Source organism: Pongo pygmaeus, chromosome 7, assembly GCF_028885625.2.
Source record: "Pongo pygmaeus isolate AG05252 chromosome 7, NHGRI_mPonPyg2-v2.0_pri, whole genome shotgun sequence".
NCBI classification, from domain to species: Eukaryota; Metazoa; Chordata; class Mammalia; order Primates; family Hominidae; genus Pongo; species Pongo pygmaeus.
Genome location: NC_072380.2, coordinates 120,962,577 through 121,034,665, shown reverse-complemented (window position 1 = coordinate 121,034,665; position 72,089 = coordinate 120,962,577). Strand labels below are relative to the sequence as shown.

General features: G+C 35.9%; 1 protein-coding gene across 3 annotated transcripts; it reads right to left on the bottom strand.

Moving 5' to 3' along the window:
• Window positions 1–20,550: 20,550 nt before the first annotated feature.
• Window positions 20,551–68,963, bottom strand: EMC2 (ER membrane protein complex subunit 2). Of its 3 annotated transcripts, none has more exons than XM_054499874.2 (11): window positions 68,862–68,963; window positions 59,861–59,974; window positions 59,300–59,364; window positions 56,654–56,739; window positions 53,870–53,927; window positions 39,874–39,959; window positions 39,664–39,723; window positions 33,771–33,852; window positions 32,841–32,951; window positions 30,603–30,707; window positions 20,551–23,223 (listed from the first exon to the last, which is right to left on the bottom strand). In XM_054499874.2, the coding sequence occupies exons 1-11, from the start codon at window positions 68,899–68,901 to the stop codon at window positions 23,137–23,139; spliced, it is 894 nt and encodes a 297-aa protein (XP_054355849.1). In that variant the 5' UTR covers window positions 68,902–68,963; the 3' UTR covers window positions 20,551–23,136. The 3 variants fall into 3 exon arrangements, with proteins under 3 accessions (XP_054355849.1, XP_063525094.1, XP_054355850.1); XM_063669024.1 differs by having other exon boundaries at window positions 33,771–33,864; window positions 68,862–68,940; XM_054499875.2 differs by lacking the exons at window positions 20,551–23,223; window positions 30,603–30,707; window positions 32,841–32,951; window positions 33,771–33,852 and adding an exon at window positions 35,173–38,931 and having other exon boundaries at window positions 68,862–68,940.
• Window positions 68,964–72,089: the final 3,126 nt, after the last annotated feature.

Sequence of the window (72,089 nt, the reverse complement as noted above, 5' to 3'; positions counted from 1 at the left end):
TGTTTGCTAATACAAAATGGAAATGTTAAATGGGATATGTACCCCTTCTAAGTTCTCTAAGTAAAATATACATAAATATTTTTCTTATTTTAGACACCAACTGGAACTGAATATAATGGCTAGAGCCTTACAATAACTGTATTTTTTAATCACATTTGAGGAAAATATTTTACCATGTCTATTATTACTATAGATAATTAATCAACATTTACTCCCTCGAGCTATTTTTAAAATTGTCTCCAAATTTTATTTTGTGATTTCAGTTTGGAGGATGGATGCCATTCCATATACAACTAATTGACTAATACAAAACTTCCTAACTCCACGTAGCACCAATTTGAAAAACAAACACATTTTGATTTTTTTTTCTTTTTTTTTTTTAATCAAGCGCAGTGGCTCACACCTGTAATCCCAGCACTTTGGGAGGCCAAGGTAGATGGACCACTTGAGCTCAGCGGTTGAGACCAAGACCAGCCTGGGCAACATGGCAAAACCCCATATCCACACACACACACACACACACAAAGCCAGGCATGGTGACGCTGTGCTACTCAGGAGGCCGAGGTGGGAGGACCACTTGAGCCTGGGAGGATGAGGCTGCAGCGAGCTATGACTGCGCCCCTGCACTCCAGCCTGCGTGACAGAAAGAGTCCCTGTGACATGATCATAGCTCACTGCAGCCTCAACCTCCAAAGTCAAGTGATCCTCCTATCTAAGCTGCCACACCTGGCTCATTTTTTATTTTTATATTTTGTAAAGACAGAGGTCTCACTGTGTTGCCCAGGCTGGTCTCAAACTCCTAGGCTCAAGTGATTCTCCCACCTTGGCCTCGCAAAGTGCTGGGATTACAGGCATGAGCCACCACACCTGGCCTAGAATTTATTTTTTAAAGTAGCTTTTCAAGCTCAATTTCAAAAACTTGTTATAGATCCATGTGCTATCTCATGTTTATTTCCTATCAAGCTTTGTGTTATTGAGGCAGTCACATGAGTGAGAAAAACAGAACTTTTACTAGACTCCATCCAATCTCTTATCTAACACATCTAGTTCATCATCAAGTCTTAGTACTTTTAAGTTTTAATATTTCTTAAATCTGCTCCTTTTCTCTCTTTATCCTCACCATAGTTTCATTTTTTTCTCACTTGGACAAGTCTGCCTACCTACTTTCTCTACTGGCTCAAGTCTGTTTTAGGTACATCAACTACAATGCTAGCAAGATAATGGGTTCAATGTAGATAGCACTTTAGCAGACTTCCCTCATCTATGGAATAAAGTCCTAGCTCTATAGTGTCATATACAAAGCTGTAGGTAACCTGGCTACTTTCTATTTCTTTCTCCATTTCAATTCTTACCACAGGCTAATTTTTATTTAAAAAAATATTTATTGAACTACATTTGTCAGATATCTTCTTCTATGGATTATGCGTTCATATACTTTGCCCATTTTTATTGATTTTTGAAATTCATAAATGTGCACTGAATTACACTAAAAGACTTTCTTCATTAAAAAATGCCAGAATAAGCACATTTTATACAATAAATTCTTTAATAAGATGTCATCAATTTAAGATAGACCAAAATTTCTGTGACCCCACTTAGTCTAAAATTGTGTTTTTCAATGGCATTACTGACCCACGTGGCTACAATAGGAAGAGCCAGAGTAAGGGGGAGGTAGGAAGAATAATATTCTTCTTGGACTCCAGAGGCAGATCCAATAGTTTATTTTCCATCCAACTTTATTTTTCATCATTTAACATCCATGTTATCTTTAGTTATTAACATCTTCAAATCATCTGTCCTTCTGTGGGTCACTCCCAGAGTGCCATCATCCTTTGAGTCTTCAAGACCTTAAACTGATCATTTCAAGTCCTTTTTGATCTGTAATCACCAATAGTCATGTACTACCAAGACCACAGTCTGGTGCCTGCTATAGGCAAAACTCTGTGCTAAGCAATACAAGCAAATGTAATACACAACATTTACCCCATAATGCACCAGTACAGTGCGAAGGACGTAAACACATCTACTTACCTTCACAGAATGTGGCTTTACATCTTCTGTATGCTAGACTCTGCCCTTCAAGACCTCTGCCAATTCCAGTGATCTTCTCTGAAATCTCTTTTTGCTTGTTCTCCCTGCCACATCTAATGCAGACCTCTCAATTATTATATTTATTTAGTTCTCATTCTTTACCATGTTTTTTACTTCTGCTTCCAACTTTTTTTTTTCGAGACAGAGTCTTGCTCTGTCACCCAGGCTGGAGTGCAGTGGTGCAATCTTGGCTCACTGCAACCTCCACCTCCTGGCTTCAAGAGATTCTCCTGCCTCAGCCTCCCGAGTAGCTGGGATTACAGGCGCCGGCCACCATGCCCGGCTAATTTTTGTAGTTTTAGTAAAAATAAGGTTTCACCATGTTAGTCAGGCTGGTCTGGAACTCCTGACCTCAGGTGATCCACCAGCCTCGGCCTCCCAAAATGCTGAGATACGAAGCCTGATACTGTAGCCCCTTAACCTGCTCTTCTCTCTCTACATTCCCTCTTTTCCTTAAGAATTACATGGAAGCCGATGCCTTCATCAGCATCTATTTAGGCATTTTCCAAATAGTAATTCTTAAGGGCTCAGGAAGTTCTCCTAGGGGATAATGATGTTAAAGTTAATAATAGTATCTGTTTCAGTACTTATTTTTTAATGTAAATAAAAATTATTTTTAAAATGTTCATCTCAAATGGAGCATTTGGAGAGCCTGGGAGTGGAAGCACAGTGAAAATAACGGTAATCATCAGAAATCAAAGGAAGGTGCTCCAGTGCAGTCACTGACAGACTCAACAGAGCACTGCTGGTCACCACTTCATATCATTACTTCGTTTTAAATCATCTACTTCTGGTCCCTTAAGACATAATTTGTGTCCATAATCAGTCAATGAATGAAGAAATATGAGAAAATGTTGAAATATATGATAATGAGGGGTAGAAATAGGATAAATGTGCAAATGTGCCTCAAAATGATCTCCCTCGGACCCATTAGTTTAATTTGCCTGATTATAATTCTTTAAAAGTGTATCAATATTTCCTGTACTCCCCCTCCAGAAAACAATATTAATAAGATAAACTATAGTGACAGTAATACCCAATATGATTTAATGTTTAATAAAGTATAATTATAAAAACTTTTTTCCTAAATCACTTTATTACATGCCATATAAAAACTGAGAAATAATTTTTATTTTTATTTGGCAGGATCATACATTATTGTGAAAGAGATCATTCATCCAAAAAGGTTGGAAAATAATGATAAATATCAGTGGTCCCCAAAGTATACTCCTCAGAACATCAGTTGCATGAAGTTCTTATTTTAAGAATAATGCCTTTATTGTTTTAGGAAAAACATTCAGTTTAGAAAGTACACTAAAAGTGCCAAGAAGGGGTGGAGCCAAGATGGCCGAATAGGAACAGCTCCAGTCTACAGCTCCCAGCGTGAGCGACGCAGAAGACGGGTGATTTCTGTATTTCCATCTGAGGTACCGGGTTCATCTCACTAGGGAGTGCCAGACAGTGGGCGCAAGACAGTGGGTGCAGCGCACTGTGCACGAGCCAAAGCAGGGTGAGGCATTGCCTCACGCGGGAAGTGCAAGGGGTCAGGGAGTTCCCTTTCCTAGTCAAAGAAAGGGGTGATAGACAGCATCTGGAAAATCAGATCACTCCCACCCGAATACTGCGCTTTTCCGACGGGCTTAAAAAACGGCGCACCAGGAGATTATATCCCGCACCTGGCTCAGAGGGTCCTATGCCCACGGAGTCTCACTGATTGCTAGCACAGCAGTCTGAGATCAAACTGCAAGGTGGCAGCGAGGCTGCGGGAGGGGCGCCCGCCATTGCCCAGGGTCACTTAGGTAAACAAAACAGCAGGGAAGCTCGAACTGGGTGGAGCCCACCACAGCTCAAGGAGGCCTGCCTGCCTCTGTAGGCTCCACCTCTGGGGGCAGGGCACAGACAAACAAAAAGACAGCAGTAACCTCTGCAGACTTAAATATCCCTGTCTGACAGCTTTGAAGAGAGCAGTGGTTCTCCCAGCATGCAGCTGGAGATCTGAGAACGGGCAGACTGCCTCCTCAAGTGGGTCCCTGACCCCTGACCCCCGAGCAGCCTAACTGGGAGGCAACCCCAGCAGGGGCAGACTGACACCTCACACGGCCAGGTACTCCAACAGACCTGCAGCTGAGGGTCCTGTCTGTTAGAAGGAAAACTAACAAACAGAAAGGACATCCACACCAAAAACCCATCTGTACATCACCATCATCAAAGACCAAAAGTACATAAAACCACAATGATGGGGAAAAAACAGAGCAGAAAAACTGGAAACTCTAAAAAGCAGAGCGCCTCTCCTCCTCCAAAGGAACGCAGCTCCTCACCAGCAACGGAACAAAGCTGAACGGAGAATGACTTTGACGAGTTGAGAGAAGAAGGCTTCAGACGATCAAACTACTCTGAGCTACAACAGGAAATTCAAACCAAAGGCAAAGAAGTTGAAAACTTCGAAAAAAATTTAGACGAATGTATAACTAGAATAACCAATACAGCGAAGTGCTTAAAGGAGCTGATGGAGCTGAAAACGAAGGCTCGAGAACTACGTGAAGAATGCAGAAGCCTCAGGAGCTGATGCGATCAACGAGAAAGAAGGGAATCAGTGATGGAAGATGAAATGAATGAAATGAAGCGAGAAGGGAAGTTTAGAGAAAAAAGAATAAAAAGAAATGAACAAAACCTCCAAGAAATATGGGACTATGTGAAAAGACCAAATCTACATCTGATTGGTGTACCTGAAAATGACGGGGAGAATGGAACCAAGTTGGAAAACACTCTGCAGGATATTATCCAGGAGAACTTCCCCAGTCTAGCAAGGCAGGCCAACATTCAGATTCAGGAAATACAGAGAACACCACAAAGATACTCCTCGAGAAGAGCAACTCCAAGACACATAATTGTCAGATTCACCAAGGTTGAAATGAAGGAAAAAATGTTAAGGGCAGCCAGAGAGAAAGGTCAGGTTACCCACAAAGGGAAGCCCATCAGACTAACAGCGGATCTCTTGGCAGAAACTCTACAAGCCAGAAGAGAGTGGGGGCCAATATTCAACATTCTTAAAGAAAAGAATTTTCAACCCAGAATTTCATATCCAGCCAAACTAAGCTTCGTAAGTGAGGGGGAAATAAAACACTTTACAGACAAGCAAATGCTGAGAGATTTTGTCACCACCAGGCCTGCCCTAAAAGAGCTCCTGAAGGAAGCACTAAACATGGAAAGGAACAACCGGAACCAGCCACTGCAAAATCATGCCAAATTGTAAAGACCATCAAGACTAGGAAGAGACTGCATCAACTAACGAGCAAAATAACCAGCTAACATCATAATGACAGGATCAAATTCACACATAACAATATTAACTTTAAATGTAAATGGACTAAATGCTCCAATTAAAAGACGCAGACTGGCAAATTGGATAAAGACTCAAGACCCATCAGTGTGCTGTATTCAGGAAACCCATCTCACGTGCAGAGACACACATAGGCTCAAAATAAAAGGATGGAAGAAGATCTACCAAGCAAATGGAAAACAAAAAAAGGCAGGGGTTGCAATCCTAGTCTCTGAAAACAGACTTTAAACCAACAAAGATCAAAAGAGACAAAGAAGGCCATTACATAATGGTAAAGGGATCAATCCAACAAGAAGAGCTAACTATCCTAAATATATATGCACCCAATACAGGAGCATTCAGATTCATAAAGCAAGTCCTTAGTAACCTACAAAGAGACTTAGACTCCCAAACAATAATAATGGGAGACTTTAACACCCCACTGTCAACATTAGACAGATCAACGAGACAGAAAGTTAACAAGGATACCCAGGAATTGAACTCAGCTCTGCACCAAGCAGACCTAATAGACATCTACAGAACTCTCCACCCCAAATCAACAGAATATACATTCTTTTCAGCACCACACCAAACCTATTCTAAAATTGACCACATAGTTGGAAGTAAAGCTCTCCTCAGTAAATGTAAAAGATCAGACATTATAACAAACTGTCTCTCAGACCACAGTGCAATCAAACTAGAATTCAGGATTAAGAATCTCACTCAAAACTGCTCAACTACATGGAAACTGAACAACCTGCTCCTGAATGACTACTGGGTACATAACGAAATGAAGGCAGAAATAAAGATCTTCTTTGAAACCAATGAGAACAAAGACACAACATACCAGAATCTCTGGGACACATTCAAAGCAGTGTGTAGAGGGAAATTTATAGCACTAAATGCCCACAAGAGAAAGCAGGAAAGATCCAAAATTGACACCCTAACATCACAATTAATAGAACTAGAAAAGCAAGAGCAAACACATTCAAAAGCTAGCAGAAGGCATGAAATAACTAAAATCAGAGCAGAACTGAAGGAAATGGAGACACAGAAAACCCTTCAAAAAATTAATGAATCCAGGAGCTGGTTTTTTGAAAGGATCAACAAAATTGATAGACCACTAGCAAGACTAATAAAGAAGAAAAGAGAGAAGAATCAAATAGACACAATAAAAAATGATAAAGTTGATATCAACACTGATCCCACAGAAATACAAACTACCATCAGAGAATACTACAAACACCTCTATGCAAATAAACTAGAAAATCTAGAAGAAATGGATAAATTCCTCAACACATACACCCTCCCAAGACTAAACCAGGAAGAAGTTGAATCTCTGAATAGACGAATAACAGGCTCTGAAATTGTGGCAATAATCAATAGCTTACCAACTAAAAAGAGTCCAGGACCAGATGGATTCACAGCCGAATTCTACCAGAGGTACAAGGAGGAACTGGTACCATTCCTTCTGAAACTATTCCAATCAACAGAAAAAGAGGGAATCCTCCCAAACTCATTTTATGCAGCCAGCATCATCCTATACCAAAGCCGGGCAAAGACACAACCAAAAAAGAGAATTTTAGACCAATATCCTTGATGAACATTGATGCAAAAATCCTCAATAAAACACTGGCAAACAGAATCCAGCAGCACATCAAAAAGCTTATCCACCATGATCAAGTGGGCTTCATCCCTGGGATGCAAGGCTAGTTCAATATACACAAATCAATAAATGTAATCCAGCATATAAACAGAACCAAAGACAGAAACCACATGATCATCTCAATAGATGCAGAAAAGGCCTTTGACAAAATTCAACAATCCTTCATGCTAAAAACTCTCAATAAATTAGGTATTGATGGGACGTATCTCAAAATAATAAGAGCTATCTATGACAAACCCACAGCCAATATCATACTGAATGGGCAAAAACTGAAAGCATTCCCTTTGAAAACTGGCACAAGACAGGGATGCCCTCTCTCACCACTCCTATTCAACATAGTGTTGGAAGTTCTGGCCAGGGCAATTAGACAGGAAAAGGAAATAAAGGGTATTCAACTAGCAAAAGAGGAAGTCAAATTGTCCCTGTTTGCAGATGACATGATTGTATATCTAGAAAACCCCGTTGTCTCAGCCCAAAAACTCCTTAAGCTGATAAGCAACTTCAGCAAAGTCTCAGGATACAAAATCAATGTACAAAAATCACAAGCATTCTTATACACCAACAACAGACAAACAGAGAGCCAAATCATGAGTGAACTCCCATTCACAATTGCTTCAAAGAGAATAAAATATCTAGGAATCCAACTTACAAGGGATGTGACGGACCTCTTCAAGGAGAACTACAAACCACTGCTCAAGGAAATAAAAGAGGATACAAACAAATGGAAGAATATTCCATGCTCATGGGTAGGAAGAATCAATATCGTGAAAATGGCCATACTGCCCAAGGTAATTTACAGATTCAATGCCATCCCCATCAAGCTACCAATGACTTTCTTTACAGAATTGGAAAAAACTACTTTAAAGTTCATATGGAACCAAAAAAGAGCCCGCATTGCCAAGTCAATCCTAAGCCAAAAGAACAAAGCTGGAGGCATCACGCTACCTGACTTCAAACTATACTACAAGGCTACAGTAACCAAAACAGCATGGTACTTGTACCAAAACAGAGATATAGATCAATGGAACAGAACAGAGCCCTCAGAAATAATGCCACATATCTACAACTATCTGATCTTTGACAAACCTGACAAAAACAAGCAATGGGGAAAGGATTCCCTATTTAATAAATGGTGCTGGGAAAACTGGCTAGCCATATGTAGAAAGCTGAAACTGGATCCCTTCCTTACACCTTATACAAAAATTAATTCAAGATGGATTAAACACTTAAACCTTAGATCTAAAACCATAAAAACCCTAGAAGAAAACCTAGGCATTACCATTCAGGACATAGGCATGGGCAAGGACTTCATGTCTAAAACACCAAAAGCAATGGCAACAAAAGCCAAAATTGACAAATGGGATCTAATTAAACTAAAGAGCTTCTGCACAGCAAAAGAAACTACCATGAGAGTGAACAGGCTACCTACAAAATGGGAGAAAATTTTCACAACCTACTCATCTGACAAAGGGCTAATATCCAGAATCTACAATGAACTCAAACAAATTTACAAGAAAAAAACAAACAACCCCATCAAAAAGTGGGCAAAGGATATGAACAGACACTTCTCAAAAGAAGACATTTATGCAGCCAAAAAACACATGAAAAAATGCTCACCATCACTGGCCATCAGAGAAATGCAAATCAAAACCACAATGAGATACCATCTCACACCAGTTAGAATGGCAACCATTAAAAAGTCAGGAAACAACAGGTGCTGGAGAGGATGTGGAGAAATAGGAACACTTTTACACTGTTGGTGGGACTGTAAACTAGTTCAACCATTGTGGAAGTCAGTGTGACGATTCCTCAGGGATCTAGAACTAGAAATAACATTTGACCCAGCAATCCCATTACTGGGTATATACCCAAAGGATTATAAATCATGCTGCTATAAAGACACATGCACGCGTATGTTTATTGCGGCACTATTCACAATAGCAAAGACTTGGAACCAACCCAGATGTCCAACAATAATAGACTGGATTAAGAAAATGTGGCACATATACACCATGGAATACTATGCAGCCATAAAAAATGATGAGTTCATGTCCTTTGTAGGGACATGGATGAAGCCGGTAACCATCATTCTTAGCAAACTATCGCAAGGACAAAAAACCAAACACCACATGTTCTCACTCATAGGTGGGAATTGAACAATGAGAACACATGGACACAGGAAGGGGAACATCACACACTGGGGACTGTTGTGGGGTAGGGGGAGGGGGGAGGGACAGCATTAGGAGATATGCCTAATGCTAAATGATGAGTTAATGGGTGCAGCTCACCAATATGGCACGTGTATACATATGTAACAAACCTGCACGTTGTGCACATGTACCCTAAAACTTAAAGTTTAATAATAATAAAATTAAAATATATATATATAGTTTTCTCAACTTTAAGATTGATGCATAAGTTGCTCCCTCTACTGAGAATGCCAACACTCTATCTAAAACTGTCTGAATTTTGGCCAGGCGTGGTGGCTCACGCCTGTAATCCTGGCATTTTGTGAGGCTGAGATGGGGAGGTTGCTTGAGCTCAGGAGTTCGAGACCAGCCAGGGCAACATGGTGAAACCCCATCTCTACTAAAATCCAAAAAATTAGCCTGGTGTGGTGGCACGTGCCTGTATTCCCAGCTACTTGGGAGGCTGAGACAGGAGAATCGCTTGGACCCAGGAGGCGGAGCTTGCAGTGAAGGGAGATTGGGCCACTGCACTCCAGCCTGTGTGACAGAGCGAGAACCTGTCTCAATAAATAAATAAACACTATCCAACTTTCAATATCAAGACCAAGCCCCTTCTCCTCCCTTGTCTTTACAGAATCCTCCAATCTTTAGTGGCATCTTCATCTGAAGATATACATCACAAACATATTAATTCACTAGGCAATTAAAAGTCATTCTTCCAGCCTGGGTGACATGGCAAAATCCCGTTTCTACAAAAAAATACAAAAATTAGCTGGGCATGGTGGCATGCACCTGTAGTCCCAGTTACTCAGGAGGCTGAGATGGGAGGACTGCGTAAGCCCAGGAGGCAGAGGTTGCAGTAAGTTGAGACCGCGCCACTGCACTCCAGCCTGGCTGGACCCTATCTCAAAAAAAAAAAATAAGAATAAGACCCCATCTTAAAAAAAAAAAAAAAAATCACTTTTATACTGACCTACTGGAAAGCTATAGGCTGATTATACAGAAATAATTTTCATTCTTATGCGTCATCTACAAACTAAATTACAAGCTCCTTGAAGGCAAGATCTAAGTATTAGATTTTTGTCTCCATGCAGCCTTCTGTTTTGTACATACCAGGACCACTGGTATATTCATTTTATAAGCTTCCAGAAACCAGGGAATATAATTGTGTACCATAGTTAGAGCATATACAATGCTTTACATTAAGTTAGTAGATATTTAACTAAACTTTGCCTCTGAGACTGCCATTATTCAACAGATAAAAAGAAACACACAAATTACAATGAACATAATCTGCAAATCTACAAATTATGGAGAATATAATTTAATATGTGAGTATTTGGGAGTTCATTCCTCATATTTAGAACCAATAGTAAGAGGGTGCTTCTATGTCCTTAATATTAAAAAGGCACTCTTAGGATGACTGAAGATAATCTTTATGAACATCATCAAGCATTATAGGTCAATGTAGTAGATGCAGATGAATTTAGAAGACGAGCTTGAGCTAAGTGTGTAGTAAAATGAAATCTAAAACATATACTGAAAAAATTTTTAAGAAGAAATACCAGATACTTATGAGTTCACTTTTTATTCTATTTCTCTCATAAAATTTGAAGGGAAACAATTTTTAAATTAGTTCATTTAGATTTTCACTTGTTCTAATAAAACTTACACTATGGTATAGGTGATGATAGTTTTTCTTTAACTAAAAAGAAAACAAAAAACATCATTCTATATGGTTTAATTTCCCATATTAAAATTCCACTTGAAAAATGCCATGTAAACTGACAAAGCATAATACTCTTTTTAACTTTTGGGTTTTAATATTATTATAAAATTTTATTATACTACAAATGTAGTCAGTTATATGTAGAGTAAGTATGGCACACAACTGCAGTTGCATTTGGTGTTCTTGGAATATAATGATGCAAGTAACAAGAAGCTACTGCTTCGTTACCAAGAAGTCAAGTTTAATTTGCTTTCTTTTCCCCTCTTCAACTGGCCAAAATACAAGTTCCACTGCAAATGCAACAACCAGAAAACACAGATGCCATCATAAATACATAATGCTGCCAAGTAGGAAACCCTACATTGACAAATAACAGAACTCCCCATAGCAACTGGAAGACATTCTAGGCAGCATATTCAGTCCTGAGGCTATACTATAAATAAAAGTTACGCATCCCTTAAAACTGAAAAATACATTTTTTGGTTTTTGTTTAACACCAATATTTACTGTTACCCAATGGGTAGTTTTTCTGTCTGCTTCATATTCTTAATGGATTGAGAAATTTCCCAAGTCTTTCATTCTGAACTGCTGGAATAGATAACTGCTATCACAAAGTTCCTGCTGAGCCTTAAATAAAATTGGCCACATTCAATTAAAAAACAAAACCACAAACAGCTTTCCAACTTTACTAACCAAATTCATAGTCTGATAACCTAATTTGAGTGTTAAAGTTTAGCAATTGAATGACACTCCTCACCATTAGCTGGCTTGGAGACAAAATATGAAATCAACAAATATTTATAAGCATTCACTGTGGGCTCAATATATGTTAGATGTTGTATGGGAAAGGAAAAGGAAATTGAAGACAAGTTCCCCTCGTGTACAGGAATTTTTCCTCTAGCTTTTAGAAATTACTAATTCAGGACACTAATAAATCAAAGCAGTACTTCCTTAGATAATCTAATTTCTCATGGGCCATCTTGCAGAAAACAACCTTTGCCTATAATTGTTCTAAAGTCTGAACATCTAAAAGTAAAAATTTCAAGCATTACATATCAACAGATATAAAAACCAGAAAAGAACAGAATCTTTTAAAGCAGGAATAAGATAAAGGCTGTTTACCTCTGCAAATAGCTTTGGTTTTAAATCCAAACAAAGTTTTACAATTTTTTCAATGATATCTTTCTCCATCATAATCACTATAACATCTCAATGCTTTTTGACACTGCCTAGTTGAAGAAGCCTATAGGCTTCAACATCTTATTCATTATCTTCTCAATAAAGATATTTAGGTCTATGGATAAATTATAAAACCAATTCTTTCTAGATTTTTTTCCCAAGAAATACGCATGTATCATGTCCACCTGAAAACCATAAGAAGCCAAATAAAAAGTTATTTTCATCCACAGCTTATTAGCATTTGAAAAATGTTACTTACTGGTATGTTTGCATCTCCAGTATTTAAGCTTACTCAATGGCTATGTCATCTGCAATTAAACTTTTTAAAAACCCATTGAACACAACAAGGTTAACATACACTGTGATTGTATTTTTATATATATATATATATATATATACACACACACATATATATATACACAATGCTCTATTTATATCTTTCAAATATTTATATATATTTGAATTGGTACAGATAATAACATATTAAAATTAGTCCTAATATCATTGAATCAGACTTTACAATTCCTGAGCATGATTTATTATCTATCTTATGTGGGCATACAGGTGAATTGTTTAATCCGGAAATATTGAACAAAAATATTCTATCCCCTATATAGCAATCTCGAGAAAGTTACATGTAAAAACCAAGAATACATTTATGATTAAATTCCACGATTATTATAATATTTGGCTTGATTTTGATTAAAATATGCCTACTTTGTTTAAAATAACAGACCAAAAAAAAAAAAAAAAAAACGAAAGAAAAAACCAGCCTGCAGTTTTTATAATTTAAAAAATTTAAAACTCTAGGTGGCGTACTTCTACAAGCTTGTAGGAGGAAAATTATCCAATTGAAAAATCAAACTTTATGATTATTTCTAATCAATGACTGTTAAAACTTTGAATTGAATACTTGTCCACTGACATTTGAGGTTTGTTAATAGAAAAAATTAAGTACAAATTCATGGCCGGGCATGGTGGCTCACCCCTGTAATCCCAGCACTCTGGGAGGCTGAGGCAAGCAGATTACCTGAGGTCAGGTGTTTGACACCAGCCTGGCCAACATGGTGAAACCCCGTCTCTACTAAAAATTTAAAAATTAGCCAGGTGTGGTAGTGCATGCCTGTAACCCCAGCTACTACTTGGGAGGCTGAGGTGGGAGAATCACTTGAACCTGGGAGGCGGAGGTTGCAGTGAGCCGAGATCGTGCCACTGTACTCCAGCTTGGGCAACAGAGCAAGACTCAAAAAAAAAGAAAAAAAAAGATAAAAAGAAAAAATTAAGTACAAATTCAAAGCCATTAAACAAAATTAGGCCATAATTTAAGCCACAAAATACCTCATTATGAGTCTTTTTAGACTAGTAAATATTTCCTTGTGCGGAAATCTTTATTATTTAGAGAATAATAAAGTAAAACAATGAAGTATTTAGCAGTATACACCCCCAAATTAAAAGAATATTGTTTTAAACTATTTTTACATCTTTAACGTTTATATTTTCAGAAATTCCTTCTCTTTCTAATATTTGAAAGACTGCGTTTGTGTAGGCATTGAAGTCCTTTCCAAATTATATGTATTTCATTGCCCTTAATATTTGAGAACAATTCTGCATACATAAAAAGATAGCAACGTTAAATCTGTGAGGTGACCATCAGATTACTCTCTCTAGAGCCAGCTGATACCACAGGGCCTGTTTCTAAGTACAGCTCTGACTCCTGGGTATCACTTAAGAGGCAGCCATTTGTTTGGTACCATGTCTATGTCCCAACTGCTATTACTTTTCTTAAATCATCGTATCAGTAGTGCTATTTGAAGTTTGTTTTAGTAAGACATTCTTATACAGTCTTTCCCAATGCCTTTATTTGGAACTAACCAATTTTTATTCCTCTCATAAGAACTAGAGACATATTTATCTGTGCAGTTTGGTTTTGGTCAGAGTAGGTGGGCTATTAGAAAACTGCCAGCCAATGGGGCTGTGTTGTCTCCTATGTTCTCTGGCATACTACGTATGACAGGTAGATCAGTATAGTGAAACTAAATCCAAAATCAGCTGTCATTTGAGTACAACTCTTGAAATCACTGGCTATTTTTACCACTCTGGAGACCTCCAATTTCATTTCAAACAGATATGATGTTGATAGTACACATTTTTACCTAGGGTTTTCAAAAGATGATACACATACATTTTCACGTAATTCTTACCCATGTTTTCATGTAATATTTAAGTTGCCTAATTATATCTCTCAAATTAGTTATGCATGAGCTCAGATTTCTTCAGTTATGAATCCATTCTGTCTGTTTGGAAATACTCACCATTACTTGGTCTATTGCAGGTAGATGTTTCCCCAGTAGTGACTTATTTGCAAGATTAATGTCTCCAAGTTTATTGTTGGTGGCAGCAGTTTGTTGAGCTGAAAACATTTTTCAGGGTTCTAATGATTTGAATACAAATCGTATTACTTATAATGTTTACACATTCTTATATGGAGCAGTAGAGATGTAATGACCCTATTGGAATTCACCTATTTATTTGTGGCTGCAAGTGATTTATAGCAATATGCTTCTAATTTAACTTTTATTGGCATCCAAATCTAATTATTAATCAGTTTTTTATATTAAAAAACAATTTGTATAAAAGTCTTTACATTAAGACACATGCACACGTATGTTTATTGCAGCACTATTCACAATAGCAAAGACTTGGAACCAACCCAAATGTCCATCAGTGATAGACTGGATTAAGAAAATGTAGCACATATACACCATGGAATACTATGCAGCCATAAAAAATGATGAGTTCATGTCCTTTGTTGGGACACGGATGAAGCTGGAAACCATTATTCTGAGCAAACTACCACAAGGACAGAAAACCAAACACAAGTTCTCACTCATAGGTGGGAACTGAACAATGAAAACACTTGGACACAGGGCAGGGAACATCACACACTGGGGCCTGTTGTGGGGTGGGAGGAGCAGGGAGGGATAGCATTAAGAGAAATACCTGATGTAAATGACGAGTTAATGGGTGCTGCACACCAACATGGCACATGTATACATATGTAACAAACCTGCACGTTGTGCACATGTACCCTAGTACTTAAAGTATAATTTAAAAAATAAGTAAATAAAAGTATTTATATTATTCTTGTCTTCTACTATGCTCACTATAATACAAAGTTCATACTTTCTGTATCCACTGTGGTTATTACAATTGGGTTCTTAAATAAATACAAATATGCATATATACATAGAGAAATGCATATATGAACATATGTGTATAGATAAAGAAGTAATTTCTTTTTCTAAAGACCACAGGCACAGCAGGGTGCAGTGCCTCACACGTGTAATCCCAGCACTTTGGGAGGCCGAGGCAGGTGGATAACGTGAGGTCAGGTGTTCAAGACCAGCCTGACCAACATAGTGAAACTCCATCTCTACTAAAAATACAAAAATTAGCTGGGTGTGGTGACAGGTGCCTGTAATCCCAGCTACTTAGGAGGCTGAGGCAGGAGAATCGCTTGAACTTGGGAGGCGGAGGTTGCAGTGAGGTGAGGTCACACCACTTACACCCCAGCCTGGGTGACAAAGCTAGACTCAGTCTCAACAAAAACAACAAAACAAAACAAACAAACCAACCACTGGCCCATCTTCACTCCCTTCTCTTAAGAATTATAAGTTTTTTTTTAAAAAGCTGTTGAAAGCAGTCAATATAAATCAAGTGAATTCACCTTGGCTTCTGAGAAAGAAAATAATAGTATAGTTCTCTGTACTAATTTTAAAATTATTAAGAGAAAGATATTCAATATACAAAACAAACACGGGTAACTCAGTTCTTTACTATAGCATCTAGGGAGAATATTGTTGCCCCCCACCAAAAAAATAGGAGATGGGGGAAAACATATAAATCAGAAGAGGGGATAACTTAAAAAATGCCACACACAATCACAATGTAAGAAACAAAGTAACATGCAGATCTCCATGAAATCATTTGCTTCTTTCAATCACTGCTTTCAAAATACAGTCTATTTGACACCAATGGTTCTCAAATTTTAGCGGGCCTCAGAAACACCGGACAGGCTTATTAAAACACAAAGTGAACCCCATTCAAGTTTCTCATTCAGTAGATATGGGGTGGCACTCAACAATTTTCATTTCTAACAAGCTTCCAAGTGACCAGACTTTGAGAACCACTAACTAGACCTTTCTATAGTCCATCAACTTCTCTTGGCATTCACATATCTTTAGAGTTGGGAAAAATTGGGGGCTAAGAATGGCTCCAATTTACATTTCTCAAACTAGTCAAATTTCTAAGAATTATTTTTTCCTATTCTTTATGTGTTATATATATGATCTTCTTAGTAGTATTACTGTGTTGTTCATGATATGCAGATCAGGTTTTTTTTGTTTTTTTTTTTTTTTTTTGAGACAGAGTCTTGCTCTGCCACCCAGGCTGGAGTGCAGTGGCACGATTTTGGCTCACTGCAACCTCTGTCTCCCAGGTTCAAGCAATTCTCCTGCCTCAGCCTCCTGAGTAGCTGGGATTACAGGCATTGGCCACCATGCCTGGCTAATTTTTGTATTTTTAGTAGAGACGGGGTTTCACCATGTTGGCCAGGCTGGTCTCAAACTCGTGACCTCAGGCAATCTGCCCACCTTGGCCTCCCAAAGTGCTGAGATTACAGGCTTGAGCCACCACGCCTGGCCTGCAGATTAGATTTTTGAAGTAACTTCCGGATTGCAGTTTCTTTTACTAGGGAACTAAGTGAAGAAGTGGAATTAAGCTACTTCTGGAAGTAAGGTTTGTTAAATAAACTATATCTAAATGTGCATAGTATTTTTAATTCATTCAAATACATACCATATGCAAGCATCATGCTAGAAACTAAAAAGGTAAACATGGACAAAAACATATAGGGTCTCTGCCCTCATGCAACTTAAGAATCTACTGAGGGAGACAGATAATCACCTGAAAATATAATTAAAGTGATAAACTCTCCCAATGAAAGGTGCATGACAGTTTTAATATAAAAGTGTAAGACAAACTGATTTCCAGGGTAGCTAAACCTGTGTAATAAGTAATTCAGTAACTCTTATAGCTGTTTGCCTTAGTTTCACTTTTTTTTTTTTTTTTTTTTTTTTTTTTTGACAGTCTTGTTCTGTCACCCAGGCTGGAGTGTAGTGGCGTGATCTCAGCTCACTGCAACCTCCACCTCCCAGGTAGCTAAACCTGTGGTGGAAATGTAAAGTTTCCAATTTCAGACAAAATGTCTGAAGGTGGCTCTGCATATCTCAGCATGTGTTATTACCAGCTATTCTAATAGGTGTTCAATGGTATCTTGTTACAATTTGCACTTCCCTATTAATAATGATGCTGAACATCTTTTCATGTGCTTATTTATTATCTGTACAGCTTCTTTGATGAAGTGTCTGTTCAAGTCTTTTGCCCATTTTCTAATTGGATTATTTCTTCCTAATAAATGTTGCAAGTTCTTTATATATTCTGGACATAAGTTTTCTGTTGAACATGTGTTTGCAAATATTTTCCGTTTATGGCTTGCCTTTTCATCCTCTTTAACAGGGTCTTCTACAAAATGTTTTTATTTTTTACAAAATTCAATTTTTTTTAAGGAATTTTAATGTCAGTTGGCCTAACCCTTGCTCAAGATTTCCTGTTTGCTTCTAAGTTTCAGTTTTATATGTTACAGTAAGAACCATGACCCATTTTGAGTTAATTTTTGTTTTAGAGACAAGGTTTTGCTCCCTTGCCTAGGCTGGAGTGCAGTGGTGTGATGACAGCTCACCACAGCCTCAAACTCCTGGTCTCAAGTGATCCTTCTGCCTCAGCATCCCAAGTAGCTGGGACTGAAAGTACGTGCCACCATGCTCAGCTAATTTTTTAAAATTTTAGAGAGAGGTTCTATGTTGCCTACCCTAGTTTCAAACTCTTGGCCTCAAGCTGTTCTCCCACCTCAGCCTGCCAACTAGCTGAAATTATAGGCACAAGCCCCCCATGCCTAGGGAGTAAAAGTTTTTATAAGGTAGAAGGTTTAGGTTGAGGTTTTTCTTTCTTAGCTATGACTATTCAATTGTTCCAACACTCTTTGTTCGAAATTCAATTTTTCCAACACAATTCATCTATTGAATTGCTTATCTACCTTTGTCAGAAATTAGTTTTTCACACTTGTGTAGGTCTATTTCTGTACTCTATTCTGCGTCTTATCACTGAGCTATGTGCCTATCACTACCAAAACCACACAATCAGTACCAATATCACAGTCCTGATTACTGTACTTATGTGTCTTAATATCTGGTAGTGTGATTCCTCCAACTACATTGTTTTCAAATTGCTTAGGATATTCTAGTTCCTTCGCTTTTTAATGTATTTTAGAATGAGCTTCATTCTGATTCTTTAGAATCAGAATCATTCAACAAAGAATCCTTCTGGGATTTTTACAGAAATTGTATTAAACCCATAAATCAACTTGGGGGCAACTTAGTTAATATATTGTCTTCCAATCCAAATAAATGGTTATGTTTCAGACTCTTTAAGTCTAGACATTTACAATCTATTATCTCTCTGAAGCCTGCTACCTGGAGGATTCATCTGCATAAAACCTTGGTCTCCACAACCCCTTATCGTATACCAGACATCACCTTCTATTGATAATAACCGACTGCCAATCAGAAAATCTTTGGATTTGTCTATGACCTGGAAGCCCCCACTTCCAGTTGTCCCACCCTCCTAAGCTAAATCAATGTACATCTTACCTGTATTGATTGATGCCTTACGTCTCTCTAAAACATATAAAGCCAAGTTGTAACCCAATCACCTTAGGCACATGTTCTCAGGATCTCTTGAGGGCTGTGTCACAGCCCATGAGTCACTCATGTTTGGCTCAAAATAAACCTCTTCAAATATTTTAGAGTTTGACTCTTCATCAAGGTCCTGTAGGTGTTTTGTTGGATTTATACTTAGTATTACATTTTGAAATTGTAAATGGTGTTAGCATATAGAAATACAATTTGATTTTTGTGTGGTTGATCTTGTATTCTGTGATCTTACTAAATTCACTAGTTCTTGTAAGTTCTTGGAGATTTCTTAGGACTTTGTATGTAGAAAATAATGTTAAATGCAAATATAAAGTTATTTTTTTCATTTCCAATCTCGGTGCCTTTTATCCCCTTTTCTTATATTATTGCACTGGATGAAGTACTACACTGAATAGGAGTGGTGAGTGTGCATATCCTTATCTTGTTTCTAATCTTAAGAGGAATGCATTTAGTCCTTCATCATATTATTTTGTAGATACTGAATGTTTGTGGAAGAAGGAAGTATAACAACTTCATGGACTTTAAGTGTAGCTGAATTCAAAGTGTGGGAAAGTGGAAGGACATCATTTACAATTAAAGAAATCTAAATTATCTCCTTGATTCTGATACTATACAGACCCTCGAAGGCCATGTTAAGAACCAATAAATGGAAAACAACAAGAGTTTTAACAGTGGGGGAAAAAGGGGAGGGAGCAAAATGGCATTATATTATATTCTAAATATTTTGAAATCGTTCTCATATTGACTGTAAATGAAATAATATCTTAAATAATTTAAACACAATTTAAATTAAAATATAATTTACCTTTTTATTTAATTAAAAATTGTTTTACAAATCAGAACATCTGAATTATAGTCCCTGATCTGCTAACAAGCTATGATCCTTGCATATAACTGGTTCTCATTTTTGTCACTCTAAAATTGGAACATCACAAGATAGCCAGATGCAGCAGAGGATACCAGAAAAAATGCTGACTTGGAAACCCCTGACATCCTGGGTCTGGTCCATGCTCTGTAACACAAGAGGTTAATTTATCTTAACCTCAGATCTCCTCATCTTAAAATGAAGTACAACAAAATCATCTCCAAAGTCCAGTCTAAAATCCTGTGGTTCTATGAAATGAATTAAAATGAAGTTACTTTGATGATAAGTGGGCTACAGTATCTAAGACAAAAAGATTAATTGAAATATTTGTCAATAAAAAGTTGAAGTATATGCTTGCAGCATACTAAAATACTGGTCTTCCCTTTATATTTTTCTCTACATCCTCTTGTGCCTCCAAATCAGTATTATTTTTATGGTTAAGCTGTGTAAATATGTCCCCTTTTCACCTCTGTTGGCTTAGAATGCTAGGAGCTGAGCTGCAATAACACATTACTTCTTTTCTTATATGTAATTATCTCCTTGCTTTAAATGATTAGATTCTGAAATAGTATTCCTGACATGTCTAAAATAAGAGTTTAACACATTAAAAAATGTTGAAGAGTGGATAAGCAGATATATTAGTCAGAAACATACATGGCTAAAGTAACAGGAAACCAAACAGTGTCTTAAACAATCAGGAGTTTATTTTTTCTCATTTAATAATTGGGGAGTTTGGCAATTGCTCATCTTGGTTTGGGTGTTCAACATTGCCATATCAAGGACCCAGGATCCCCTTAATCCTCCTTCAGTTCCATCTCTGAAATGTAACTCTCATTCTCACATTTGCTGTTTCACGGTTGTTTGATGGCAGCTGCACCTTTAGACATGTTGTTGGCCAGAAAGAGGAGAAAAAGGCAATGACTGTTACCACACAAAGCTCTGATTTTTTAATTTGAAAGGAAAGCCCTTCTCAGTAGGGCTCTGTTCATTTCATTCAATTTCTCAATTGCAGTAGCCACATATCAAGTACTCACTCAATATCACATATGGTTAGCAGCTACCACAATAGACAGACAGAATAGATGGTTGATTTCCTTCACTGCAAAAAGTTTTGCCTCGTACTAATCAGACTGTACGGAATAAAACTACCACCTCCGTTTCAGATCAATGAAGGTGCAGCCTCTGGAGTTGGGGTAAGGTCCTAATCTCTTTGAGGAAGAGGGATCCTTGCCACTATCAGATCAAACTAAGGTACTGTTAAACAAAGAAGAAACAAAGGTAATAGCTGTAGGCAACTGCCTGCTGTAATGGGATTATCAGTACATTTAAGTTGAAGTTTATAAATTATTATGGATTGGCAATGTGCTTAACAAATATAAAATCTTGGCAAGAAGTTATTAAAATTTTGAAAAAATAAAGTGATACTGGCCAGGCCCAGTGGCTCATGCCTGTAATCCCAGCATTTCGGGAGGCTGAGGCGGGTAGATCACTTGAGGCCAGGAGTTCGAGACCAGCCTGGCCAACATGGTGAAACCCCATCTCTACCAAAAATACAAAAATTAGCCAGGCATGGTGGCACATGCCTGTAGTCCCAGCTACTCAGAGGCTGAGGCACAAGAATCGCTTGACCCTGGGAGGTGGAGGTTGTAGTGAACTGAGATCATGTCACTGCACTCCAGCCTGGGTGACAGAAGGAGACTGTCTCAAAAAAAAAAAAAAGTGAAACTAAGGCAGACAGCTATAAGAGGCACTGAATTACTTATTACACAAATATAATTGCTAGAGTAAACACTAATCCAGTGACTGATGGGGAGGAGATTTGAAGGGGAAAAGGTAGTGAGACAACGTGCAGGCACTATTTTCTTTACAGAAAATGCAAATTTCAAATGGTTCATCATGTTGAAAATGCAGTTACTAATTTCATGTGTACAAAGATTAGTAGAGAATTACCTTCAGATGAGAAGAGTTCTTTCACAGAATATATTAATTAGCTGTCTATTACTCATGGCAGAATAAAACGAAAATGACTGTAATATGAAAGATTAGACTAGATATGGAGAATAATTTATTAGCAGAACTATTCAAAAGGTTAAAAGAAGCTGATATTGACAATACTTTTCTTTCTAAACACTTCTAGATTGTCAATTCCTCCACAATCCCCACTTGTCCAAAGCAGCAATGACAAGTCTGCAGATGCCTCTGTATATTTTTAGTAAAGATAAATTTAAGTATATTTATTATAAACAAATACCAAAAATATTTGCTGTGAACAGTTGCTATTTTAAAAACTGATTTGTGTCTAAATGAAATTTAACTTTCAAAGTCTCTTCTATTTTATTGAAACATGTCAAATACTGTTGAAGGTAGCATAATGATTGTTTATTATAAAAAGAGAAAAATAAAAAATTCTAACTAAGGTAATGATAGAACAGGAAAATTTTAACATTTTTGTTTCTAAGGATAGTTTTAATTTTCTTATTTTTTTCAAAATAAAAAATAACTACAACCCCTTTAATCCCTACTCTATATGATTCTTGAATATTCTTTCATGTAATTTACTATTAAAGGGTTCAATAAATATAACTTGCATAAAAGTTAAATTTAAGTGTCATAACACATATTTACCTTAAGACATTTTATACGTAAAAATCTCAATTATGTCCTGTATCAAAACAAAAATTTTACAAAGAAATATTGCTGAACTTTGGAGAATGACATATTTTAAGCAAGATTCATCAGAAGGATATTACAGCAGATAAAACAATTCACATAGCCCACTGGAATGTACAGCAAAATCCAATTCGACAATATAAACAAAGTCAAAAAAATCTGATTCGGTCAGCTACATATGCTGTGTCTTTGCTATCACCAGTAAGGAGTTAACTAGAAACTGAGTTCTTAAACAATATATCCATTGTGAGTATAACCAAATGAAGTTAGAATCTTCATACGCAAGTTTAATAAATCATCATGGTTTATTTAACAAGGTTATTCTACATTAGAGTTTTATATATATATGTATATGTGATATGAAGAGACTGATGTACAATCAATAAGTCTTAAATCTCTCTTCCATGGATTTCCCCCATCTTCCCACTTAGCAGTAAAAGGCATTTTTAGGTTTATATAAACACATTCTTTACAACTGCCTTCTTAACAGAAAATTACTGTAGTATATAAATAGCACTGGGCATTTAGTAAATAAGTTACAGGCCAATAAGTTCAATTGTGCAGTTGTGAAATCTAATGTCAAAGAGTTTTTGAAACCTTAAGACTGGGTGATCTGCAATGTTTCCAACATGTCTTCGACAGCCTTAAGAGAATATTTGGTTTCCTTCTTACTTCGACCTGCAAACTAATTTAAAAAAAAAAAAAAAAAAAAAAAAAGCTCAATTAGGCTCAATTTCAGTGGCAGGTTAAAAATGACAATCTTACCTCCACATTGTTAATGAAACTTAACACTGACTATTTTATCACTAGTAGGAAATCAAATATATTCTTTGCTTTTTCAATAAGAATAAAATTTGGGTATTAAGGACATTTTCCTTTAAGATCTTACCTTCAGTTGAAGTGTACAGAGAGTTCACTGCACACTTGGCCAGTTTAAGCGTTTACATAATATAATAACCTATAAAATCATGTATTTGAAACTATCCTATTTAGACCAAAATAATATGAAATAAAAAGTATAATTTTAAAATGCAATTTAGCTTATATTTATGTAGTGTAGGAGTGTGAACCACTTCTACTTGTCTGATGTCTAAACAGATTTTTACAATTTCAAACAAAGGTACAATACAAATACAAGTTATTTCACTAAACATTTTAAAGTTGCAAGTACTCTCTAAAATTATTTAAAGTAGCTCATAATTTTTTTAAGTTTCCAGATTTATTAGTTAACTAAATGATATGGTTCTGCAAAGAGCTGTCAAGTAAAAACGTATGCTACACATTAAAACAATGTAAACATGTTTTAAAATATGCATTTCTACTTTATTAATTGTAATTTGTTTATATTATAAAACTAATTGGGATTGGATTTTACTATGAAAACAAAATAAATACATCAATATATACACAAAATATACCCTATATTTGTGTATTTAAAAGCAAATTCATGGCATATTAAATTCAATATTGTACACATAACCGCTGGAGGGAAACACTGTTGAATACCACATGCTGATTTCAAAATGAGTTTGTTAACTGGACTGACAATTCCCATCATTTATCAGTCTGATTTAAAACAAAAGATTTACTAGATAAGTAAGTGCTCCTTGATGGAGATGGGAGAAAGTTTAGTGTGTGTGTGTGTGTGTGTGTGTGTGTATACATATATATATATAATATATATATATGTTACCCATTTTCTCCCTGAAAGTTTTGTGTATGTGTGTGTGTGTGTGTGTGTGTATACATATATATATATAATATATATATATATATGTTACCCATTTTCTCCCTGGTTAAATATGATTAAAATACTTGGTATCAGCAACATCTAGTGTTTTCAAGTTAACATCAAACCACTCAATACATTTTCAAGTGACTGATCATTTCTTCAAATAACAATGCTGTCTTAAGCACTTAGTACTTGATTTATGATGTGTTTCTTGTCTTCTGTAATTAACTTAATTTGGCAAACTTCTCATGACCTGTTCAGAAAGATTAAGTGATCAAGCACAGGTAACATCATAGAAGCAACAGGCTTCAGGAATTGGTAACCTGTCTCTGACCCCTCTGGCTACAGCTTAACATTATGATTCCCTCACTTCCTACACTCTAAACCATTAGATTAGTTTCTGTAGTTGAATCCTGATTTGAAAAAGTAAATAAAGGATGTTTCTAGGGCAAATGCCAGAGGAAAAAAAAAAAAGCTTCTCATAAAAATCAAGATCACCTTGCCTTTCAAAAGGCATCACGAATTTAAGGAATTCATATGTTAAATACAGTAACAGCAATATCACATTTAAAACTTTGTCTTTTTATAATTTCCCCTGAGGACTAAAGGCTGTGGGGCATGCTTATTACTTCTGTTATCCAGTTAATAAATTCACTTACACAAGGATTTACCAGAAACAGAAAGCTTTTTATTTTACCACCATTTATGAAACATAAATAGGAACGGTCCTAATCAGATACTTAAAGGTCTAATTCTGAGAAAAAGTTTTATGGGTTGGGGGAGGGGTACAGAATAGGACATCACATAGTAACATTACCACATAATATTTATTCTAATTGCTTTTAAATAGCAAAGTAAAAATTAAAAAAATTCTGTAGAGCTAAAACCATAACATGTATTTTTAAATACAGTATTTTTCTTGGTTTATACTTAAACATAAAAATAATACAGTGTGATCTTTTAAAATTAGCTAATTTTAAAGAGTCACCTGAGATGGTGTCAACATTACTCACAACCAGTGCAATTTAGAATAAACCAAATGAATTTACTTGTGTCAGAACAAATAAAAGAAAGTTGGAAATACAAATCTATCACTTCAAATTTAATCTGACATGCAATTATTCTGTCTATTCCAGAACTGTATGGCAATTTAACTGATTAAGTCAGAATCATCTTTTCCCTCAAATCATGATTTAATTTTCTGTTTCCCAAAAGGATAGTAACAGAATCACTACTGCAATCATAAATATCATATAAATCACTAGCACAGATTTACCAGTGCACCAAAGAAGCATTTATCTGGAAAATCATTGTGAGTAGGTTCACATTAAAGTTTTTCATGTGCATTAATCAAATGTGTCTGCTTCTACTGAACATGCTAAACCAATTACCTAATTGAAGAGCAAATAGTAGCCATATTCTGTTTCATCATTAAGTGGAAACAAAGAAAAGTAGTTCTTAAAACCTAATTTTCCCTAATTTATAAATATCTAGAAAAATCACATACAAAATATTATCTACTCTATACTGGTTTATATTCCTAGATACGATTAAGAAATTCTCACTGAGATCCCAAAGATTTACCTAGTTATCAAGAATGTCATTCTCTGAAAGTTATATTCTTCTACATTATTCACAAATACTGTATTTTTGTTTTCATAGTTAGATTTTGCTTAAGTAAATCTTTCATAATTCTCTGTAAGATCTATAAGAAAACTCACCAGAAAAAAACACAAAAACAACCAAATAATAAAAACTTGCTTACCAAATTCAGAGGTCAGTGATTCATGCATTGTAATAACTGAGATACCTTGCTTGGGCTTAAATTTACCTTTATATAATTTGTGGAAAATACATGGGTAGACAAAGTAATAGGAAAAATGAAATGGATTGTAAATGAATGAATCTCAAAAACATGCTGAGTGAAAGAAGCCAGACACAGAAGAGCACACAACCTATGAACTCATTTATACAGTTATAGTACAGGCAAAACTAATGTTTGGTGATAAAAATCAGATCAGTGGTTGTCTGTCTCTCAGTGGGGGATGAGGCTGACTGCAAAATGGCAGAAGGAAATTTTCTTGGGTGACGAAAATGCTATTTTGAGCGGGGGGCTGGTAAGAGGATGTACACATTTGTCAAAACTCAGACTGTATACTTAAAATATATGCACTAGATTACATGTAAATTATACCTCAATATACCTCAAGGGGGTCTTGTCACACTGAAGAGACATGGAAAAGGAAAAGCATAATAACTTATGTTTTAATTTCTTTAATTCTCAGAGTATTTCATTATGGCCATCTTGCAGAAGAAAAAATACGGCAAGAGATGTTAGGTAATTTATCCAAGTTTGCATAGCTAATAATTGTATCAGAGTCAAAATCTGAACCCAGACAACATAGGTCTAGCATCTGTAATCTTCTCTTTACTACACTGAACTAGCTTCCATGGACAGGACTCATGATAGAATACAAAGATGGACAGAAACACTGGATATCCATATGGGGAGCAACTGACCCCCTATTTCACATCACACATAAAAATCAATTCCAGGCCAGATGCGGTGGCTCGCACCTATAATCCTAGCACTCCATTGGGAGGCTGAGACAGGAGGATTACTTGAGGCCAGGAGTTTGAGATCAGCCTATGCAATACAGCTGGACCTCATCTCTACAAAAAATTTAAAAATTAGCCGAGCACGGTGACATGTGTCTACAGTATCAGCTAGCTGGGATGCTGAGGCAGGAGGATAACTCAACCTGGGTAGTTGAGGGTGTAGTGAGCCATGATCACGCCACTGCACTCCAGCCTGGGCAACAGAACCAGATTCTGTCTCAAAAAAATAAAAATTAAAAATTAAAAATAAATCAATTCCAAATGGGTTGTGGATTAAATACGAAAAGTAAAAGAATAGAAATTCTGAAGACACACAGAATTCTTTATGACCATGAGTAGCAAAAGATTTCTTAAACAGAACACAAAAAACACAAACAAATGACTGAGGCATTTGAACACATTTCATTTCAGAACTTCTATTCATCAAGATCATATGAGCAAAAAAGTAAAAAGTTATACATATTTGCTTATACATATAACTAAAAAAGGGCTCATAAGCAAAAAACTAAAGAAATAAGTCATGCAAACCAATGAGAAAAAGATTTCACAAAAGACAACATCCAAATGGCAACTGATCATCAGGGACATGCAAAATAAAACCATGAAGTACCACTCTACACATGTACCAGAATGGCTATAATTACAAAGACTGACAGAACCATGTGTTGGTGAAGATGTGGGGCTATTAGAACTCTTACCGCTGGTGGGAGTAAACTAATTTGGAAAATTGCCTTTAACTAGTAAAGTTAAATACACATATATTCTATGACCCAGTATTTTCACTCAAAGGTATACAGAACTGCACATACATTCCACCAAAAGACCTGTACAGCAATATTCAGTATAGTTTATTCAAAATAGCCCAAACAGAAAATATTCCAAATGCACAGCAATAACTAAATTATAACATTCATACAATGAACTACAGAAGAAAATGAACTACAGACATAAACAAGGATAAATCCCATAAACTGAATAATGATAGAAATATGCAAGACAAAAATGAATACATACTGGCTGATTCCATAAACTATAGGGTTATAAGTGAGTACTCAAGGAATACAAGAGGAGAAATTAAGAGGACTTACCAAGAGAGCATTGGGATGCTGCAATGTTTATATTTATTAGCCTGGATACATTTACCTTATATTAGTCACTGAAAGGCACATTTATGACTTGCATCCTTTTTTCTGTTATAATTCTTATTTCTATGTTATTAATTTAGTAAAAATTGATTTTAAAATAGTTATGTCAAAAAAGCACTCTGAGTAGCTGTTTCTCATAAATATCTTAAAAACAATTACGTAGTATGCATAGTGTTACTTTTATATTACACAAATCTTTTTTTTTTTTATATTACATAAATCACACACACCCACAACACCCCCAAGCCTACTCTGTGTGGAACTCCATTACAGATCTGAGCTACCCCAAACTGCATTTGAAGAAGCACAGTCCCACTAATATTTATAAATACTCTGACTTACAATATGCCAACAAAACTAACATGCTCTATAACAGACAATAAAAATACACAAAGGTGACTTTCAATGATGTGATTATGGAGGCACTACATTTTTAAAATCTCCTCAATTTTCTCCAACCAGAAGGGCAAAAACGAACAACAAAAAGCCAGCACCAAAACCAACATAACGGAACCCACGCCCACAGATGACATTTTCAAAAAAACTAGGTAACAGTCAATTTTCCAAACCCTAGAATGGGACTATGTCATCAAGAGCAGCATGACCTACAAAAGATTAACAACTGTGTGGTAGGAGAAATAGAAAGTAATAGAGGACAACCTACTACTCTACAAGAAACCAAAAACCAAACAAATTATAAATTCTTAATCCACTAAACAAGAAAACCTGAGTTGATGCATCTGCCAATGGCCTAGAAGTCTTCATAAGCTCCAAAACAAAGATAAGTGTAAAAAACTGCTCATAAATGTGAGATTAGACAAGTCTAACCATCTAATATCTTAAAATCTCTAAAATATCTAGCAAACATCCTCTTCCAGAAGGACAAAACCTCACACCCTGAAGAAAAACAATTAAAAACTGAAACCAAACTGAACAGGGCAGAAACACCAGGGCAAGAAGGAGAGATGTTCAGATAAGGAGGGGTGAGGAAAGGAGTGATGCCCAGAGGCAGCAATCCCAGAAGAAAACAAAACAAAAAGGAAGAAACACAAACTATAACAATACGTAACATTTAAAGCTGAGAGCAACACCTCAGAATTCAAGATCTTGAGGGTTCTAGAAATAGAACAGAGGGCTGAAGCCAGAAAATCTTTCTGAGTCACACTGAGTTCTAAGACAGACTGGCCAGTCACACTCAGTTCTAAGAAAGACTGGCTATACAAAGAGGTCATATTTGAATTCTCTTTAGCAAAAAAGGAGGCGGCCATAGAACAGCCAAGCTGGGAAAGCTACCCTAACCTATCTCCAACTCCCTGCCATTCCATAAACATCGTCTCCTAATAGTCCAGGAAAACTACCTCATTTAAACATGGAGGAAAGAAAAATATGAATCAAATTCATATTTTTATAAAATACAGAAAATGACAACATAATTTGAAAGAAAATGAATAATAAAGGACATAGAAAAATGAAGTCTAATACACTTATTACTGAAACCCTGAAAAAGAAAACTAAGCAGAGAAAAAAATATTTGTAATTCTAAAAGCAACTTTTCTCAAATAAAAGGGCTAACTTGATGTACTAAATGGGTGTACTGTGTATTTGGGAAAACTGACCCAAGAATAATCAATAAAACAAATCGTAGTAAGACTACTGGATTTTAAAGATAAAGAAAAAGTTCCTTTGGGTAACCAGACAAAAAGTCACTTATGATAAAAAGCAAGTCAAGACGGCATCATACTTCTTGACGGCAACATTTTATTCTGAAACAGAATGAAATAGCTGGGCATGGTAATGCCTGCACCTGTAGTCCCAGCTACTTAGGAGGCTGAGGTAAGAGGATCACATGAAGCCAGGAGTTAATGGCCAGCCTGGGCAATATAGCAAGATCTCGTCTATGTTTAAAAAAAAACACAAAACTGAACAGTATGCTTAAGATACTTAGGTAAAGTATCAATGGGTATATAAAAAGCCAAATTGTCCTTTAAATATAACGGCTATAGACAAATAAGGCTAAAGACATAAGAAGATGTGTTTTCCCATGAGCAAATTTCTCATGAAAAATAATTTCCTAAAAAATCTGCTAAGGACAAGCTTTAGAAAACTAAGATACAAATGGAGAAGTTTCAATAAAAGATCTGAAGTGTAAGCAGACTGCACAAACTTTGTTATGCAGTTTGATTGGTTTAAGGCTTTCTTCCTTCTTTTCTATTTCTTGAGATACCTATGATTAATAATACACTCACATACCCAATCTGCTTCTGAAATGTGACATGATATTTATTTATCCTTTCTGAGTTTTTAGAAATACTTTGCGTTTGCCAAATGCAGAACCACTGAGATTTACATATGGTAAGGCTAATTATGAAATAATAATACTAACAGATTCCTCTTGAGGGGAAAAAAAGGTAATCTTAAAACTACAAATTAATTCTAAACACAACACATTTGATAAAGCCCCAAAGGCATATAAGTCCAATGCTAGACATACGACTTTGTAGTTTGCAGAAACAAAACTAAGAAATACATTAACTGACCTACACAGCAAAATGATCAATAAGTACTAACCTGATAAGCTCTGTTTATTTGACTAGCTGCCCAACTAGCATATTTCATGTTGTCCTTTTTCGTTTTTGCACTTGCTTTTGGATTAGAAGCAATATGACTTGCCGACTAAAAGCAAACAAATAAAAACATCAAAAGCAAAATTCCTTTTTTGCTAGTCAAGATAATCAAAAACATAACGGACACGGTTGCAATGGGATAATAAAGAATTTTTAAAAACTGTATTAAAATAATTTTTAATATAAAGTTGAATATTAGTGCTTAAAAATGAAAATATTTTTAAAATATAGTATAAATCCAAAATAGTGGAAAGGGAAAAGATGTTTTAAATAATACCTAAAATTATTTAATTATGTACCTATAACAGCTCTTAAAGGTAAAATTCCACATCATTTAAATAAAGAAGCTATAGAAGGAACACTTTATAAACCAAAAGCACTTTACCACTGTAGCATATTACTGGTGTTATTTCTTATTACTGAATTACATAACTTGTCTATGTCAGAATCATAGAATTATTGAATATTTATAGAAAAAGGAAACTCAAAAATAATTTAGCCTGACATCCTACATTAATAGGTAAAAGAAATTTAAGTCCAATAAGAGAGATTTAATTTGACCAAAGCAAAATAATGGGTCTTCGAAATAAAGAAGATCCTTATCTCTAATCCATTTCTCTTTTCACTATACCATGAGTTTTCAAACTGTGTTTCAGAGAACCAATTAGTCCCTGCAATTTGATCCACCCTCTCCTTTTTAAAAATGTATTTAAATGAGAGGTTCTTAATCTGGGATCTGTGAAAGAATCCAAAAAACCCCAAAATCTTATGCTAATTATTAAATGTATATATTGCTGTGAAGAATAAGATATAACTTGATTCCTATTCTTAAATATATTTTACTCTTAAAAGAATATGACCATGTGATTCAAAAAAAGGTTAAGCCTTTGTTTTATGCCAGCCTGTGCTATAGGCTCTTTCACCTATGTCTCCCTCTCTGCCAGTGAAGAATCTATATCCCCAAATCTAATTTTTTATACCTCTATAACTTTAATGTTACCTTCTTCTTATGAATTTTAGCAGATGCAGTGGTTACGAGAAAAACTCTGGAGTTAACTTCCTGGGCTGGAAACCCAACTCGATCATTTAGGAGCTCTGTGCCCATCTTTGGGCAAATTAATTAAATCTGTGTCTCAGTTTCACCACCTGAGGACAGTATTGAGAGCACCTACTCAAACAGTTGATGTGCGGATTGATTTAAAATAAAAAACAGAGCTCAGAACAATGCCCAGCACATGAAGTGCCATGTATAAACTATTAACAATGTGTTGTATATTATATAGTTTTTAAAATTAGTATTCGATAGAGACACTTCTACTATAGTGTATTTTCAAGCCACTGCAATTGGCTTTGCTAGAATCCAGGAAAATTTTCTTGAAATTCATTTGAACCATCTTCTAACCATATTTTGCCATTCCTTTTTAAAAACTATTTCATTTTTGTTTCTTCCTATCTCCGTTTCTTCAATTATTTCTTTTTCACTGAGCTGCAACAAGAAGACACTCATAAAGAAGTCAAAGGAACAGGATAAATAAAAAATTCAAAGAACTAACTGACATATTAAAGTTTATTTCTCCCAGCGTTTCTTATTGTAGAGAGGTGCTCACTTTATATATATGTTTTAAAGGTCAGCAAATTCTTCCTATATTTCCCACAGCTCTTATTAATTGACTTTTCTAAGCTCTGCATTTGGCATACCTAAACAATAGGTCATTACACACTTCCCACAATTTCCAAACTGTTTTTCTACACCATAAAAAATGTTTTAATTTGATATATTAGGGATTTGATTTCTAATGTATTTTATTGGCACAGTTTAAAAATACCTCATACAACTATAATTTAGGGAAGAAATACAATAATGTTGGGCATAAACCCAAGAATATCAAAACAAGAAATCATGTTTTTTTCCTATCTGTCACTATTTAATTTTATAAGGGCAGATTTCAATTCTGATATGATAAAAGATAGTTTACAAAAGAAGAATGTCAAACAGCTAGGCTGTATTAACATTCAAAAATAAAACTGGCTTAGAAGCTATTGCTCAGAATTAACTACAGAAAAAAACATATGCTTATCAATAAAATACAAAAAACAGGAGAGGAGTGATTGGAGGGAACAGTTAAATGGATTTTAAGTGACAGATTTTTAAAAATAACATTAAACATGCACCTCAACTCACCATATAAAGCCCAAACAAAGCTCTCATATTTCTGTTGTTCAGTTTCAATGCCTGTGCAAAATACTTTCTTGAAAGTTCGAGGTTTTCAAGTCCACCTTGGGTATACTTAACCTGTTAAAAATTGCAAAGTGCTAAAAACTGTTTATTTTACTACTTTGAAATATAGCATGGTTTCATCATACCATAGGCATTAAGTAATCGAAACAGATATTCTCTGTAAACAAATACAAGATGTTAAAAGAATTCACCTAAAGGTTTTTAAAGCTAATCTAAAATTTCAAACATAACCTTCCCCAAAAAAGCTATTCTATTCTACGAACATTGAGATGACTGAGTAGTTTCTAAAACAAAAATGCTGCCACAATAAAAAGCCAGAATAATTTCTATTTCAGCTGCCTCGCAAATGCTTCACCCCACATTGTATTTTCTATTACTGGCATTATAAATGTGGACTTAAATATTGAATTGTCCTTTTATAATCTGCACGGACATTCTTTAATAATGAAGTCCTTCTAGCCTTATAGCATTCAGTTGTACTACTATTCTTAATAATATGCAAATTAAATAAATACTTCTTATGTCCCAATTGGCTTTAATACAAATTTCCCAGAATATGGATTTAACAATCATAATCACTATAAATGTCTCAGAAGCCATTAAGTGGTGACAAATGTGATATAACTTATAATTAGGAAAGAAAATAGTACATAAATATAAAAACAAGGAATTTCACTGTTTTAAGTATGTCTTAAGTCAGTATTACCACTGCAATGTTCAAAATTTTAAACTTTTATTCCCACAATTCAATGCTCATCAGATGTTTTAAATATTTATATACTTGCTTAACATCAAGGAAATATTCTTAGTTCCATAATAACACCAAATAGTAACCAAAATAAAATTATATGCCATTGTTCTGAAAACACTTACTTCAGCATACTGCTGACAGTATAAGTGGTTGTGTGGATTAGTCATCATTAGTTCCTCTAAACAAAAGGCTGCTTTTGCATAGCTAAAAACACATCAAGAGGAGAAATTAATTTTAAAAGTCACAAATTTTTATCTTAGTTAAACCTTGAAATAATTTAAAAACTTTAGTCATGTTAAACAATTTATTCCCAAAATAATTTACATAGCTTTATTAATAAAGTACTTGTCATCTGAAATTCATAAATATCAATGACATTAAATTTTATCATGAAATTAATAAACACAGGCTTAAATCTTAAAGCAGCCTGTAAACAATCAATAGATACTGCATTTCAAACACTGGGTCACTCCCACTACATCCCATCACTACTACTAAGAAAGGCTTCAAGACCTTGGATCAAGTTGTATATAAAACAACTTCTGGAAGTTGACTGATCATTTAAAAAAGTATTCAAACAGCTAATGTATAAGGAGAAAATAAACATTTTATTAAATATTCTCCACTCACTAAAAATTCTTCACAGGCATATATTTACCAACATATTCTATTACAAAGATTTCTCTCATTACTTAAGTTTACTGTCATATACCAAATTATAATGAAGTTATAAATTTCTAAGCCCATGAAAAACAGATCAAGTTGGTTTTGATATATACTGTACTACTATTTAATCTTGTGGTAGAATAAACAAAAATCTTGCTGAAAACCTAAGGAAAGAGAACTGCCAGAAAGAGCTCTGGAAAAACTTTAAAGCATGTGACTATAATTCACTAAATATATTTTAAACGTTTAATGCCATGTGACTATCCTCACTATCTACAGGAAATCCTAATGAACACAGGTGTTACAAGATTTCTTCCCAGTGAGGAAGTGATGACACTACCCAACAAAAAGAGGCTACCTAAAGTTATTTTTGGCATTTGTTTCCAATATACAAAGGTATCTACCTTTACACTAAAGCCTATTAAAATACTTTTAAAAATTATTTTCCTGTTTCACACATGTATACTAATAATAGCTAACTTTTACTAAATGCTTATTACGTGTCACGCATTGTTCTAAATGTGTTACATGTATTATTAACTCATTTAATCCTACCAAAACCCTAGGAAGAAGGAAATTATTATCACCATGCTAGAGCTGAGAATACTGAGGCACAGAGATGTAAACTGAATCCCAAGCTGTGCCACTCCAGACAGCCTGTACTCTTCAACCACTACATATGCTGCTTATATGCATTACACATCACACTGAAAAACTGAAGATGTCAATGGTAACATGAAAATGTGTACAGCAGTCACACCCAAAGGGACTGAGGAAAAAAAATACACCCTGCAGATTACCTAATAATTACAGCATTTTAGATTTATGAAGGACCATATATATATATATATATATTTATATATATATATTTATATATATATATATATATATATATATATATATATATGTACTCTCATCCAAGATCATGCAGCTATTTAGCCCTTTCCATTTTTAAATTCAAAACCTAGCATTGGTTCTTGACACATGATAGGTATTTAATAAGACTGAACAAATGACTGAATAAATGTCTAAAACAAATGTATTATGACTACCTACCTAATATATATTTATCACTCAAAAAGAAAAGGGAAAATTTGTCTCTACCTTAAACACTTTATCAAAAGACAGTTCTCTTCTAAATGTGTTCCTTTAATTATTAATAGTATGATGCCAAAAATTCATATTGAGACTAAGAATAAAAGTTCTTAAGAGATTTAAATGGGTTGAGCACAACTGTGACACTGGTACATAAAGCAAGATAAAATGGGCAGGTAGTAGCAGCTCTTAGGGTAAAATGAATACCAAGATATTTTCTCAAAAATCAATTAGCATCACCTATGAGAAAAGGATTCCTTCCCCCAATTTTACAAAGTACAGTATCAAACTAATTTTGTGGATAAAATATAGAATTAAATAAAATTAGAGCTAGAAGGAGCTCAAGAGATGGTCTAGTCCAGCTTTTCTAGGCCATTGTTAGGCCACACAGAAAGTGACTATTTCCTCAGTCTTGTCAGGGATAATACATAGCCAGTACTATTCTAGGTGCATAGAGAAGTTAATTCATTATACACAGTGACTCAACAAGACTAAGAATAGAGAGAAGTAAAAATAATTTGAATCTACTTAAAACAGAATAACAATTGTTATTTCAACGTTAGAGTCAGTACTACAACTAAATAAAGTTTTCTTCTCTTCCTTACAAAAGTATATATAACTAGAGGTTACAGTATTTGGTACTGTGTATTACTTTACCAACATCACAATTTTTCCTTATAGAATTGTGGTAATTCCCTTTGATAGGAATTTTAAAAGGCTGGACCTATGAAAAGCAACTACAATCACAATCTTAATTAATGTATAACACTAACTGTTCCTTGCTGTATAGTATCTAGTTTCAATCACAAATGAAGTAAAAAAATTTGTCTTTCATAATGTGAATGTATTTTTGCTTACAAAGGTTGAGTATCCCTTAACCAAAATGCTTGGGACCAGAAATGTTTCAGATTTCAAAAGTTTTCAGATTTTAAAATATCTGCATTATCTTACTGGATGAACATCCCTAACGCAAAAATCCCAAATCCAAAATGCTCCAATGAGCATTTCCTTTGAGTATCGTGTTGGCACTCAAAGTTTCAGATTTTGGAGTATTGTGGATTTCAGATTTTCAGGTTATGGATACTTAACCTATAATACATACTGGTAGTGCTGACACAAAAAAATGAACTGTAGTTTTAAAACTTTAGAACAAGTGTCTCAATATGGTCAATGGATGTAACATATATCCCTGGAATAACTAAAAACAAACTATAAATCAGAAAGAAACTTATAAAAGTAACTTAAAAATATAAAAAGGTTATATGGCACAATTCTATATCCCTTTTTCTCTCTATAGAAACATTAAATAGGGCTATATGAAAATTATACTATAGATATTTATTTGGAGTTAAAAATTCCAGAGCTGGGCACAGTGACACACCTGTAGTGCCAGCTACACAAAAGGCTGAGGTGGGAAGAGTACTTGAGCCCAGGAGCTCAAGTCTAGCCTGGGAAATGCTGTAGACTCTGTCTCTTAAAGAAAAAAAATAGTTCTAGATCTAGGCTACCAAAGCTGCCTGCGACCTATTATACTTAAAAAAGCTTGTAACTGTTCATATGCAGAAAAGAATATCGAATGTTAAATATATCTAACATTTTCGAAACTGCTACATTTTTGCCACTGTGTCCACAAGACTGGTTGCTAAAACTGATATCCTATGATAATTTAACATTCCACCAAAAAATTCCTGCCTCCTATAATGACTTGCTCAACTACGCCAAATGGATCGAATCAAGTGAACTGATTGTAATTTTCAGTTTCAAAAAAACCTGTAGATATGTATTTCCAGTCACCTAAACATAAATATTCCTTCTATGTGTTCAATCAGGAAAAAAATGGTCATTTTGTAACTAACTAGCTTTAAAACCAAAAAGACTTTTGTGATACTAGATAAAAGGGTAGGCTGACCATAATTATCATTTTCTCTAAAAAAATATTTTTTAGGTGCTCCTACATCTTTGTAAATCTTCATTTTTTGAGATTTCTCAGTTCATTTCTCTTAAGTGTACATTCACCTCTATTTCAATAAACTCTTTAGATTCCAAACAAAGCAAAACTGAAGGTGGTACCACATGGTGAAAAAAATAAGTAAATTTAATGGTAGGTTAAAAATAAGGTATAACCTAAATTTGATGATGAAATAAATATTAGAAATACATGCAAAAAAATAAAATTGCAAATGAAGTAGGGGAAAAAGGTGATGTATTTTTAAGCTATTAAAGGATAGCAGACATGATAATGTTAAAAATTGATGAATCTGATTTTCTAAAAATGTAAAGTTTCTATAATTTTAAGAAGTCAGTATTTAAAAAGCATATAACGAGGATATACTTTTGACAAATGGTTGCTCTCCTTTATAAAAAGAGCTCTTAAAAATGAACTAAAAAGGTGGACCCAATTTCACCTATCAAACTTGTAAAGATTAAAAAAGAATCACAGTATCCAGTGTTGTTAAAGAGGGACTCTAGTAAATGCTGGTGTGCGAGTAAATTGATGTTACCATTCTAGGGAACAATCAGGAACTATTTATCAAAACCACAGAAAATGTACATCTTATTTAATCAAACAATTTTACTTCAAAGAATTTAACCCAAGGAAACAAAATAAAAATGATCACTACAGCATTATATATAAAAACATAAAACAACCTTTATATCTCCCTAGGAAACTGGTTAAAAATACTAGGGTAAATTATTAAGATGAAATAATATAAAGCCATTCAAAACACACTGTAGATTGTTACAGTGACAAGAAATTTTTGAACAAAATATAACTAAGGGAAAGTATAAACTACGGAAGATAATTTTATTTTGGGCTTTTGTTTTAAAAGATAAGGAAGGACAAAAACCAAACAAACTGTAGTTAACTTAGGATGCTGGAATTACATGTAATTTTTATCTTGGTCTTTATGCTTTATTGTGTTTCTCAAATTTTCTGCATTAGGTATTCCTTTAACTTGAAAAAAAAAATTTCCTTGTTGATTTGAAATGTTTTAAAATGCTTTTAGTCAGAAAATCTTTAAAAAGTACAAAAAATGTTAAATGATTGTCACCTGTTTTAGAAACAAAGTAAAATTAATGCTAATTATTTTTACTATACTCTAAAAATTCAATTTCATGTATTTAAATATAAGTATTATACACTGTCTCACATGCGTAAGAAATCATGAGTATGTTTACATATGTGTACATACAAGCATATCATCTATACTGAATGTGATTCAGGAAATAATTTCCTAATCAAAACCAGAATATCTGTTTCAGAGTATAGCAGAGAACTTGAAAAACAGTTCCTAGAATATAGTACACATTCCTTAAACCACAGCTATTACTTTTATTTTAGCTCCCACTTTTCTTAGACTTCTGCAACTAGACTACCTCAGTCCTCTAGATCACATTATATATATAGACCACAGACAACAGACAAATGTCTTCATTCTGTTTCTCATCAGTTGTTTGCAGTATGAGAACAAGGTTAAATATTCATGCACAAGAAAATGTGCATGAGAATCTGATTCTATTCTGTCAAAAAGAAGGAAAAGAAACAATGTCATATACTTCAGATTTAGAAGAACTAAGAAAAAAAATTAAAAACACGCCTCTAGATGGAGGTTAGCATTAATGCTGTAATATCAGAAAACTTGCACTAAGACTCTGGACTAATCCTCTCACACTGGGACTTCCTCCTGTCACTACAGCAATAAAAAAGCTAACAAAAACATTAAACATCCAATAAGCAAGATCCTAGAGCATTCAACATTCTTGATTATTCTCAGTTTTTAACCCAGGCAACAGAATGCTTCTACTTTGGAAGAGTTGATTCTCTTAGTACTAAGGCTAATACATGCATACAATTGACAGAATTTTTAAACAGCAGGGAGTATAATACTCTTTGTGTATAAGAACAATCTGAACTCTAAAAATTCACAATTTTGATTTACCAAAAATAAACTTAGCTTAGCAAATGGAGGCCTTTTTATTTCCAAAGAATGCCATCTATATTTGAAAGAAAAACTTATTTCCTAAACATAAACAATTTGGCAAAACAGAAATGACCTAGTTAAAGCTATTCACATATTATGACCAGTGAATTATTGATTTGTTCTTTTTCATTTACTTGTTGATTTGTTCTGTTTTTCATTTCAAATGACATGACTCACACCCTCTCACCAATCCTTTGGAAACCACAGTGCTTTCTGAACTTACAGTGATGAAAACTGCACTCAACAAAATGTTGTGTGTTTAATAACTTACTCATGTTCATTGATGTAAAGTTCTGCAAGTTCATGCCAGGCTTCTTGGTCTCCAACAAATCTGGTGAGAGGAAAAGAAAAAAAAGTAAGTGTGTAGATATTCTGTAAATGAACAGCATGAAAACAAACAGGAAAATCAAATGCAAATTCCATTTTAATTAAAAAAGATTTATCAGAATAACAAAACACGATCCTCTTGTAAAATACTCACTGTTCCAGATACTCATTCAGCTCCCGAATGGCCTCCACATTTTTCCCCTGGGCTTTTCGAATGGCAATCTTACGCTTTCTTGCAGCCTGTGGGTTGACATTAATAAAGGATTAGGCCCTTATGATTCCTTGGGGTTTTGTAAAGAAGGTAATTTGACTGTGCAAATTATTATCTCAATGCCAGAGAAATTCCATTGTAGAACTACTGCTTAGTGGGAGTTTATAAACATACCCCATGACATCCCACTGAGGAATTCAAACATTCCTCTAACAATCACATATGCTTTACTTTTGATGCACACAATGTATGCATCGTTTCATCCAAATAAATAATCATCCAGATTCTGATAATTACTAACCAGCAGGGAATCTTAATCTTTATCCAACTTAAAGCCCTTTACTCTGTCTCATTCATAAGATCTGTATCCTAAGAGGGGGAGGAACAGTGGAGATTAAGAGAAAAAAAATCTCACCATGGCATGACCTTTGAATATCATTATATAAATGTCTTCTGACAACTTTTTCACAATTTTAAGAGAAAATCTACCCATGAGTCTTTCACAAGAATAATACAGTCCTGAAATAAATATTGTATAATAAGCAAAACAATTAAAAGTTGTATTCTAAAGTTTTTAAAATGATAAACAAAAATCAATGCCATTTATTGTGCATTCATCAAATATGTACCAGACTTCTACTGTTTGCCAATATTGTGCTACATAAGGAAAATATAAAGATAAAAAAGAAATGATAATTCCTTGCAGAAGCTCATTCTCATGACAAAAACATATCAAATAAAAAAGTTAATGCAGTAAGAGCAATGACAGGGATATCTAGGGTGTTATGAAAATAAGAGATTCTGACACATGCTGTGGCAGAGTGGACGAAGTGGAAAGACAGAAAGCAAAGACGGTCCCACATGTGATACCTGTACTGAAACAAAGAGTAAGCAGACATTAAAAAACAAAACAGGAAGTTATTTATGGAAACTGCATAGTGGGAAGAGCACATGAGCAAAGGCCTAGGAGAAAGCAGTACTGGCTGAAGTAAACAGTCAGGGACTGGAGCCACATATTAAATTTACATCCTCTCTATGTTTGCTTCAAATACAGAAGGATAAACAATAAACCATACTATAACTGAGGCCAAGCTAAACTTATTAATTATGAATAAAATTTCTTATTGTTGATATAATATTCCACAAGATGCAGACAGAAGTAAAATGGATGTGGTCTCTTTAGAGTATCAAGAGCTACTCATTACGGGGTGGTAAGTGAGTGATTTGGCTCTGAAGAAATGAAAGTGAAAGTTTAGAGAAATCAAGAGACTAATAAATAAGGATCAGAGCAATGTTTATAATAATTTGGGTAATTAAAAAATGATGTTTTAATAATATATATCCTTAAGCATATCCTGAGAGTAAAAAAATAAAAAATAAAAAAAGAATCTATATCCTTAATTAATCAGGTCATGGCAAAGGCCTTAGCACAATGCCTGTCACACAGTAGGCACAAGCAAATATTTTTAAAATAAGTTTACTAAGTAAAACAAAAATGTGCCACAATAAATGCAAAGTTTTAAAAAGTCTCAAGAACTCAGAAGAAAAGTAAAAGTAAAGCTCTGAAAGTAACTCAAACCCTAAAGCCATTAAGAATTTTAGACTTAAAATGGGAGCATTGTCCCTAGTCCTCCAAATAGATGAGGGATAAATTAACATATAATCCGGAAACTTTCGGCCATTTAATATCTGATTTCACCAAAATTTGAAACATAATTTAATCTTTCATTTTTCATGACATTACTTCTTCCACAGACAATATGCAGAGCATAATGTCTGTTTTGAAATCCAAAAGACAAGAAACTGAATCCCAACTCTTATCACTTACTAGCTTTTTTAACCTCTGCAAACCTCAGTAATACCATCTATCTTCAAGCATCAATATAAAGCAACTAACGCAGCATATAATAATATTAAATAAATGTTATCTTCCTTTTTTTAACATTTGGTTCTAGACTTAACATTTATGTGTTAAACCTTGCCACAAAATTCTAACTAAGCAATCTTTAAAGGACTGGCACAGACTTGCTTTATTTGATATTTATATCTTGTCCCAATCCTTACAGGATTTGCAACAGCAGAGATGAGATACTGTACGCAGTGAAAACTTGTTGAAAACAATTGGATTCACCTGGGAGCAGTGGTGCATGCCTGTAATCTCAGCACTTTGGGAGGCTGAGGTGGGAAGATCACTTGAGCCCAGGAGTGAGAGACCAGCCTGAGCAACATAGTGAGACCCTGTCTCTACAAAAATAAAAATAAATAGACATTTTTAAAAAAGAAAATATTGCATACAAATGCCACAAATCAAACAAAAAAATTAGCTGAGCGAGGTGGTATGCACCTGTAATCCCAGCTACTTGGGAGGCTGAGGCAGGAGAATCAACTGAACCCGGGAGGTGGAGGTTGCAGTGAGCTGAGACTGTGCCACTGCACTCCAGCAGCCTGGGAGACAGAGCGAGACTCGGTCTCAAAAAAAAAAGCCATTTAAAGTCTTAAAGTTTTGCCACATAATTCAAAGCATATCTAAAATTTTAAACAAACAATATACAAGGTATCATACATAAAATAACCAATTATAATAACAAAAACACTGGTTTAAAAAACTAAGATAAAAATAGAAACGCACATCTTAGTTTCCGCGCATTCATACCAAACAGTACTGGACACTGAAGGAAGTATCTACTGCAGATCGGTAGCTATCTGCAGAATAAATGAATACATCACACATTTTACAATTGGAAAGAACTGAGGAGCAGGCAGTGATAATTACATCTCTTCATTTTATGTAGACAAAAAACAAAGCCCAGACTTACACTGCAAATCCTGGGACTCCTGAATCTGTTCATGTCTCTTTTTTGCCATAGTCTCTTGCTCTCTGGACACTTACTACTCAGTTGTCCAACTCCTTATTCATATAATGTCTAACTGTGAATAAAGGAGTCCAGCAGCTTATCTCCCAAAAGCCACACAAAACCCTAGATTTTGAATGATTATCAAGCAACCAGAATGAGGCTCAACAAGGCTTCTTGTGGCTTTTGGGTCTCATTTAGGGCACACAAAAAAGGCTTGTAAAAAAGACCAGTTTTGGCCAGGTGCAGTGGTTCACGCCTGTAATCCCAACACTTTGGAAGGCCAAGGCGGAAGGATCCATCTGAACCCAGGAGTTTCAGAACAACCTGGACAACACAGCAAAATGTTGTCTCTAAGAAAAATTTTAAAAGATTACTTGGGTGTGGTGGTATGCGCCTGTAGTACTAGCTAATCAGGAAGCTGAGATGGGTGATTGCTTGAGCCCAGGAGTCAGAGGTTACAGTGAGCTATAATCGCCTCACTGCAATCCAGCCTGGGCAACAGCGAGATCTTGTCTCAAAAAAAAAAAAAAAAAAAAAAAATTCTATCATAGCTTCCTTAGCATAATATTCTATAAAATAAAAATTATACTCAGATTTTTAAAAATAAAAACAAGTTATTAGTCTTCAATACTCTCAAAAGTGGCAAGTACAGTCTCGTTAAACGACTAAATTTAAATAATAAAATTTCTGTAGGGGTAACAGCTGGTTGTCATGCATATTAACAACCTACTCTCAATTCCATTTATTACTATTGCTTCTTTCCTCATGATAAACAGCCTTAATTTCTGAAATCAAAGTACTTATCCAGAATTTCTTACTAACTGTACGATCTTGGGCAAGTCACTTAACTTCTCTATGATCTTGTATGCCTATAGAATAAAGACAATATCTGAAAGGATTATGATGACAATTAATGAGATAATATATGTAAAGTGTTTAGCTCAGTGATGGCCCATAGTAAATATTTGATAAACATTACCTTTCTTCATTATCACATCATCATTTTCTTCAATTCTATCACTCCCTTTCACCATTTTCCTCGTATTTATACTCTGCTCTGTAGAAAGCTGCAGCTTATTCTCAGTTGTAAAGTAGAAATCTGGATGACCATATAAGTTGTTCTTTTAACTGAACATGCTTTACTCAAATGTTTTTTAAAAATTAACAAAATCAGAGCTTACTAAACAAATTAAATCATCCCTTAATAAATACTAATAATTACATTTTTTGACCTCACAAAGTTTAGAAGATTTTTAGCCAATATCAATTCAAATAGTTTGTCTGCGGCCCTAATCGATGTTCTGAATAAACAATCTGGAGGCATTAAGAAATGCAACAATAGTTCTTAAGAACCCATGTATGATAGTGGAAAAACACGCTACTAAAAGAATACCATGAACCACAAACAATTTACTCCATTATTCAAAAGTAAATCAACTGGCCAACAACATAGATCCTATTCTATTTTCTTCAAAGAGCATCAAATACATAAGGTTCAATCCCTGGCTTCAGAGAATTCACATTCTTTTAAGTGAAATATGTGTTAAATATAATATAAATAAAATTGAGAAGGAACAACTAAAAAGTACAGTATTGTTTAAACTTTGGAGTGAGCATAAAGGTTATTGTGATGTTTACTAAAACAATCAAAGGGAAGGTGGCTACAGGACAGCTAGACCCTGAATGAAGACTAGAATTCGAAGAGTCATGCTCCTGTAAGATTTTTCCAACTAAAGATATATATACACTAGTGCCAAACAATAAATGGAAACCTATATAATTTGTTTCAAACTTTTAAAGACCATGAATAAATCTTCATCCAACTGGCTATATGCCTTCTATAATATTACACAGAATAGGGCTAGCTAGCAATTTTTTCTGAAAGACATACAACATTTTTTTATTTTAAATAGGCTACCTGGGGAAGAGATACTACCTAGAAAAGGATTAAAGGATTAAGGCCTACCGGCGAAATACAATCTAGAACCTCCCCCCTGCCTCACTCCAGACTCAGGGACCCAGAAGGAACTGGACAATTGACCAGCAAAAGGAAAGCAGAATCCAGGTTCCCTGCCTCCAAGGTTTATACCCAGAAGCCTGGAAAATGTGGCATTTTAAAAGCATCTTCTGGAGCAAGATACCCTCTCAAGATAATTGGTCTTACACATTTACTGTTTACGGAACACATGCCTGACTGTGCACTCAGGTGTATTCAGCAGCATTGTTGCCTGCAGTTCCATGTGTTCACCAGAGATGCTGAGCTCAAAGTGGAGATTTTACTCTACTCATCACTGCAATCTGCACATTGCTCCACAGTCACACAGAGGCCTATGTTCTGTTCCCTGTAAATGGAAACATGTTCTGAGCCTATCTGCCTCCCGTGGCTGCACCTGGTCCTCCGTACCAACCCCTGGGGATGTCCACAACCACTTGGGACAGAAGAAGGTGGAATTTCACACAGGAACTTGAATGGATCTTCAATGACAGACTTGGACTAGCTATGGCCCAGACGTCGGCCCCACCCAGAATTGCCAGGAGGAGGCTTTGCTGGCACTGGAGGTAGCTCAGGGCCTGCCTCCCTCCACTGAGTCCAATGGGCACAAGCAGGCTGGCATATGGCCAGAGTTGGCCAGAGTGTGTCAAAGCCCTCCGATGCCTTTCCTTTACCTTTTTTAAAGAATCTCAAATAACTCATTGAAATGACTCAAAGGTGAAAAAGTTTTACCAAAAGGAACCCTTTTTCAGTTAACTACTAATCCAATGGATGTATTCTGACCCTCTCAAGTTTCTTTCCCCAGTTACAGTGGGGAACTGGCTGAGGGTTAACTGTGGGATTCACTGCAGCATCTTACCCTCAAGGCATGAGAAGATGCAAAAGATGAAAATGCAACCTGCAGAGCTGGGCTTAATTCCCACGTCACAGTCTGGCCCCTGCTACGGGAGGCTACCCTTCTCAGAGAGAGATTTAATAGGGAATTGAAGGAATAGTTAGGGGGCCAGGGAGATGTGAGTGACACTGGTGTTCCAGGTGAATGAGGGGTTAGTGGAGGGTTTGGTGCTACAGCCAGTCAGGATATTTGCAAATCCAAACACATTCCTGTGTGAGGCATGTTACCATTTGTCAGTCTTTGTGAATATGTATATTTTAAGCAATAAGATTTAGCTGGTCAGACTTTTCTAGGCAGTCTCAGTGGTGCATTTCCTGTGTTGTGACTGTTCTGAAGATAGAGTGGCTCTAACCACTGTGAGAAGCCTGAATAAAAATCGACCCCTGCCCTCTCCTCACCGAAAAAAAACATCTTTACCCTTGGCACAGAGGAAATTACATCTAATTCATAAATAAAACTTCAAATATTTGATATATCACAATAGGCAGAGTTCACAATTCAGGACAAAATCTGATCTTCTGAAGTATGAAATCAACTAAAAGACAATAATTACTCTGCTTTCTGAAAGGCATTCCTTCAACAAGTATTCACTGGAAGCCTACCAAATGCTGAGCACTCTCCCACTCAATGGATATAATTTTTTCCCCTTAAGGAAGATTCAAAGTATGAAAAGCCAATCATTTTCAAAACGCAAGCCGAAAAAAAAAGTGCCAAAACTGGTACTGGAGTAATATAAAAAATAAAAGCTGACAGTAGCCCAGTCTCCTCCAATTCCACCTGTCTTAGTTTTAGATACCCATAATCTCTAGCCTAAGAACAGCCTCCAAATTACTTATCTCTTCTCATCTCCTTCAAAATATATCCTATTTCGATGACACATTATCTCTAAAACTAACTGATGATATTTACCTAATCAAAATTTGACTTCATACTCCATTCTCTAAGAATATTAAAAATTACCAAGCTGTTCACAAATGTAGACCTTCTTTTTGTACTTCTAACTACTCTGTACAAGGAATCAACTCAGAGGTATAAAATACTGTAAGACCTCAGAAGTAAATCAGTGGAGGAGAAGAAGGTTAACTAGGCAGAGCACCAGAACCTTGCCCTCTCTTTATCAGAAGAGAAATGAAATTTGAAAAAAGCGTAAAAGGAGACAGTTCAGAAAGAAAACTACAAATGGTTGTTTAAGAATATTAAAAGATGTTCTCACTCCTGTAATCACAGCACTTTGGGAGCCCAAGGCGGGTAGATCACGAGGTCAGGAGATCGAGACCATCCTGGCTAACATGGTGAAACCCCGTCTCTACTAAAATAAATACTAAAAAATTAGCCGAGCGTGGTGGTGGGCGCCTGTAGTCCCAGCTACTCGGGAGGCTGAGGCAGGAGAATGGCGTGAACCCGGGAGGTGGAGCTTGCAGTGAGCCGAGATTGCACCACTGCACTCCAGCCTGGGAGACAGAGCGAGACTCCTCAAAAAAAAAAAAAAAAAAGAATATTAAAAGATGTTCAGCAGTACTCATAATGCAAATTATAACAAAATAACATTTTTAACCAATTAGACTGGCAATTTTAAAAGAAAAAAGCTGATAATGGCAGGATATGGGGAAAGTGGCACTCTCATATGCCACAGAAAGTGGGTACAAATGAATAAAAAGCCTTTTCAGAAAGAAATTTGTAACATCAATCAAAATTTAAAATCCATGGACCTCCTGACCCAGACATTTCACCTCTAAAGATTCATCACACCAATGACATCCACTGAAAAACTGTTTCTGAGAGGAAATATCAGAATCGCCCTAAGGGTTCACCAAGGGGACTTAAACTTTTTCATCAAGACAAGGGACTACGTATCTATGCAATGCAATCCTACTCAACAGGATAATGTAAAGGATGTGAGGACATGGCATGATCTTTAAACTATATTGTTACATGGAGTATACCACATTTGCATCTCTAACCATTCTCCCTGTCAGAGGAATACACACACACACGCGCGCGCGCGCGCGCGCACACGCCTATTTGTCTGTGCGTGAAAAAATCTCTCTGAAAGATCACATAGAAAAATCATTAACAGTGCTTGCCTGGCCGGGCGTGGTGGCTCATGCCTGTAATCCCAGCACTTTGGGAGGCTGAGGCAGGCAGATCACAAGGTCAAGAGATCAAGACCATCCTGGCCAACATGGTGAAACCCCATCTCGACTAAAAATACAAAAAATTAGCTGGGCATGGTGGCACGTGCCTGTAGTCCCAGCTACTCGGGAGGCTGAGGCAGGAGAATCACTTGAACCCGGGAGGCGGAGGTTACAGTGAACCACAGCCTGGCAACAGAGCAAGACTCCATCTCAAAAAAAAAAAAAAAAGTGCTTCCCTAAGAGAAGGAGGACCTGAGCTCAGGGATAGAGGAACAGACTTACTTTTTTTTTTACCATATCATTTTATATTGTCCACAATTTTTAACATGTGTATGACTTTCTCAATAGAGTATTTCAGAACTTTAAAAAAGATGGGAAGAAGGTATGCCATTCCACCATTCTTTCAAATAAAAAATTTTGAAACTTCCATTCTAATTACCTTATTCTTTCTTTCCGAAGCAGACCTTGTACTTTAATAATGCTTGTACTTTAATAAAGGCTTATTCAAGCATTCACTTGGGATACAATGTCTTTGTATCATTTAAGTCACACTCATCCTTTAAGGCCTTCCAGACTCAAAACTCATGCAGCAAGTCATCAAAGAAAGAGAATTTAATAAATCAGTTTCAAAGTTTACAGCATGTTCATCACATCATGCTACCTCACTAGAAGCACAGAAAAGGCTGTCTAATTCATCCTTGTGTTTGTTCTCACTACCATGCACACTGCAAGCATAACAAATGTTCTCTGAAAGAATAATGAATGCATGTGAATAGGAAGTACAGCTGCTTAAAGCTTCAATGAACAACTTCATTTCTATACTGGATATCCAGAAACACAGAGGCATAAGACAAATAAAACGTCACGTGATCACTTTTCAACAATGCAGGGAGCAACAGTAAATGAGAATAAAACTGGACTTTCCCGCCTTTGAGATACTAAGTTGCTTTGGAAAAAGAAACGGTGATGTCTTCTGCGGAGTAACTTTAACTGTTGCATATTAGTGAAGTCTACTTATAGACTTTATTAGTTCTAGGTCTTTTATGGCTATATTTTCTCCTTCAATGTCTAGCACAGTGCTTCCTAAGGATATAGAACAGAAACAGTATCTCTACTCTTGCTAAGAGCAACTCTTTGATGGTTCATGAGAGGTATTCAATACATGTTTACAGAAGGAAAGAAGGGAATGAAAAAAGATTAGATCATGTTTGATAAAAGAATAATACATTTGGCAAAGCTGAATTAAGTCGCCTTGCTCTCGAATGTTTACCTAACCACTAACGGATTTAGTTACTACAGGGAGTATCCCTTAAATAAAACGCTTGAAACTAGAAGTCCTTCACATCTCAGATATTTTCAAATTTTGGAATATTTCTGTATACCCAAGATACTACAGCAATAAGGATCCAACTCTTAACACAAAATTGGTTTACATTTCCTATACACCTTATACACATATCCTGAAGGCAACAATTTTATACAGTATTTTAAGTAATTTTGTGCAGAAAACAAAGTTTTCATTGTGTTTTGACTGTGACTCATCACATGATCGGGGTGAAATTTTCCACCTGTGACATTATTTCATTCTTCAAAAAGTGTTGAATTTTGAAGCATTTTGGATTACAAATTTTCAGGTTAAGGATGTTGAATCTGTACCACTTCACACATATTCTATGAGGGGAACCATTTGGATTTCTCTTTTAGCCAGTTTTAAAAGTCACAAAAAGCCATAAAATATGAAAGATACTACAAAGACAGAGCAATAATTAATTACATATTATCTTATATTCTGAAGAAGTGAAATAACTTATTAAAAATTCCCAATGTAAACTCAGACAGAATTAAAATATTGTACTCCTAATTCCAAAATTGACTTAAATTACATTGATTTTTAACCTGGGATGAGAAATAAAAAATTCAGAAGCTGTTTTCAGAAACTTGATTTCAGTTTTTTCAATCTATGGCTAAGAGAAAAATGAGTATCTTTGAAACCACAGTGAAGTCTTATAAATTAAGAATAAATACATGAGAAAATCTTCAGAAAAAAATGGGTGTTTTTCCTGAGAAATTGTTGAACTAAGACAGATAGTAAGCTATTAGAATTGTCAGATTAGTAAATTATTCAAAAACTTTCCAATTTTAACTTTTTATTCTCAGTATCTACATAAGGTTATTGAAGCTATTTCTTATTTTTATTTTTTATTACAGATAGGTTTGCAGCTGTCAAAACTTTTCCTTGAACTTTCTATATTCTGAGAATCTTCACAAAATAATGAAAGTTCTCAGCTATCTAGAACAAAACAAACACATCACACACACACACACACACACTCACATGGCTTGGCTGTGTCCCCACCCAAATCTCATCTTGAATTGGAAATCCCACAATTCCCTTGCATCATGGGAAGAACCCAGTGAAAGGTGATTGAATTATGGGGCGTGTCTTTCCTGCACTGTTTTCATGATAGTGAATGAGTCTCATAAGATCTGATAGTTTTAAAATGGGAGTTTCCCTGCACAAGCTCTCTTTGCATGGTGTCATCCACGTAGGATGTGACTTGCTCCTCCTTGCCTTCCACCATGACTGTGAGGCCTCCCCAGCCACGTGGAACTGTAAGTCCAATACACCTTATTCTTTCGTAAATTGCCCAGTCTTCTCGGCTATGTCTTTATCAGTAGCATGAAAACAGACTAACACAGTAAATTGGTACCAGTAAGTGGGGTGTTGCTGAAGATACCTGAAAATGTGGAAGCAACTTTGGAACTGGGTACTGGCAGAGATTGAAACAGTTTGGAGGGCTCAGAAGATGATGGGAAAATGTGGGAAAGTTTGTAACTCCCTAGAGACTTGTTGAATGGTTTTGCCCAAAATGCTAATGATACGGACAATGAAATTCAGGCTGAGGTGGTCTCAGATGGAGATGAGGAACTTGTTGGAAACTGGAGCAAAACTGACTCTTGTTATGTTTTAGCAAAGAGACTGGTGGCATTTTGCCCCTGCCCTAGAGATGTGTGGAACTCTGAACTTGAGAGAGATGATTTAGGGTATCTGGTGGAAGAAATTTCCAAGCAGCAAAGCATTCAAGAGGTGGCTTGGGTGCTGTTAAAGGCATTCAGTTTTACAAGGGAAACAGGGCAAGTTCAGAAAATTTGCAGCCTGACAATGCAATAAAAAAGTAAATCCCATTTTCTGAGAAGAAATTCAAGCCAGCTGCAGAAATTTGCATAAGTAACAAGGAGCTGAATGTTAATTCCACAGACAATAGGGAAAATGTCTCCAGGGCATGTCAGAGGTCTTCATGGCAGCCCCTCCCATCACAGGCCTGGAGTCCTAGGAGGAAAAGGTAGTTTCATGAGCCAGGCCCAAGGTCCCGTGCTGTGTGCAACCTAGGGACTTGGTGCCTTGCATCCCAGCCACTCCAGCTGTGGCCGAAAGGGGCCAATGTAGAGTACAAGCAGTGGCTTCAGAGGGTGCAAGCCTCAGGTCTTGGCAGCTTCCACATGGTGTTGAGCCTGAGAGTGCAAAGAAGTCAAGAATTGAGGTTTAGGAACTCCTGTATAGATTTCAGAGGATGTATGGAAATGGCTGGATGTCCAGGCAGAAGTTTGTTGCAGGGGCGGGGCTACCATGGAGAACCTCTGCTAGGGTAGTGTGGAAGTGAAATGTGGGGCTGGAGCCCCCACACACAGTCCCTACTGGGGCACTGCCTAATGGAGCTGTGAGAAAAGGGCCACTGTACTCCAGACCCCAGAATGGTAGAACCACTGACAGCTTGCACCATGCACCTGGAAAATCTAAAGACACTCAACACCAGCCCATGAAAGCTGCCAGAGGATGTACCTGCAAAGCCACAGGGTGGAGCTGCCCAAGACCATAGGAACCCACCTCTTGCATCAGCATTACCTGGATGTGAGACAAGGAGTCAAAGGAGATCATTCTGGAGCTTTAAGATTCTACTGCCCTGCTGGATTTCAGACTTGCATGGGGCCTGTAGCCCCTTTGTTTTGGCCAATTTCCCCCATTTGGAATGGCTGTATTTATCCAATGCCTGTACCCCCATTTTATCTAGGAAGTAACTAACTTGCCTTTAATTTTACAGGATCATAGGTGGAAGGGACTTGCCTTATCTCAGATGAGATGTTGGACTGTGGACTTCTGAATTAATGCTGAAATGAGTTAAGACTTTCAGAGACTGTTGGGAAGGCATGATTGGTTTTGAAATGTGAGGACATGAGATTTGGGAGGGGCCAGGGGCAGAATGATATGGTTTGACTGTGTCCTCACCCAAATCTCATCTTGAATTGTAACTTCCACAATTCGCCTATGTCATGGGCGGAACCCAGTGGGAGGCGACTGAATTATGGGGGCGGGTATTTCCTGCACTGTTCTTGTGATAGTGAAAGAGTCTCTGATAGTGAGAGCTGATGGTTTTAAAAATGGGAGTTTCTCTGCACAAGCTCTCTTTGCCTGCTGTCATCTACAGTAGATGTAACTTGTTCCTCCTTGCCTTTTGTTATGATTGTGAGGCCTCCCCAGCCATGAGAAACTGTAAGTCCAATAAACCTTTTCTTTTATAAACTGCCCAGTCTCAGGTATGTCTTTATCAGCAGCATGAAAATGGACTAATACATACACATACACATATACACACACACACACACACACACACACACACACTCCTATACAAACCCCCACAAACCCACTCAAAAAGAAAAACAAAAACCCTAGGGAATTTCCACAGACAATCTCCCTGGGGTGGGAAAAGACTAAAAGTAAGCAACTATCATTTAAGAAACATACCAACTACTATAATACATAAGTATTATTACAGAATATCAAAGGAAATAAGCAGAGATAAGGTATTTATGATCAATGCCTGAGATAAATGTGCTCTAGAAACTACAGACATCAAGTTACTGTTGTTAAATTATTAAGCATTTTACATCGTAAAATCTACAGTCAGACATTATATAAGATTTTTTTAATGTCTATTTTTAAAGAAATACTTGCCAAATAAGAGAGAAACTTCATGTATCTTTATTGTGTTAATACAACAATTTCTCCTTCTATAAAAGAAAAAAAACTCAACCTGGTTTTTGTTTAAAATTTTTAAAAATACTTAATTTCTTTTAGCAGGCATATGTGTGCGTGGAAATAATGACATAAAACATTAAAATGGCTGCTGTATTATCTAAAGTCTCTCTGTAACTTTTTAGTTAAAAGGTTAAGTCTGAGGGAAGCTATTATGGCAATAAACTATAATGTTCTCAACATTAAAAACAGAATTCACCAGGGTATTTTTCAAACAAATACTACTATATAGGTATCTTTAGAACAAATATTCTATCCAATAAACTAATATACTTGTTCAAAATTACACTAAATTAAAGGGGTATGTTTCTTCTTATTCATGTATAAGGCAGAAAAAAGCAAAAACAAAATAAAATGCCTTCATTAATTACATACACTAATTACTGAAATGGCTTCTTTTTTTTTTTTCATTAAGACAACTAAAAAGTAACTGCACAAATTAAACAATTTAGTATTTCATAAACTTCAAAATATTTCGTGCAAACACATGGTCTACTCTTTCCAAATCTCAACTAGCCCCTTCTTTAAGACGGTATCTTCTAGAAGTCTTTTTTTTTTGTTGAGACAAAGTCTTGCTCTGTCGCCCAGGCTGGAGTGTAGTGGCGCAACCTCAGCTCACTGCAACCTCCGCCTCCCAGGTTCAAGGGATTCTCCTGCCTCAGCCTCCTGAGTAGGTGGGATTACAGGCGCGTGCCACCACGCCCGGTTAATTTTTGTATTTTTAGTAGAGATGGGGTTTCACCACGCTGGTGAGGCTGAGAAGTCAAATTTTATTGGAGAGTCTTAAATCTATTTAAAATAAAATGTGGCCCATCATGAACTATTTAAAATTAAAAATAAAAATATTTTTTAATTAAAAATTAAAAATATAATACCTAGTTCCTTATGTATCTTCCATTATTTCCTCAATGAATTAATTTTATCTTTTAAATTAAACTTTAGATTTTTTAAGACAATCTGCCAACTTACAGTGTTAGTTGGATCTTCTTGTAAAATCCTATCATATAGCTGTATAGCATCATCATATCTATTTAAAAAGAAAAAGAAACATCTACAATTATTACCTTAAAAATATAGTGATAAATAGTAAATACAGAAAAAAATTAAACTGGCTTTAATATTTTAATTTAAATGCATTTATAATTGCTTTAAATGCATTTATAATCGTTACCGAAGTCTTCCATCTTCATATAACAGTAAACGTTTACTACAGTCTTATTTTGTTAAGTAAAGCAAATCATGTATATAGTACTTATACAAAATTTCCCTTAAAAAAATACTGATTCAATTTGTCCAAAGTACAAAAGTAAAAACTAGCCACATAAGTTGAAGACAGAACAAGCAGCAGGACCAGATGTAGATATGGTAGAAGTATTGGCATAAACAGAATAGGAATTTAAACAATGATATGTATTTTCACGACTCTAATGGAAAAAGTAAACAAGATGCAAAAACAGATGGGCAATGTAAACAGAGATGGAAACTCTAAAAAAGAATCAAAAGAAAATATTGGAAATCAAAAACAATGCGAAAGAAATGATGAATGCCTTTGATGGGCTTGGGCTTATCAGTAGATTGGGCATAACCCAAAAGAGTCAGGAGGTTGAAGAATTATCAATACAAACTTTCAAAACTGAAATAAAAAGAGAAAAATAATAGAACACAATATTCAAGAAGGTGTATGATTACAAAAGATGTAATATATATGTAATGGAATACTAGAAGGGAAAAAAGAAAGAAATATAGAAAATGTTTAATGGTTGAAAATTTTCCTAAACTTATGATAGACACAAAACTACAGATCCATTAAGCTCTAAGAACATCAAGCAGAATAAATAGCAAAAAATCTACACCTACGCATATAAAATTCAAATTACAGAAAATCAAAAACAAAGAGAAAAATCTTAAAAGATGCCAGAAGAAAAAAACACATTACTTATACGGGTACAAGGATAAGAATTATATCAGACTTCTCTTCAGAAACCATGCAAACAAGAAAAGAGTAGAGGGAAATATTTAAAGTGTTCTGAGAGAAAACCAACTTAGAATTCTGTATCCTGAGAAACTGTCCATTAAATTTGACAGAGAAATATACTCCAGACAAACAAAAATGAAAGCAATTTGCTGTCAGCAGACCTGCCTTTCAAGAAATGTTAAAAGCTGCTCTTCAGAGAAAAGGAAAATAATATTGGTTAGAACCTTTGGAAGGTTCTAATATATAAAGAAAGAAAGAGCATTAGAAAATGAATAAATAAAGGTAAAATAAAATTTTACTTATTCTTAATTGATCAGGTAACAGTTTGCTCAAAGTAGTAACAGCAACAATATATTTGGTGATTATGATTTATGAATAAGTAAAATGAATGAAAGCAGTGTTACAAATGACGAAAGAGAAGAATTAAAAATACTCTGTTGTAAGGTATTTGCCCTAACTGTGAATCAGTATAGTGTTACTTGAAAGTGGACTTGGATAGTTCTAAATATATATTGCAAACTCTCAGACAGCTATTTAAAAAATTTAAAAAGTATAACTGATACACTGAGAGACAGAAAATATGAAATTCTATAAATGCTCAATTAAATCAGAGAAGGCAGAAAACAAATGAGAAAAGAAAAAATAACAAGAGCAATCAACAGAAAATAGTTATAAATATGGCAGATAATGAAACAACTTTATTAATAATCACTTTAAATGAAAATGGTCTAAGTATACCAATGAAAAGACAGAGACTATCAAAGTAGATTTAAAAACATGACCCAACTAAATGCTGTCTACACAAAACCCTCTAAATACAAAGACACAACAGAATAAAAACAAAGGGAAGGAGAAAGATATGCTGTAACACTAATCAAAAGAAAGCTCAGGAGCTATATTAGTTTCAGACAAGGCAGACCTCAGAGCAAGAAAAATTAGTAGGGATAAAGACTGGCATTACATAATATAAAGGGCTCATTCTCAAGAAAAACACAACAATCCTTAATATTATGTGACTAACAGCAGAACATCAAAATACGTGAGGCAAAAACTAATAGAACTGCAAGGAGAAATAGATGAATCCACTATTAAAGTTGGAGACTTCCATACTCGTTTCTTAGTAATTAATAGACATAATAGGCAGAATATAAGGACGCAGTTAAACTGTACAGCACAATCAATTATCTAGAAGTACTGAAAATAAAATTTTAAAAGACGGCAAAAAGAAAATTAGTCTGAAAGCACCCTTACAAACTAAAAGTAATCATAATTTAAACGTTCCTATTGTCTAGAAAACACTACCGAATATTGTTCAGACATCAGAAAAGAATTATTGGACAGGACAAAAGAATGACTAAGCATTAAAAAAAATGATAAACTAAACTTCATCAGAACTAAAACCTTCTCTACTTCACAAGGCACCATTTAGAAAATAAAATATTCAAGCAAGAGAATAGGGAGAAATATTCACAGCACATATAACTGACAAAGTTTTTATCCAGAGTATATAAAGACCTCCTACAAATCAGCAGTAAAAAAGGTGAAATAACCCAATTTTTTAAATGGGTGAAGACTAAAGAAGATACTTCAAAAAGAAGTTATTTGAATATCTAGGCAGACATGACAAGGTTTTCAACCTCATTAGTCATCAAAAAATGTAAATTAAAGCCATAATGAGACAGTATTTCACACACTCTAGAATGTCTGAAATAAAAAAAAAAATTAACACCACCATGATTAATAGGCTCCAAGCCTGCCAGATGACAAGATTTAGTTACCTTTCCATGGCTTCAAATCTCATGCCTGTTAATCGCTTGACTCTGTGACTGCCAGGGAACTGTCTTCTTAGCTCTTGAAGACAAAACTGAAAAAATAAGGGTTGAGTAGTAATTACATTATTTATACTAAATGGGCTACAATGAATGGCCTATATAGTCTTCAATGTGTTTTCTTGAATAATTTCATTAGTGTCATCTAATAACATGAAGTGAAATTAATCAGTAACAAATAATGGATTGAAAGAAGCACTATGACATTACAGTGAAGGCAACAATCAGTTCTCAGAAACTGATCATGCTCTTAACCAGGAAAATGAGCAGATTATGAGAACCACTAATAACTCTTGAAGTACTAATATCATATTATTCCTGCTTAAAAACTACTTCTATAATGTGTCAGGCCCCTACTTAAATGACAACAGCACTTGGCGTTTTCTTCCTAATTACAGCATAAGCATTCTCCTGGTAAGAACTAAGTTTTTTAGTAGTCATCTCAAGTTCCTAGCAAATAACATACACTGTTTAATTTTGCCCTGTTGAAATTTTATATTAATCAGTCAACCTTTCCTTTTTTTTTTTGAGATGGAGCCTTGCTCTGTCACCCAGGTTAGAGTGCAGTGGCACAATCCTGGCTCACTGCAAACTTCACCTCCCGGGTTCAAGCAATTCTCCTGCCTCGGCCTCCCAAGTAGCTCGGACTACAGGCGCCTGCCACCACACCCAGCTCATTTTTGTATTTTTAGTAGAGACGGGGTTTCAACATGTTGGCCAGCCTGGTCGCGAACTCCTGACCTCAGGTGATCTGCCTGCCTTGGCCCCCCAAAGTGCTGGGATTACAGGCATGAGCCACTGCGCCCAGCCAATCAATCATCCTTTCAATCAACATATCCTGATTTGGGGTCAGAAAATACAGACATTAAATGGATGGAATACCAATTTTTTTGAACAAGTATCCATAACTGACTCATCAACTTGACTAAATAAATAATCAAATATTTATTGAGTATCTACATTCTCAGCAACATATGAAGGATTCTAAGTTTTGGAAGTCCTAGAAATGTTAAAGATGATACAAATGGTCCACTGAAGCATATTAATGCATGTGTGACCAAAACAATGCCATTAACTACTGATGAAACTATTAACTGGTAATAAAATAAGTTTTAATATGAATTGGAAATACAACTTCAAAGTTTGTGGCTGAAATTTGCCACACTAAGAAAAATATTCAAGTCAGTCAAAAGTGAAGATATGTTCATTTATTTCTTTGATATCAAGCAAAATCATATTACTTGGTCAGTCAAGCAAGCTAACTGTATAAATAATCTTAACCATTAAAAAGTTACTGTTTAATTGGGTATACTGCTTTATTAATCAATAGTGTTACCTAATTTGACTTCCTACTTTATCAAGTGATATTTGGCTATTTCAAGAAAAATAAAAATAAAAACTTCTCTCAAGATATAAAACTGCCACCTCTATGAATATTCAAAAGACTATGTCTCATAGGTTCTGAAGGTAATCCAACAAAGGTTTTGTGGAATGTTTTCACCACTAACAGATCCACTAGAATTACATGTATAGCCAACCCAACCTTGAAAAGGACAATACTAATTCAGATGTGAATTTTTTTCAGGTATTTCAATTTTTTGTTTTTGCACATTTTCTTTCAGTTTAAATACAGAGGCAGCATGAAGTGGTACTTAAGAATTCAAGATGATAGGAACAACGTAACAGATGCCTCTGCTTTCTGATTTATAAAATAAATATAATAATAACATCAAACACAAATCAAATCAAGAAATAATTATGAAGGCTCAATAAAATCATGATGTAAAGCATTTAGCTTTGTTCCTAGCATGAGTCCAAAAACATAGCTACCATTACGGTGTTATTTTAAAAGCAGTATTAGGTTTGTTTTCTTTTTTTTTTTTTTTGAGATGGAGTCTCGCTCTGTTGCCCAGGCTGGAGTGCAGTGGCACAATCTCAGCCCACTGCAATCTCTGCCTTCCAGGTTCAAGCGATCCTCCTGCCTCAGCCCCCGGAGTAGCTGGGACTAGAGGTACGGTCCACCAAGCCTGGCTGATTTTTTGTATCTTTAGTAGAGACGGGGTTTCACCACGTTGGCCAGGCTGGTCTCGAACTCCTGACCTCAGGTGGTCGCCTGCCTCAGCCTCCCAAAGTGCTGGGATTACAGGTGTGAGCCACTTCGCCTGGCCAAACATTATTAGTATTTTAAGTTATGTTCTATACGCCAGGATTTTCTTATGTCAGATATGTTTATAATATTGTGTAACAGTATTGAACATTACATTCTATGAAAGTCATTCAATAACACAAAATATAAAATTGTTTTAAACTTTCTTATTTTAAACTCTATAAAATAGGATAAGTCACTTACTAAGCAGATAAATTTCAGTAACTAAATCTTTTCAGTAAAACTGGGATACTAAACAGCTACTTCTCAGGACTAATAAAAAGATTTAAGATACTTTGTCCTAAAATATCTAGTTAGTTCCACTTACTGTTCACAGCAGCACTCAAAACCAGCTATAAAAAGCATTCCATATAAGCCATACATTAAGTCTTAACTACGGTATACAATTCATGAAGCAAATTAAATATATACTTCATTTAAATACCTACCAATGCCAAGTCATCCCGACCATAGTCTAGTGCTGCAATCATCACCTGTTCATATATGATCCAAACTAGATACACATAAAGGGGGAAAAAAACTGAATTTAATATTAAAACAAACCCAAATGGAAATTAATGAATTCTAGTTTCTGATATTTCTAGAGAACATTACTTATAACTGAAAACTGATTTATTGTATTATCTCTGAAACTAAGGAAAGAATGCATTCTTACATGTTTCAGCAGTGTAAAATATGTTAATGTAAGGTTAAAATCTCCAATTATTTAATACTTTTACTGTTCTAAAAGAGTCCGTACACAATACATTTTGGCCAGACATTTGGCAGCACTGTGAGCTTTAAAACAAAATGCCTATTTGACAGCTTACTACTACCAAGCAATTATAAATCCTTCTCAAAATAAACTATCATTAAAATTCTTGGGACAAAAAGTCACAGAGAAAATTAATATGACAAGGAGAAAAATCATAAATAAAAGAACAGTTAAAAAAAAAAAAAGGCCCATGAATGAGACATGTACTGAGCCTGAATGTAATAAAAGAACTTACTATCATCTCCCAGCTTAGAACCATATTCATTAATTAATTCTTCTCCAACTTCCACAATTTGCTCACTATTTCTTGAGTTTTCTTCTCTCCATTTTCTCATTTTATCTCTCATTTCTGAAAAAAATAACATGACATTTAAGTGTATATGTACCCAGACACACACATACACATCCGATAGATGTCAAAAACCTGACGAGACAAAATCAGCTTTTTAGGTAAGGAAAATAAACTCACAATCATGTAGAAGTCTGTGGTATCTCAAATTTGATAAAGTAGAAAATTAACTGAACAAGGGCAACAGATCCTTTAGAAGACTGAAACAGCATTACAACTGGTATTACGACTATCTTTAGAAGTGATGAATGGGCCAGGCACGGTGGCTCACGTCAGTAATGCCAGGACTTTGGAAGCCCAAGGTAGGACAATCACTTGATCCAGGAGTTCAAGACCAGCCTGGCCAACGTGGCGAAACCTTGTCTCTACTAAGTATACAAAAATTAGCCAGCTGTGGTGGCACACACCTGTAATCCCAGCTACTCAGGAGGCTGAGGCAGGAGAATCGCTTGAACCCAGGAGGCGGAGGTTGCGTGAGCCGAGATCGTGCCACTGCACTCCAGTTTGAGCGACAAAGCAAGACTGTCTCAAAAAAAAAAAAAAAAAAAGCAGCATGGTGGCACCCGCCTGTGGTCCCAGCTACTCAGGAGACTGATGTGAGAGGATCACTTGAGCCTGGAGGTTGAGGCTGCAGTGACCTGTGATTGCACCACTGCACTCCAGTCTGAGCAAGAGCAAGACCCCTATCTCTTAAAGGCTGAAAAAGGAGTTCAACAGGCAAATAACAAAGTAAGTTATCCTACACAGAAAGAACTACTGGTAGTTGAGAATTAAATAAACACACTAGGATCAGGAAATGAGTGTATAAGAAGTAAGAAGAGTGAGTTTCTTGGAAGACTTTTATTTCATACTAAAGAACTTTAAAGTTTGTTTTTAAAGGTACAGAAGAACAACTTGAAAATGCTGAGCAAAAGAAAAGCAACACAATCATAGCTGTCTGACAAGAATATCATTCTGGTGCAAAAAAAAAAACCACTAGAATTTTAAATTTTATATGTCAATTTTAAAAATAAATAAATTTGAAACCAAAACAAAAAGCCCCAGAAGATAAACTGGAAAGGAGTAAACAGTTCAAAGAAAAGAAACCGACTGTATTAGTCCGTTTTCCCACTGCTGATAAAAACGTACCGGAGACTGGGCAATTTACAAAAGAAAGAGGTTTAACTGGACTTGCAGTTCCACGTGGCTGGGGAGGCCTCACAATGATGGCGAAGGCAAGAAGGAAAAAGTCATATCCTACGTGGATGGCAGCAGGCAAAGAAAGAGAGCTTGTGTAGAGAAACTTCTGTTTCTAAAACCATGAGATCTTGTGAGACCCATTCACTATAATGAGAACAGCATGGGAAAGACCTGTCCCCATGATTCAATCATCTCACAGTGGGTCTCCTCCTCAACACATGACAAGTATGGGTGCTACAAGATGAGATTTGAGTGGGGACACAGAGCCAAACCATATCACCAGTCATGGAGGACGTACAGTATGCTGGGAAGAACATGGACTTGATACACATGGTTTGAATCTAAACTCCATCTTTTACATGACCTTACCTAACTTACCGAATTCTGTACTCAGTTTCCAATACCAATGAATAGAGATAATATTACATTTAGCTCAGTGATGAGCAGTTAAGATTACATAAAATATATATAAAGTTGCTTGGTTCGTACAATAGTTTGGATATTTTTGTTTTTAAGTTGATTTTGATTACCCTTAGATAAGGGTATACACTTACCAGTTCTTAATAGGCACCACTATTGTCTTTCACCCAACTACATGTATTTTCCTCATCTGCTTGGCCCTTGAGTTTAGGACACCAAACACTAGAAAATTCATGTAAAGCATTTTATAAAATGTGAAGCCCTACAAAAATTCTAGTTACTTTTATTTTTTAAAAAAATCTGATAACTGTTTCAGCCTCTCACAAGAAATAAAGGCTTTTCCCTCACTCTTTCCTCGAAGGTGGCTTAAAACTTTCATTTTACCCTTTCATCTTCCTGCAAAAGGCTCGCTCCTCAAAGCCAAGGTCATTTTATTACATACTATTTAAGTAAGCTTCTCACTGCTTGCTTGTACATTTTATTAACTACTGTACAACCCTGTGAGATGAGCTAAAGGTCAAAGGTTAAGAGAGTGGCTATGATTGTTCTGTTTATTCCTTCCATGACAACTTCCATGAGATGTCACTGCAGTGAGGTGGCCTCTGAAAGATGGAAAAATATGCCTGCTACTTAATTCTGATTTCTTTAGTCCAAAACTACTTCCTCCAATCCTGTATCTTTTCCACTTCATTTTGTTATATATTCGGAAATACCACTTACAGATTCATTTACATAAACCAGCATATTCTTTTAAAAGGTGGATAATTACAGGATAATAAATTTTAAATTATTCATGGTCCCATAAAAGTATCTAGTCAGATTGGCTGCAGGCTGTTGGGAACAGCTATTCTAAAAGAAAAGGCAACCTGATTTGAAAAAGGAAAGGCTTAATTTATTTTAATGCACACAGAGCTCCAGAAGACATATTTTTCAAACTGTGTATTAAAATCCATTAATAAGGTATAAAATCGATTCAGTGGATTTCTTCCAGCATCTATTGGGGCGGGGGGGGGTCGTGGGGGAGAATGAAACAAAATGAACAGAATGGAAGCAACACTCATAAGAATCCTTTGTAAATGAAACTTTGGTTTCAGTTTATACATACAAAGATTCATGTATATGTATACTTAATTGAGTATGAGTTAATTTGTAAAAGGTATTTCTTATTGTGGAAAAACACTCTCATAGGAAAGAGAACATTTTTTTAAAGCATAACTTCTAAGAACGACAGTCTGACACAGTCACAAACATATTAAAATATAATAGCTGAACATAAAACAAGAAACACTGTGTATGAAAGTATAACTTTTACAAAACAAGCAACATTTTACCTATAAACACCTTAAGCTATACACCTTACCATAGCTGACCCTGCCACACTCTTGAGGGCTGCTGTAATAAATACATTCGTAGCACTATTAACCACATACTATTTTTAGAAATGCCTTAAATAATTTATCTAAAAAATTGTTTGTAAAAATAAAACCGCCTTGAAGAAAACATGTTTTCACCTTTGATAGCTCATTACCTCAAAATCACAGCATCCGAAAATCAAGTCATCTTCATTTCCTAAAAATATGGCTTCCCTTCCCAATGTTCACATTTCTGTTCATTCCACCTTCTGTTAATACTACCTGACATTCCATTTTTTAGTGCTGTTTCTGACTCCTACTTTGGTTATCTAAGTCCTGTGGATTCTTTTGAAGTATTTCTAAGATTTACATCTTCTACTCTATTTCCACTGCTATTATCCATGCCCAGGCTTTCATCACCCCATGCTAAAATTGCTAGGATAGCTTCCAAACTGATCTCTCAAACCGAATTCAATCTGTAAGTTACTACCAGATATTTCTAAAGATTTACTTCATTACAATTTAAATTCTTAAGATAGCCAATGATTCCTACCTTCTTTGAGGCAGTATAGTGTATGACTGGAACTATACTTCATTATTCAACTAATATTTACTTCTTGGAGTAAATATTGGAGTTCTTCATCACTCAACTAATATTTCCTAAATGCCTACGTGCCAGGCCTGATCTGGGCATTGAGGATAAAGAAAGAAAGAAAAAGATAAAGTTCCCATATACTCATAATGCTTAGAGTATAATAGGGTAAAAAGATGAAAATCCACATAACTTCAGTTAGTGAAATTATACAAATAAAACTAAAAGACCATATGATAAAGTCAGGAGACTGGGAGAAAGGAGGAGCTTTTGGAAAGAGTGGTCAGAGAAGGCTTCTCTAAGGTCATTTTCAAGCTAAGAGAAGAATGAGAAGGAGACAACCATAAACAGCAAATCTAAATTCTGGAGAAAGAAACTAATTTGGCATATTCCAAGAATAACAGAATGACAGCCTAGGTGGATGAACTTAATTAGTTAATAACTCAGTGGGGGAGAAGTGTATAAGAGCAGCTCAAATCACAGCACTCCCTTTTACTAGCTGTGGGATATTAGACAAGTCATTTCACCTCTCGTTTGCTTCCTCATCTGTAAACCGGAAATAAAGCCTATCTCATAAGATACACGTGAGGATTAAAAGAGATAATATATACAAAATGTTTCATATACTATTTTCATCATTATTATTACCATTATTACATACAATAGTGGATCAAACTTCAAAAACAAGCTTCATGTCCTAGCATTCACTCACTGAACAAATGAGCATTTACTGAGAGCTTGTTTTCTGATTCTCACCACTATGGCTGGTCAACAGAAGGACTGAGATCTCTGTGGGTAAAGAATGTAAACAAGTAATTACATATGATGGAGAGCTTAATGAGGTTCAGTAAAAATTCTCTTTATCATCTTCCTGTTAGAATCAACTCAAAGAAATGCTTTCTGTAAAACATAATAATCATGGCCACCAAGATTTTAGAAGCTCTTAGCTAGTAAGTCACATCAGCTAGCTCTTGGTTGTTTCCAACAGTTATTACATTTTAAAAATTTAGCTACCTGTATCCAAACCAGTTCATGCCAGTTAAATTTAATGTCATTATATAGTATAATGAAATATTATAAGCCACAGAAAACTTCAGTGCGAAGAGAGACTGGTTTCTAAAAAACAAAGTTGGATGCTTTGAAAAGACCCCATAAAAACAAATAGCTCTGAAAAACTGCTGTCATATTAAATATGGGGATTTAATTTAAAATATTATGAGAAAAATAACAAAAATCTAAAAGACTTGTGCACTGAAGCTTCTATATTAGGGACTTTATGTTCCTGCTCCACGTTAAAGAAAGCAAAATCAAAAATGGTTTATTAAACATGACAAGGAATTTCAATCAGGGGATCTCCACCAAAGAAAAGGCCCTGTTCTATATCAACATGCAAAAGTTTAATGAAAGGAGCCACTGATTTTTTCTTTTTGAAGTTAGGACCTTGGCTCCCATCTATATACAAAAAAGAAGTCTGAACTCCTTAGTCTAGCATTCAAGGCACCAACCTACCTTTCTAGCTCTTACCTTTCATAAGTGACTTTTGCAAAGCATATACTTCATTCCCGTACATATCTGTACTTTCCAGGCTTTGAAGTCTCATAGATCTATATCTTAAAAGGTGAGCAGAAGTTGTTTATGAATGAGGGGAGATACACAGTGCTATCTACTTTTCTAGGGAAAATGCAGAAAAGAATAAGTGGTGACAGCGGTGGTGTTGGATGCAGAAGGCAAAAGGAAGATGATGAGTTCATTTTGAGTTTTATTAATTGTGAAACATCCATTACATGTGCCCTGTAGAACACTTGAAATATGGATATTCAGTTTACGAGTGAAATTTGAGGATATGTCCCTTGAAATCTGGGGACTTGCCTGTCTTACTTAGCACTATACCCTCAAGAACTAGAACAGTGCCTGGTGCAAAGTACTCAAATACATGTTAAATGTGTTTTTTACTATATAGGCTAATTGATAGCTAAAGCTGGATGTGGATAAGACTGCCCACAGATGTCATTTAATCTATTTTAGGTATCTGCAAAGCTAATGAGAACTTCGAACCATCTTTTCCCAGAAATATGTATGTTTACACATGCACTAAATTTTGCACGATTTCATCAGACCACATGACACTTATGCTTTTATCAATTTAAAGTCCATTGATCTCAAACTTAAAAACCACCAATAACAGATTATGATGACGACTAAGAAACACTGAAACACCAAAAAATCAGCAAATGGATGTAGAGAACTCAACAAAGGAAAGGCCCAAAAAGAAATAAGAAGAAGAATGTTATTAAGAAAGCAAAGAAAGACTTTTTCACAGAGGAGTGATCTACAACAGCAAAAGTAGTAGAAGTATACAAAATACATATGTTATTATTAGGTCTCCTAGAGATCTTAGTGGAGTGGTAGGACATGGAAACCAAATTGAGGTTGTTTGAAGGGCTGAAAAAAAGAGAGGAAGTAGGGGCAGTGAACATAAACAACTAAAATGCTCTCAAACATTTCTCACACTTTTTTTTTTTCAACAAACACACATTTAATACCTATTATATGCCTGGCATTGTTCTAGTCATCCTATCCATGTCCTGCCCAAATATCATATTCTCAGGAAACTTGAATATACTCTCCTTACAACTCTAAATTCTCCTTCCCACCTCCAAATATCTAATAACTTCCCTATGTAATAAGTATCAATCACTTTCAATTGGCTGAAGAAACAAACCAAATAGTCTATTAGTAGAGTCTAACACAGATGTGGAAGTGTTAAACTTACCACATAGGTCTTTTATAAACAAGTGATAAATTTTCCTATCACAACAATTATAGCATTCCGAACTAACCAATTCACAACATTGTTCAGTAGAATTCCTAAGGACACATCTCTGACACACACGCCCCCAAAAAATCTGAACAAAACACTACCCCTGAGAATCTTCCCATCACCCTTCATCCTAAAAATTTGTTATCATAAGTCTCTGAAATAAAAATCTAGAATACTCTTTTCTTAAAAGTTCTTTAAGTTAGAATTTTAATTCTGGAAAGGTCTAAACCTTCATTTTACTAGTGAGCAAACTGTACCCTATTACTTAAGCGAGTGCCTAACTTCATCTAAGATACTAAAACCTTTATCTAAGATACTAAAGAAATTATTTCAACGCTAGAAAAATGGCTTATAATCTTTTCTGACAATGTGTTAGTGTTTATTATTAATCCCATTAACAATTCATTTAGTCATCAAATAATTACTGAGCTCCGCCCCCATGTGTCAGGCTCTAGGGAAGTGACAGTGAAGAAACAGGCCTGGTCCCTTTCGTCTTAGGAGAGACAAAATTTTAAAACAAAACACAATTGGGGAAGTGCTTCAATAGTATTAGAATAGAATACATAATCGAATGATTGCAGGTGTGTTTTGTTGCTTCATTTTGTTGTTTGGGTTTTTTCTTTTTTCAATTTTGGTGGGGGATGAGGAAAGGGAAGGGGGTAGTAGAGTGGTCAAGTAAGGCTTTTTTGTAGTAGGTGAGCTTTGTGGGGAATTGATAAATGATAAGTTTAATGGGGGCAAGAGTGAGGCAAGGAGGGAAGAACACTCCCAGTGGAAGGACTAGCATGTGCCAGCTTTAAGAAGCAGCATGGCAATTTAGGGTATTCAACAAAGGCCAGCATAGGCAGCTCACAGAGTGAGAGGGGGAAGGGTTCAAGATAAAGCTGGAGACATGGGCAACAGCCAGATCATACAGAGGAAGGACATAATCATATTAGCACTAGCTAATAATAACACATCCTTTTATATAGTACTTAACAGTTTACAAAGCACTTTAAAATGTTTTCTTTGTTCCTACAAATTTGTGTAGCAGTTATTATTTATTATTCCAAATTAATTACATCAATCCTCTTTAGAATGACCACAGGGTAAGGTCCAAGTTACTCAGTTAAATCACCTTGTCTGTTGGTAGTATGCAGCTACTCGTCCCTCAGGATTTTATGTATGCTACTGTCATCTAGGAAACCTATAATGAACATACCTTCATAATAGCACCTTCTAAAAATTATGTAATATTTAAAACATTTTTTAAAAAGCATTAAAAATAACAGCCATTTATCTACGATCCAGCTTACGGAAGATACCCTGACACAAGCCTTTTAAAACTGTGTGTTTACAGGTTTGTTTTCTCCATTAGATTGTGAATTCCTTGGAAGTAGGGACTGTGTGTTGGTAGAGTCAAGATTTTGCACTAAGAAATCAACACTGTTGTTTAATATAATGGAATCCCTCAATTCAGGTATAAATACTGAGATTCACAATGTGCTAGAGGCCATAAAGTCAATAAATCATTTAATTCAGTTCAAGTACAAAGAAATTTTGCTTTATTTGTAACGGGTTTACAACTTTATAATAACTGATATGTTTATTCACAATAAAACAGAAAATACAACTTTCGGTCCACGTTTTCAGGTCATTATTAAAACATCCCAAGAAGGCATTCGTTTAAGCAAATTAGCTACTGAAGTCTCCTGTATTATGCTAAATGCTGGGAATATGAATTTCAATTACACAAATTCCACGCCTTAATGAAACTCAAGTTTCTTAAGCACACAGAATTGATCCAAGGTTTGGCTGTTCCCAGATTTAAAGAACTTATCCCACTCTAGATCAACTAAGGATAGGGAAAAGTGACCATCACACGTAAGCACTTACGTAGCCCAGAGTTAATCAGTTATTTTTCCCTTCAGAAAATAAACTACTAGTAGGGAGTAAGAAAGAAGTTGTGTTGTGTGTGTAAATGTGTTTTGAGGAGTGGGACAGAGACTAGACTAAAAGGAAAAGAAACTGAAAACCCGGGTTTAAGGAGAAAACTAAATGTAGAGTGGCATATGAGAATCACATTTGTTCACGCATCTTTTACACAGTTTTTCTGCACAGAACTGTAATCCTTACACATCACTTAGTAAAGGGCCTCACAGGCCCTGTGTTTCTTGGCTCCAAAGAAGCTTCAGTAACCACCTATTCCGCCTCTTCCGCACCGCCCAGCAACCAGTTAGAGTGTGACAACCCCAGCCCCAAGTCCCTCCCGCCCGCCTCATAAATAAAAGCGGCCCCGGGACGCTGGACTGGCGCGGAGGAGGGCAGGTCAACCGAGGAGCAGACACCGTGGGAAACGCCGCAGAGTACGCGTCCGGGCCAAGGAAGGGGTCAGCCTCAGCCTCCGCCTCAGCTTGGCCCGTACAGTGAGGGCTCTGGTACCAAAAAGAGACCGGAGAACCCAGCTCCCCGAAAGCAGCGGGTACTCCGGAACGGCTTCCCAGCGCTTTTAGTCTTTCCGCACCCGCCCCCACCCGAAGTTACCTTCCCAAGTGACATCGTAAAGCTCTGAGACCTTCGCCATCTTCCCAGAACCTAGAGGCAGCGCGGTGGGAGGGCGGGGAGACGCAGTCACGTGACCCGCCACCGGGCGGTGGAGAGTTACGTAGCTTTTTCTCATTGGCCAAGAGAGCAGAGGGGGCGGTATCCACCACGCACGTGCACGCGGCTCTGCGGAGGGGCTTTCGGGGAAGGGGGCGGAGCGAGCTGCGCGGAGCGAGCTGGCCGGTGGGCGGAGCGAGGTGGGCGGTGCGCGGCGCTCCGGCAATCTCAGGATATCCTGGCTGCTGGTGGGGCTGCGGTGCTGGCTCGGGGTGAGGTGTGTGTGTTTGTGTGTGTGTGTGTGTGTGTGTTTTGCCGTGGATTTTTAACAAATGCTGGGTTTTTAGTGTCCGTCAATCCTGGCTTTTCAGTTTTTTCTACCTAGGCGTGTTCATTCTCTTCACACTCCCTTAAGTACCCTTATTCTCTTCATGGCCGGCCGCAGTGCAGCCTTCTGCACGAATCCCTTATTTGTCCCCAACTTTCCTCCTTCCCTAATGGCATTTGCTTTCCGTTCACTTTTTAATCGACTAAACGGATAAACTCCAAAGTTTTGAGGGACTAAGTGGGATTCTTCCTTTGCGCTCTGAAGTTCCCTTGAATGCCCTCGCGCTAGCTTGTACCCTTCATTAACGCTCGTCGTGCCTGTCATTGCTTCATCCATGTCTGCATGCCACACTAGGTTTGAAACTGTCGCGAGTATGTAAGTACTTATAAGGAATGAATGTACGAATGAGACCTTCACAGTTCCTGAACTTCGCTCCTCATTACTCCTGGGTGGATGGGGGAGCCTTCTTTCCCACAGACTAACTGCTTTTAGGAAACTTTGGACGTCATCTCCTAGACTTAAGGAGAAATGTCTGGACAGGAAGCAAAAAATTTGAGGATGATAAGCGTATATTTAGTATTTGAAGCAATGGGGACATGAGATTGTAGAGGAGGAATATGTAAGCTGAGGAAAAACTAAAAATCACTGCAATGCAGCCGAAAGTTATTGGTCAGTGAAGAAGGGGCAGTTGATTTGAGAAGTAGAAATAATCCTATCCCACAAGTCAAAAGAGTGGAGGGTTTTTTTTTCTCAGCTTTATTGAGGTATAATGGACAGAAATTGTGTATATTTAAGGTATACAAAGTAATGATTAGATGTAAATATACACTGAAATGATTACCACAAGCAAGCTGATTAACACATCCATCACCGTACATATTTCCCATATGTATGTGTGTGTGTGTGTGTTGAGAACACTTAAAAATCTCTCAGCAAACTTCAAAATATACAATACAGAATTATAACTGTAGTCACCATGCTGTACATTCGATCTCCAGAACATATTCATCTTACAACCAAAAGTTCGTACTATTTGACCAACATCTCTCCATTCCTCACCTGTCGGCTCCAGTCAACCACAGAGGTTTTGTTTGTTGGTTGGTTTGTTTAAAAAAAGAAAAAAAAAACCATCAAGCCATATACCCCAGAGAAGTCACTTAACAACAGAAAAGACTAGTGAATGTATACACTTGAATTGAATTCTGAATGAGCTGGCATTCTTTCTAAACGACTTTTTAAAAATCTTTCATTCAAAAAGTTAAAAAATACTCAGAAATTCACATATTTTAATGCTCCAGTAAAGCAACCTGGTGCAATAGGAAGAACAAGAACTCCCAGATCTGAATCCAGGCTCTACCTTTTAGTAGCTGGGAGACTTTCAGCTTGTTATTTCTCTCTAAACATCAAAAAGGCTCATATATAAAAATCTAATAATATCTGTGTAAAAAGAAAATAGCTATCTTGTGTTGTTAATCAAGATGAAAACAGATGCTGCAGCTAAAGCCCCTGCGTGGCACTCTCATGGAGGTACCATCCTATGTCTAGAAATACTGTTTATATGCTGATCAGTCCCAAACTGATAAACCTTCCCAAAACCCAGTCTGGTTGCTTAACATACTCAGATAGCTAGCTGATACGCATCTCAAAGTTAACATATCCCACACAGAACTCCGGATTCGTGCTGTCATCTTCCGCATTCCCACCTTGTTTTTCCCTGTCATAGGTAAGGAAACCATTTACCTAGTTGCACAAGTTAAAATTACAGGAAGTACCTTTGATTCCTTTTTTTGACACCACCCCCCGTATCTAGTCTATCAGCAAATTCTATATTGCACTTCCCAAAGTTCATCCACTTTTCTTTTTTTTTTTTTTTCTTTCTTTTTTTTTTTTTCTTTTATTATTATTATTATTATTATTATTATTATACTTTAGGTTTTATGGTACATGTGCGCAATGTGCAGGTAAGTTACATATGTATACATGTGCCATGCTGGTGCGCTGCACCCACCAACTTGTCATCTAGCATTAGGTATATCTCCCAATGCTATCCCTCCCCCCTCCCCCCACCCCACAACAGTCCCCAGAGTGTGATGTTCCCCTTCCTGTGTCCATGTGTTCTCATTGTTCAATTCCCACCTATGAGTGAGAATATGCGGTGTTTGGTTTTTTGTTCTTGCGATAGTTTACTGAGAATGATGATTTCCAATTTCATCCATGTCCCTACAAAGGACGTGAACTCATCATTTTTTATGGCTGCATAGTATTCCATGGTGTATATGTGCCACATTTTCTTAATCCAGTCTATCATTGTTGGACATTTGGGTTGGTTCCAAGTCTTTGCTATTGTGAATAATGCCGCAATAAACATACGTGTGCATGTGTCTTTATAGCAGCATGATTTATAGTCCTTTGGGTATATACCCAGTAATGGGATGGCTGGGTCGAATGGAATTTCTAGTTCTAGATCCCTGAGGAATCGCCACACTGACTTCCACAAGGGTTGAACTAGTTTACAGTCCCACCAACAGTGTAAAAGTGTTCCTATTTCTCCACATCCTCTCCAGCACCTGTTGTTTCCTGACTTTTTAATGATTGCCATTCTAACTGGTGTGCATCCACTTTTCATATCTATTGCTATTACCTTAATCTAAGCCACAACTGTGTCTCTCCTGAATGATTGTGATAGTTTCCTAGCCACCTTTGTTTCATTCTTGCTGTGTAAAATCTGTTTTTTTATATAGCAACCCTACTGGTCTTAAAAAATCAGACTACAGAAGTCCCTTGGCGATAGGCCTCAAATGGCTCCCCATGGCAATAAAAATATACTTCAAACACTTTACCAT

Excerpts from the sequence above, each read along its gene's own strand:
- EMC2 (XM_063669024.1), bottom strand. The coding sequence starts at position 68,901 with ATGGCGAAGGTCTCAGAGCTTTACGATGTCACTTGGGAAG. Across the intron at positions 56,740-59,299 it reads GTCGGGATGACTTGGCATTG|TTTTGTCTTCAAGAGCTAAG; the intron begins GTAGGTATTTAA and ends TTATTTTTTCAG. Across the intron at positions 39,724-39,873 it reads CTGAATGAGTATCTGGAACA|ATTTGTTGGAGACCAAGAAG; the intron begins GTGAGTATTTTA and ends TCCTCTCACCAG.